Source organism: Abramis brama (genome assembly GCF_963993115.1).
Source record: "Abramis brama genome assembly, chromosome: 4".
In the NCBI taxonomy this organism is placed as follows: domain Eukaryota; kingdom Metazoa; phylum Chordata; class Actinopteri; order Cypriniformes; family Leuciscidae; genus Abramis; species Abramis brama.
In genome coordinates this window covers 46,633,755-46,705,843 of record NC_139966.1, presented here as the reverse complement: position 1 = coordinate 46,705,843, position 72,089 = coordinate 46,633,755, and the positions used below count along the sequence as shown (strand labels likewise).

The window sequence follows — 72,089 nt, the reverse complement described above, 5'->3', positions numbered from 1 at the left end:
TGTTAAGGTACTGAAAGATAGCTTAAACCAATATGGGGCCTATGGTGTTTTATGCTATAGGTAGCTGTTGATGTAGCAGATCTACAGTAGCAATCCATCAAACCATTTTTCACATACAGTCTACCCTCTGAAAGGAGAATGACTTCTCTTCTGAAATGACCCTCTGCATAATGCATCGCTCCGGGGCTGATGCACACCCCTGCAAATGGAGGAAAACACGAAGTTCTTCACTATACTTGTTCTGACCCAGTTCAACACAGATATGACATCCAGCTCAGGCTGTTGGTTTAGAGAGCTGCAGGTACACAGACTGGGCTCTGTGACAGTCAAAAAGTGATATTATCCAGCAGGCAGGTATTCCCAGTCCTGTCCCTCTGCTGGAGAGAAAGAGCTGTCAAGAGAGAACTGAGCCAGTGTCCACAGTCTGAAAACTGTGCCATATTCAAACAGAGCACAAAGCTGGCAAGGTTTCACAGTTTCCCAGTGTGTAACAGAATATTTCAAACCAGCAAAGGAACTTCTCTCAGCCATATAAAATTGAGAATAAATTAATCATCTTGTCAGACACGGTCCTGAAAATCTGCTCTGAGATTAATAATCTTCAGATGATTAATTTACATATGAATCATTAACACTTCAGGGACTTAAATGTCCAGATGGGAAATTCCCGTTATGCAGTTACTTTGAGGTCTGTAATTAAAAAAGAAACTACTTGTAACTGTTGCATTTAAAATATTTCTATAAAGCAATATTTCACCCAAAAATGAACAGTCAACAATTTCTCATCCTCTATGACAATGCATAGCAATTCACACTGTTAAGTTAAAAAAAAAAAAAAAAGGCAAAACAGAAAGAAAATGTTTTATCATAAGGATGAACATTTTCACTTTGGGATGAATTATTATTTTAAGTTGCACAATATTTATGGAGGCACCTCTGACATGATTATGTGATGCACATGGGTTAAAATGATCCATGTCGTAATCTATCTTACATTTAAAAAGGAAATTAAAACTTGAAAAGTGCAGTGGATGAAGATCGACTCAAACTGAGTTCAAAACAGACCTCTGTGATTCATGCTCAAAAATGGTGTACTGGGAAAGATTAAGACTATAGCCTCTGATGTGCCTGAACGCGGAAGATCAGAGGCTTTAAAACAGGTCTTTGAAACCAACTAATTAAAACAGATCGGAAGTTACAAAGAGAGACATTAGCAATCATTTCTGTGAGGGCTGGGATGACCCTCACATGATATCACCCTGAACTACCTTTGATGGGCACTAGCCATAACCCATTAGACTAAGAAAACACATTTCCATTCTTGCTGGTTCATGACAATGATTTTAACTCTAGATAACAGCACTGCAGTGACTCCACATCCATTCTAAAGTCTATGATCAATATGGCATCATGCAATAACTATATAGCTTACACAAGACCTTTAGACAATTATCTAAATTGTGATTACTGCACACTGTAAATTACAATTATACTGTCACCCAAATAAGGATATCTAATATACAAAACTTTTTACATTTTTCTTTTATGCTTTCCCATGTGTAATTTAAGGGTTCATTGATAAAAAAAAAATTAAGCGCTCCAAATTAAAATTTCTAAAGCTGTATACGCATCAAGTTCAAACTGCAAGTGATGGGTACAAAACAAAAAAACTAAATTTACTCACAATTATTGCATGACATTTAATTGTCAGCAAAGTTCATGATTGTGACAGCTCTATCGTAGACAATATTGTGTACAGTTTCTGTTTGAGACTTCATGAAGTGATCATCTCAAATATAATTAAATGTATCTTAAAGTTATCTCTCTCTCGCTCTCTCTGCACTACAGCTGCTATCTATAAATGACTGCTATTTTAAGGGCTTTCATTCATCAATTTAGAACCTACAGGCTCAGAATACAATAAAGCACTCAAATTGCTGATGACACTTAATACACTGCCAAAGCAGGGCACATCAAGATGTCGTCATCGCCAGAGAGAATTTTATGCACCAGTTGGACAGTCATGGGTGTGATTATTAGCCCTAATGAGAGCCATCCAGAGTGGTACATGTGCTCCAGATTGCAACACTGCATTGCGGGATGTAAATTATTCTCTGTGACAAAAAAAAGCAAATTGGAATCCATTACTGAGGCCCCAGAATACTGAGCAATGGAATTACAAATGGGACAGAAGCATTCATTAATCCCAAGCCTTGTGCTCTTTTGGGGAAGTGATTGATTGCTTTATCAACCCCTTTGACCTCCTGTCTGCATGATGATTCTGCCATCTATATTTGCTACTATCAAGCTGTAGAAAATATTTCAAAGTTCACACAGCAAACCACATTAAACATGGGGTGCATAGCAAAGTGAATTTCACAGAGTATTAGGCCTTCTTAATTGAAAGTTTATATACACAAGGAGAATATATATTGCCATAGGTATGCAAATGCCATAGGTATTTCTGCGACACTAGTGGCACCAAGCGGAATTACAAAAACACTGCATATTTAGCAAACTACCCTTTCGCACATCATGCCACCTCAACTCAAACATCACAGCCACAGCTCTTATGGGTACTTTTGACGGCATGTCTCAACGGGTAAATGTAGGCTACTTTCAAGGTCCAACATATTAGGAATACTTTTAGCTGTGTTGCTATGTGTCATGAGAGTAAGCAACAGAGTAGCTGAATAGAGCGAACACAAGCATCTCGCTTATAATAAATCCATCTGATGTATCTGCATCTGGCTTTTTATTTTTTAAATGACGCACCACCCAGAATACCCAGTTAAAGAGGCCACCGCTCGCCACCGGCATACACTGCATGTGAAACTGCTGTTTTGCTCACTCATTCACTATATAGAGGATGTCACATTTCCACTCACTCTTTCCTCATATAGCTAGATTAATGTAGATGGACACATTCCAGACCATATTTCATTCACATTACGTATGTGTTGTATTCAAAATGAAAAAAATCTGTTAAAATCCAATCTGATAGTTATGACCGTGATACATGTTTGGGAAAGCATTTCTTTTTTACATTTCTGCCACTTTTATTGAGAGGAGAGTAGAAAGAGTACAGGTAATGACAGAAAAAATTGATGAAAGGAATGGGATCAGGAAAAGTAGCAAGGCAGACGCAAACTTGCATCACCCACACAAGGACTACATTTGTATGTGCAGTTTGTGCGCTAACTGCTAGGCTAAGTACAACATGGAAATTAGGAGTTAACTACATTTCTAAATAGTATATGTACTCAGGATAAATGACAGCTAGTTCTGAGTAAAACCATTACCAGTTTAAAAAAAAAAGGATGTTTGCAAAAAGAAAGGCTTATCTGGGGATTTCCATCTGAAAAAGCATACACTCCAGCATCTCAAAACACCTTCTAAATGTCTTTGATAAAATATGAAACAAGTACACTTGTAACAGTGGATCTGGTTTTTGGTTGTTTGAGTTTTCTTTTTGACATTCATGTGTGTAATGGGGTCTCCATGATGACTTCAAGAGAAAAAATAATATTTTACAGCAAAAAAAAAAGAAGCTAAAAAAAAACATGTTTTTTTTTAAACATGCCCTCTTATAGTTATAATTAAAATTCTTATATTTTAATGCAAGTAAAACCACTGACAAAGCGACTACACCGAATCCTCTCAAAAACTGCTCTTGATAGACCCTTAATATAATTGTTCTGTCAATAACCCTCTGTATAAGATTCCTCCAGAGATACAAATATTTATACCTTTATTAGGAGCTATTCAGAAACTCCTACACACCTGCACTGAATAAAAGATTAAGTTAAGAGCAATTCATCGCTCCTACACACCTGCATTGAATAAAAGATTAAGTTAAGAGCAATTCATCGCTATATCACTTTCCGAGTCACTGCTGTTTCATTGAATTACCGAGTACTAGTAAAAGCGAGCCATCCCTCCCACAAGTGACATAAATTGGTAAACGACTCCCCATATTTCCTCTTGCTCTCTGAAGCATACTCCGCAAAACCCCGTAATATTCAGGTATGACAGATTATAAAAAAATAATTTGAAGTGAAATGCAAATCTGACTCAGAGATACATTTAGAGAGTGTCTACCTAGACGAAAATCACTTTAACCATGCCTGACGAAAGGTGTTTATATGGTTGTCCCTGGAACTCAGCTAACATTAAGGCAAATGAAAATTTGATCATTTATTCAATCTCAAGTTGCACTTCACTTCAGTCAGCTTGGTTGCACCCACAAGCTCAAGCTCACACAGTCAAGTCAGGTCTGCCAAAGTCAACAACGTGCATCCGCTCCTATCTGCAGTTAGATGGCTGGTCCATAACTCTACATAAAATCCACCGGCATTGCATGGGGTCCGTAAACCCTCCATTAAAAACCACTGAGTCCGTAATGAGTGATTCATTTGCAACTCGCAGCCCATGAGGTGATGTTAGTTACACGCTTTGTAATGAAGTTAAATACTCTGTAAACACTGAAAGCTCCCTCTCTCTCGTGGCCAGAAGGCAATCACAAACAGTTTAATGGTAGAAAATAAATCTACGCATAATTCATCACCACTATGAACAAAATTTAAAACTGTATTTGCTGCTAACTGATTGTTTGCAGTGATTATTACTTTTTGGTACAATGAATATTAAGCATAATATTGTCCCTATAATACAGCAACTGAGGACTTTTACTTCATAGTGACTTAGAGTGAACTGATTAAACCTAAACCAAAAGAATTACCAGAATCGAGCCCAATTCCACAAAGTGGATGTTTGGGATTGAAAAACATATTAGGAACAGATGTGACTCAATTGCCTGAATACAACAGCAGTCAGGAGTGAATAATCCCTGTGATCGTAGTGACGGATTAAATATCAAAGATGGCGACATTAGTAACACCCGAAAATCTTATCACAATTGACAATATTTAATAAATGAGTCAATGTACAAACTCATCAGTCAAATCTTAATCCTAATCGTCTTAAGTGTACATTTTCTGTTTTTTTCTATTAGAACTGAATATCAAGCACTGCATTTGAGATGAGCCTGGACTACAAAACTGATGGGATCAGCAGATCTGCTGAGAGGACAGTGATTAGATCTAAAACCTTTAAATGACACATATTGTTTCTCATGTCTGAGAATTACTGGAAGATCACAAGGGAGGAAAAAAAAAAAAAAATCACAGGTCACTCCAATTTACTGTGGGAAGTGTGGAAGGGGCTATTAGGAAACCTAAAACAGGACAGACAACCAGATTCTGCTGTGAGAAAGCCAGATCTACCACCACCTAAAACGGAGTACCGTTTCATCCAACATCTTCCTGCGCTGCGCCCCACTGGTCTCGTTAATGAGCATTAGCAAGAAGTCTAGAATTTCTGTACAAACATTTATTCAGTTCTGCCTGCTAAATGACCATCTTAATTATGCTGAATTAGAAGTTGCATTTTTAAAACTGCCACTAATGATGTAAACACTAGCGGGTGGGGAAAAGTGCACACAGGCGACTATTAGATTCAGTGTTTCTATCTACTCCGGCTCAGGAAAATTAATTGAACAAGCAAAATTATCAGTAGAATGATCTTTGACTGCCATTCTTGTCTATATGAGATGGGATTAATTAACACAGTGAAACCACAATTGCACAAGAGGAATATTGATGAAAAAAATGCCAAAGGGAACTTTTAATAACCATTTTATTTTAATTATGTAGAGACATTTCTCGTATTACTATTAGTTTAATTACTCAGCATAACATTATTCGTATTTTTAATATTCATTATTCATATATTCGATTGCCATAGGAAAAAAAAAACATTTTGCATAAAAACATACCCAAGAAAAGCCTTTTAAATATTTTTGGCATCAAACATTATTCCATATAAACACCTACAACCATACAAATCCAACCAAATGTCACGTTGAGTTGTAATGCATTAAATGATGAGGAAGGGAATGAAGGTATCTGGAGAAGTGTGAGCATAATCATAAAAATCTAAAAGGAGTATTAAGTCACTTCCTCCACTGTCCTGCAACTTTGAAGACCAAATGATTTCAGCTGCTTTAAAAGCACCAATGAGTACAACATTGTCACAAACTTAAAACCTATGAGAGTTGCTTATTATACCAGATGAGCAAGACGACTTTAAAGCACTGTTTTTGTATTTCGCTGTAACTGACCCAGTTTACATTAACATGCAACACACTTTCCTTTAGTCCGAACCTCCGTTATAGAAAGGGGTTATTGTAGGACAATAGCATAACCAGTTATTGCAAAATAGTATTTCAAGAAAACACACATTAAAAAACACGACGACATAGTTAGTTAATTACCGATTATTTTTTCCAAAGCAACTTACATGTACAACACTTACTACAGGGAATGTCCACAATCACCCTAGAATGTTTAAGGCGCAATATTAATAAGGTAACATTGCCAATAGGAATGTTTCCACTTTCAAGTCAGTTGATTTCTTCTCATGTCATTCTACAGTGTTCTTTATAGATTTTACAGGTAAAAACTTGCTTCATTCATAATTTTATCATGATTCTTCAGATAGGGGTTCAATTGACTACTTGAAATCTTGAAAAATGAAATGTCTTCACTATATTGCATCTATGTTAAAACATTTATCACAGGAATAAGGATTCTCATTTTCAAACTGTCACTATACTCAGGCAAAAGAAATATACTTCCCTGTCACTTCTCAGTTACATTAAACTAAATATTAGCCTTTCATGAACTCAACATGACCTCTATAAAAATGGTAAATTTGGCAGCAGAATTTGGTTAACTATATTAGTAGTAGTAGTAGTAAAATGATTAACTGGAAAAAAAGAGCTAATTAAACCTGTTGATTTGAATACTTTAATACAATATTAAAGAGTGATTATAACATGTAATAATATAATGATATGTAATTATTATCTTAAGTAATTATAAACTAATTATAATTTACCCTTAATACTAAAATTGCTGGTTTTATATAATGGTTTCTTTAAAATCAAACTAAAAGACAGAAAAGCTCCCCTAACTGAACAATACCCTTATACAAATTAACAAATACTAATTTCAAATCATTTCATGTTTTGAACATTGGCGACATAATGGTGCCCTTTAAACCATTATTTTACAGAGGAGAAGGGGAGTCATTTCAAGGGGATTATATTTCATTCCAACAACCCAATGAGAGTTTCCAGAGCAAACACTGATCAGAAAATGACATCATCTATACGACAGCTGTCGTCTGGCTGATGCATTCTTCTCTGTCAGAGATGGGCCCGACTAGGTTTTTATCAGCACACCGGAAAAGAAAACAAACCTGTCAAAGCAATGTCTGGAAGAAAACATTGTTTGGAATAAAAGGACTAGTACTTACAGCTGACATTTGCCTCAAAGATGATATCACACATCAGTGCCTGTACATGGAAAATATACCCTTTGTTTTTTGCAAAAAGTGCAATGAAATGTCACCCTGACATACGCTTGAAAGAGCAATCCCCAAAATGCTGGCTCAAAAGTGTTTATCTCCAAAGCGAGATATGAAGCCTAAACTCCACTCAGAGTAATCTGCAGTGATTTTTGTGCAGAGAGGCACAGCCACTGAGGCCCAAATGAGGCTTTGCAGGGGCAAAAAAAAATACTTCAAAAGTGATAAACAGGTTTAAAATCCTGCAAGGAATTTAAAAAGGTGCATGAGGTAAACAGTCTGCTCCTCAGAACAGCCATCTATCAGCGTCTATTTGAAAGTGTATCCAGGGAGACAACACGATTATAGCATAATCCCCCCTGCACTCTGTAATGGTGCCTCCCACTCAAATCATGATGAAGCTAGGTGGGTTGTTCCAAAGATCTATAAAAGGGGTCTCCACATTCCTATAGCCACTGTAAACACCTCCCAGGGGCAGAGCACATTTCATCTTTTCCAGCTTTAATGTCCTCTACCAAGTCCTCCGTAGCTGCTTAAAACAGGTTTTCACAAGCCACTGTTGGTTTGGGAGTAAAAGTTTCAATTAGGGTGATATTTGTGCAGTGCTGTGGAGGGGCAGGGGGACACTTATAAACTTGGTATTGTCTGCTTTCTTGTGCTAAGCTGCAAGAGGTGGCTGAGCATAAAAGGATCAAAAGGTTTTAGGACAGCCAGCTGAGAGAAAAACACACAGAAGAGATTCCACAATCCAACTCGCTGCACAGTACATAAAGGGACGAAAGATTGAAAAAAAAAAAAAAAAAAAAATCACAACATTCACATATGTGTTTCAACAAGCTCATTTGGGGAAGGACAAATCTATGTCTCTTAACAGGAAACACCCTAAAGGGCCGTTCATACTGACAGCGACTTTCAACGACAGAAACGTTTTCCGTTTTCAATAGAGGCAGCAGAGGCAGGTGAGGAAGCAACAAAGTTGCAGTTGCAGCATGATGCAATGAAGTTGCAGACGGTGAAGTTCATGTACAGCAAACACACAACCAGTGTCAATGTTATCCATATTCCATATTATCGGTTTAAAGCCCAGAACACACCAAACCGACGCCAAAGAACTAGAGCTGATGAAAGCCGATTGTGTTGTCGCCTCACGTCGCCTTCGTCGGGGGAAAAGGTGTAGTACCCCAGAGTACCCCACCCCCAATTTAAATGGTTTATTTTACTGCAATCTTACTGGCCTAGACGATTCAAGCCTGAGCATGCTGCGCATTCCTTTATGTACTATTGTGAATGATTTGGCGGTATTAAAGAACTATTAAATGCTAACTCTAATCATATCTTAATTATTAGCGGTTTACCATGGTAATTTTAGTTAAGATCTATTGGCTCATGTTTTATTGTACTTAAGACACAGAATAGATGAAGTTACTGTTTAAAAACAAACGCTTGGTGACAGCACCTCAGTGTACTTCAGGCTAATAGAGCCGTTTTACATTAGTGCGTCATTCACTTCGCTTCTTCATATTTCCATCAGGATCGGTGGATCAGCTCAAACCCGGAATTTTACGCAAATGATGATAATTCACTGTATTAAAGGAAGCCCGAACAAACCCGAACGAGATTTCGGGTGTGTTTTAACGAGATTTGTTCTCCAATGCTTGCATTTTTTGGCACAAAGTGCAAATAAAATGTTTAATGGCAAACTCATTTTCCTTGTTGTTTACCTGTTAATAAAATATGAGGGCCAGGGCCTATTGGTTCTGTATAGGCCTATGTTATAGTTTTTAAAGGTTCCTGTTTTCTAATAGGCTGTCAGCCGGTTAACATGTAGGCCTATGACTATCTGTGACTGTTACATCAGGTATTAAAAATCGAATTATTTATTTATCCACTCTCGCATTGCGTGTTCATGTTATAATCTGCGTGTACGTGATAAAAATAGTATCAAATATTAATATAGCTGTAGCCTAACTATAAAAAAAAAAAAAATCAGACATAAGATCGACATAATATCTGTTTTAGTATTTTTTTTTTTACAGGGTTTTTAATTCCCATTGTCCCATTTTACATTGTTAAAAAAAAAAAAAAAAACTCTTGGCCAGGGCTTGTATTATTTGGTAGCCTATTATTGTCTTATTTGCCATGCGTGTTTTTAAAATAAAATAAAACACACTTTCGGAACTGTGTCTTACTGAAATACAGTGATTTATCATCCTTTGTGTAAAATCCCGAGTTTGTTTTTATTCACCGATCCTAATGGAAAAATGAAGAAGCATAAATTAATGATGTAAAATTACGGAGCCCTGCATGACATTCGGAAACTATTGTCTACTATCAGCCTAATAGGCTCTCTCTCCTTGCAGTGCTAGTAATTTAATGCAGTCATGCACATTGCCCACTTAGAGTGGCACTGAGTTATCTGCTGGGTAAATTAATAAATATAATATAGCTAAATCTCAAACATTGTATCATTTATATCAGCAACATATTTCTTTATATCTCCCAGCCCTGAACTGCTCAGTATTAAAGCTTATTAGGCCTATATGACTTTGTAAAGCTGCTTTAAAACGATACGAGTAATACAAGTAATTTTGACACTTGATATAGACCTAGGTATATATATATATATATATATATGTCAAAAGTTTGGAAACACTACTATTTTTAATGCTTTTGCAAGAAGTCTCTTATGCTCATCAAGCCTGCAGTTAAAAAAAAACAAAAACAAAAAAAACAGTAATATTATTAAATATTATTACAATTTAAAATAATGGTTCTCTTTTTTAATATACTTTAAAATGTAATTTATTTTTGTGATGCAAAGCTGAATTTTCATCATCAAGTACTCCAGTCTTTGGTGTCTTATGATCCTTCAGAAATCATTCTAATATGATAATTTGATACTCAGTTATTATCAATGATGGAAACAGTTGTGCTGTTTAATATATTTTTTTGGAATACTTTTTTCAGGATTCATTGATGAGTAAAACGTTAACAGCATTTATTCATAAAAACAGCATTTATTCAAAATAAAAACATTTCTAACAATATAAATCGTTACCATCACCTTTTATCAATTTAACGCATTCTTGTTGAATTAAAGTACTAATTTCTTTAAAAAAAAATAGTTATTGTTCCCAAACTTTTGAACGGTAGTGTATATTGTTACAAAAGATTTCTATTCTAAATAAATACAGTTCTTTTTAACTTTTTATTCATCAAATAATCCTGAAAAAAGTATCTCAGGTTATAAAAAAATATTAAGCAGCACAACTGTTTCCAACATTGATCATAAATCAGCATATTAGAATGATTTCTGAAGGATCATAAGACACCAAAGACTGGTGTACTTGCTGATGAAAATTCAGCTTTGCATCACAAAAATAAATTACATTTTAAAGTATATTAAAAAAGAGAACCATTATTTTAAATTGTAATAATATTTCATAATATTACTGTTTTTTTGTGTTTTTTTTTGTTTTTAACTGCAGGCTTGATGAGCATAAGAGACTTCTTTCAAAAGCATTAAAAATAGTAGTGTTTCCAAACTTTTGACTGGTACTGTGTATATTATATATATATATATATATATATATATATATATATATATATATATATATATATATATATATATATATATATATATATATATATATATATATATATATATATATATATATATATATATATATATATATATATATATATATAGGCTGTTACACGGCGGTCTGCCTGAAGGGATTGTTTGTTGTACAGTAACTTCACCTAACTTAAGTCGTATTAACTGTTTAACTCGTATTAAGTTAATCAAAACAATATCCAACTGATTAGTGAAATTGCCTTGGTTATCACTTAATATTTCTGTGGCACGGCCAAACAGCGTAGTAGATCATTCATCGACTCGTACATAAAGGAATGTGCATGCTCATGCCCCAAGCGTCCACGCCAATAAGATTGCTGTATTATAAACCAATGAAATTGGGGGTGGGCGGAGCGACACGTGTAGCTCCGCCTTAATGTGTTGCCCCGCCCCAGTCGTCCAGACTGTACTCTGGGGTTACTCGAAAAAGCTGCACTTGAACACACCGAGAGAACTACAGCCAACTGTCAGCTAGAATGTGTGTTCTGCGCCTGCGTGTAAATGAGACAACTGTCTATTTCTGTAAATATATTCGTCATTCAAAAAGGGAAACCGATGCTGCAGGCGGCAGATACACAAACCATAAACAAAGCAGTGTGTGCTTACCGTTTTGAATATCAATCCTGCTAAACACTTTCTTTATTCCACTCCGCTCATGTTGATATTGAAATATTTGCCAAGGAACACTCAGGTAAGATGACGTAACATTAGTACAGCCTTCTATCTGTACCGTTTTGACTTCTTTGCTCGCTGTTTTGCTATTATTCTCATGCACTGACTCGTTCACTAAGCTGAACAGCCAATCAGAGTTCTCTCTCTCACCGATGCCCGACGCCGATTCGACATGTCGAATCGGCCGGAAAAAAGGCGACGAGGACCAATTTCTGCCAACGGTGCGGAAACGTGCAGAACACACTGAGAAAACTTAGTCGGTCGACGCACAAAAACTGCCCGATGGCCGATCGTCGGCTTGATGTGTCCCGGGCTTTAGAGGTATTCCACAAGATCTCACAGCCTTAAATTGGATTTTGTAAATGGGGGAACGACAAACACTTGGGCTATATATGCCAGAGAAAAAAAAAAAATTAAGAAAAAAAAATATGCCAGCCTAAACAAGATAAGCTACTAAACAAAAGCATACAACTTGAGACAGACTGTGCTTTTAACCAACAGTCTTTTAGCATATATCTATGGTTGAAAGAGCAGCAAACAGATTTCTCTGTGTAATTAGTCTATGAGTCAGAGACCCGATTCAATCTGCTCCTTTTGCCCAGTCTGTCTTTCAAAGACAAAGTAATTGACACGCTTGCGAGCATCTGAAACAAGTGTGAAGCCCTGAAGGAGACTACACCACTATACCTACTTCTACACACAGACAAGGATTGTCAATGGGAGTCTTGGCCCACATTGACGACAAACTGGCCCCCAGCGACATCTACTCCCTGTGTGTCTATTCTCAGCATCTGAACCTCTGTCAAACTGCTGGATTTTCAACTTCCAGTTGCATTTGAATCAGTTCTTATAGGACTATGTAATGCATAACACCAGAATTCAATTAAATTCAGCAGGATTAGCTAGTGGTATTGATGACCAGGCTAGAGGAGAAGGTAAAAGAGAGACAGCGAGAGAGGGGTAAAGCGAAATATGTGGAAGAAACACAATGAAAGAGATAGAACGAGAGGCCACGATGTGGGCGTTGAAATATACATTTTAGGCAGGCCCTACAGGCATTCTGACTCTTCCAGTTAGCTTCAAAAGGTTCAAAGGAGGATAAGAACCACAAAATGTAAGTAATCCTAACACTGTATCCCCCCTCAGGCACATTTAACCTCAGAAAAGGGGGTGAAATTCCTTTAGACTTTAGTCTAACAACCCATTAAATTAACAGGTGTTTTTTTTTACAAAATGTTTAGTACAAACGTACAGCTGTGGAGATGGTAACCAGAGGTTTTCTACAGAAGCCACACACACAGTCGTCAGTACAATTCTTAGCCTAGATAGGCTAATTCCTCATTTTTGGTGATATGAACTGCCCAGTGCAAATCTCAAGATTTGCGGGTAATATTTCCACTTAAGACACTGCTGATTTAAGGGTGAAGAGATTGTCTCACAGACTCAGTTTTATATCTCACTAGAGTTTATAAATGAACTGTGAAGCAGTTACAGTTAGATTGATGATGAGAATTTAAACTTATGCAGCACAAACTACAATTTGCAACTATAATGAGCAATATTTTGTGCTGTTTGTCACAGAAAAACTATTATTGCTCATACTTAGGGATGGGGTTTTACATATTTTTCACACTGCTGTTTGTGCTACAACCATAATTGATACCTAAAATCATGTGGCTTGTTGAGGAGTGGTGTGCTATGACTGAGCAGACAATCAATAAACTTCAATGGATATCGGTCACCTTGCCAAATACAGAACATTGTACAACGTTGGCTTGATGCATTAGTCAATATTTCAAAACATTGGCATGCACTATTTCTTTATCAGCCATTTGCATCAGAGAGCTCAGATTTCATAGTATATGCATACAAAAAATAAATCCGAGGGAAAAGAGGGGTCTAATGGGGTGAAGATTATGCTAGCACCAGTAAATGTGTTACTGGGTCACTACCATTACATCTTATCTGCAGGCTTACCCAGCAAGTTTTATAACTGATGTGTATGCATGTCCATGTTATGAAGTGAGGCATGGAATGGCCAATTAAAGAGGATTTAAATCTGTTAAATCTACTGAAAAGCGCTCAAAACTGATCCTGGGCTATTGTGTTAAGTAGTGTCTTTGTGACCAATGAGCATAAGCCATACAAATGGAGTGACATAATCCTCCAATCAGGAGTCATCTCACTGGAAAGTGTGCATAATTTAAAATGATCCTTTTATCCTAGTCCCATAGCACTCAGGCCCTTATTTCACTACAGATGGTGGATTGCTGTTCCCACTTAGGCCAGCTATAAATATTACTAATGGAGATATCAACTGAATAGAGATGTAGCCTATAATTTACCTTCAAGAGACACGGAGCACTAAGGTGAAGTCTTTTAGCCTTTACGGAGGGCAATTAATAATCCTGATCTCAGATTTACATTGTATTTTCATTGTGGGATAAATGATTCCTTTAACACAAAATTTCATCCATTTCTGCCATTTATCTTCTAGCATCAAAATCAGTTGCGAGAAAATATTTAGGCCATATATCGTGACATATCCTTCATGGTGTCTGCTTCGCCTGTAAGAGATAAAACAGGATGTGGAGGAAATCTGACAGACATCACCGCACTTTCCCTGAGGTGAAAGGATGGCTGACCTGACATCAGAGAACAGTAAACCCTATCAAAGTCATCCTACATGACCAGTAAAAGACTTACACTACAAATGCAGAGCACGTATCAGGTGTGAGGTGTGAGCATTAAAAATGTTACTAATCATGCATAATCAATCTTTCCTTGGGAATAAAAAGGCAATGATTTTCCATCTAAGACTACCCAAACTACTCAAACTATTTGACGTTAATTTAAGACAAGAATTCTGATTTTGTAATTGAATTCTACTGTATTTAAACATCTTTAAAACAAAAATTGCATAAACTATTTAGAATGTTGTGTGCACTTGTAATTTTTCCAGTTTAGCATAAACGTAACAAAAGTCTACCTGAAACCAACCATTTACAAATGGACTAAGAAAATAATTCAAGATATATTTTCTCAAAATAAGTCTTAATATTAATGTATTTTGTTTCAAGGCTGTTTGATTATGCTTACTGCAAAACAAAGGAGAAATACTGATTAACAGACGTGTTAGAAAGAAAGTGATATACGAAATGCATCTGGGGAGAAAGAACAGTTTAAACATGCACATTATTTCCATTAGGTGTCTTTACAAATTCCTTTTCTTGCTTGAGCGTTTGATGATTTGCGGTAGGGCAGCAGAGGCTTTCTCTCTCCTGATGAATAATTAGACAAAGAACTGTGGTCCTGCATTCCTCCATCAGCTGTCAGGCATCACTCATTCTCCCTAGGCAATAAGCAAGCCACCATAAAGAGTCTTTAGCAGGAGAATTTGTCATTTGCGGTGAAGGCATGGAGCGACGTAAATGTGCTGTATGTGAATCCATGCAGCATGTGCCGTGATTAAATATGGATGTATTCATGCATGCGGTCTTGAGCAACCATGAGCACAGCCGTATGACGGGGCAAGAGTGTAATTATAAGCACGCAGGTCTATATAATGGTTTATGTGCACACAAAGCGATACTACACACATTCTTAAAAGAAGATGCGCAGAGCAAAGTCTGAGTCTTAGTAATCTGGTGGCAGGAGTGTGCTAAATCCTGACATCAGCATATCTCAAAGGACTGCATGCTAGCGTACAGAACAGTGCAGGAGGGAGGGGGTGGAAGAGCCCAGCGCAGAGTGTTAGCAGAGGTCAGCTGACATTGCAGTGTGCAGATGAGGTGGAGACGGCTTTGTTAACGTTCCAGGCTGCCGTCTGCATTTCATGCGGAACCATAACAGAACGTAAAGTAAAGTGTTGCCAGGCTCAAAAGCACACAGAATGGTTTGGTTCATGAGCGATCAGAGCATCTGACAGAGACGGCTAGAACTACAAAGCTGATTGCAATGCAATTTAGAAAAAAAAAAAAAACTTCACCAAGAGGGTTTATATTTTCAAAGTACCGAATGATGCTAGAATGCTAGTTAACCGTGTAAAGCCTGACATATGAAATAATAGTCAGTAAAATCTTTTTAATGAATATGCTTTTTAATTTACTAAACATTTAGACAAAATAATTAAGAAAATAAATTATGAAGATTGACAAATGTACAAGTAAATGTCTCTCAAAAGCCTGTTGTGTCATGTTTGATACATACATTTTCATTTTGATTTGATTTTTCTAAATGCAAGTTGCTGAAGTCCAGTAAATGTTCATCTTGAAATATTAATAAAAGGTTATTCTTACGTTTCTTAAAGGTTTCGCAGCAAAAAGACAGTACCCTGACCTCAAGGTGGACATTTTTTAAATTATACTAAAAGGCCTTTTTACTGACTTAAACGTGAAGTAGATTTTGTAGAGAACCATTTTTTCAGCAAAGTTTTAATCATGTTAGTAGTAATTTAAAGGCCTTAGAAATGTATGCATCAAATATGTAATATACTGGTAGTATACTAGCTTTATATGGATAAGCACTACAGCAAAACAAAATCAATAAAACTAGTCCGAAGCAACATGATGCATTGACCATTGAGACACATCCATAGAGTCAATGTGCAACAAGAAATGTCCAATGCCCACAGAACAGGTAATGACTCACCATAGTGAGGTCATGGGAACCTCAATGTTGCATTAACACATCAAATGCACGCAGCCCCCCACAACCTCGGTGGACCATTACCGTTTCGACTTGGCCATGTAAACCTTGAGTCATCGACTGGGAGAGGCAACATTAGTGCAAGCTGAGTTGCTTTTAGTGCTTTTGCGTGCATGACATACAGCTGGTGTACTATGCAAACCCTTCACCCAGCATGTGTATTTGCAAACTTTCAACAACAAAAAAAAAAACATGTGATTGTCAGTATAGGCTGAATCTGATATCTGGTAAACTGTGCTCCTGCACCAACAAACACAAATTAAAACAGTCATAAAACTGGTCTTTGCAACTTCATTATGATGCATTTTGGAAAACATTTTAGCATTTAAAATCCCCCTGATTACTGTCAGACACTGTCCTTGCAAATTCTAAAACTACAGCAGTGCCGTTTGCACGGGAAAGAAAACTACCATCAGGCATCGCAGCACCCAGTTGATGTCTGCAATATCTGGTGATCAATATTGAGCAGTCTAGTCTGCTCTTGCATCACAAGGCTCTTCATCTCTCCCATGCCCTGCTGACAGCATCTCCTGGCATCCTTACACTTCCAGCACCAGGGCCAGTGCGCACTCAAAATACGATGCTCTGCGCTTCATAAGCATCCATCCATCATTATAAATAAAAGACTGATCCCATGAGTGCGGTTTATGCAAGAGGTGGAGGAAAAAGACAGGAAGCAGCAGCAGAACAACAGGCCAATGCTGATTGACCCTAACCTTAAGCCATAATGTCAAATCAATCACACGGTTGAGGGCAGTGACCGCCAATCAAAAGCCATCACAATTATACTGTTTATCAAACCGCGCCAAGCGCAACATGCATATTACTAAGGAGCACAAGGGCAGATGGTACACAGCCACATGATTCTGCAGAGGCTATGATGACAAATTACACTGCATTCACTGTTTTTTGAAAAATGCGTTTATTCAATAGCCACAGGGCTTGTTTAAGTGCAATGTGATTTGGGTGCATTTGCATGCAAGGTGTGCGCTCATGAAATGAAAGTGATTTTGTTAAATGCTTGCGTCTATGGGAAAGTCTGCATGAAAAAAAAAACTAACATGCACACTATTTTTAATGGTCATGATTAGCAAAATGGGATGCAACCTGAGAATAGATTTAATCTTCGTACAAAATCATGCATGAAACAGCTTTCTTCCTCTACTCCTTTCTGATCTACATTTGTTTCCTCTAAAAGACAGCTGCATCCTCTGGGTCACAAGCTGTCCCATCATGTTACCATCTCGCTTGGCTTCAAGAGACAACTGCCAGTGTTCAGCAGCGTGCAGAGTCACCTTACAGACATAAAAAATGCGGGTTGAAAAGCCATTATCCTCTGCAGCTGGAATAAATGAATTCACGCCAAATGAAAAAATCTAATTTTACATGCATGAGGGACTAAAATGAGACAAAGTAGGAGAGAAATATTAGGTGCATTTGGGACAGAGTCCTATTGGTGTCCAAAGATTTTTTTCTTTTTTTTTTCTTGAAGAAGAGGTATTCCAAATGCTTGTTAAGCCCTTCAGTCACTTTTATCACTTCTTCCTTTCCCACAGTAACGTCCTTCCCTTCTAGTTTGCGGACATGTCAATATGTATTACTACTTAGCAGAATATGACTGCTTTATCTGCTTCACTTTGCAAGGACCTTCCACACTCTGACACTGAATGAAGTGAAATACAAGGAATGGAGAGTGTTCTGATGAGAAATGGATGGTGGAGTGATAAGCAACACCCATGCCAAATGTCATGTCCAGTACTGACTACAGAAGATAAGAGTTTATATAACAATGCTGGTAAGAGGAGCATTCAGAATGAAATAGCGTAATTCAGCCGCTGCTTTCAACAAATGTGTAGTTTCTCAGTTGCCTTAATATTGGTAATTTGATATTTTGAGGGGAACTAAGATGAAAGACCCTGAAAGGTGTGTAAATGCATACTTGTATTTTCAAATGTTTGGTTCAACAACTACCACTGATAATAATAAACTCACTTTATTCAATTATTTTTTCCATTTCCCCAGTCAAGTGTGAAAATGAATCTCAGACTGGAGGACTCAAAAAAAATTACCCTTCATTTTGTCATACTCTCCTCTCGGTTCAAAGAGCCCTCAGTTTCTAAGATGACACTTCCATATTGTGTCAAAAATGAAAGCCCCTTGCATCTGGAGGAGACCCTTCAGATTTTATGACAATACAGAAAATAGCCGCCATCACATTCAAGTTCAACCCATAATTAGGAGTACCTATGCAAGGATCTTTGTGTGCCTCCTTGCTCGGGCTGAAACATCACTATTTGATAACCTCAAAATGCCATTCTACCAAATCCGATGCGCTGCAGAGGTGCGGAGAAAATTGCGGCTTTGTTCGATATGAACTACGCACCGGGGAGCAGCGGGAATGATTTGAGCCTCCTGTTGGGCCTTCATTCTCCTTCGGTTTTCAATTGTCTCACAAGTCAGCGTGGTAAAAGTGGATTGAAAAGAAAGGATGGAGACAAGAGAATAGAGCAAAACACGAGTGATGGACAAGCAGCATCCTGATTCAATACGCTTTGATGCAGAAATCAACAGTCTGCGTGAAAGACTAGTCCTTGAGTGGGAACAGGTCATGGATTCTCTTTTTGCATAAGAATAAATGAATTGACTCAAGGGTGAGTGACTTCATAAGTTTAATTCAAGTTCCTTGGAGGCATACAAATGCGCAATATTAAAGTGAGAAATCCAGTGAGATTTCAGAATATTAGCACAGATATTTATTTTTTCTGAGGTTAAATGAGCCACAATTTAAATTCTGCCCTTATAAATCAAATTAACGGATACGCTTGCGGAAACTCATCTAGCCTTTCAGATTCAGAAAAACATGCAAATTTGGTAACAGATCTCTCTTTTTTCCCCATTTCAATGGACTGACTGATCTCTGTCCAGCCTTTTCTCTGCAAGCAATGACTTGTGTCTCCTCAGTACTAGAGAACTATGGACTTCATACACACCAGCAGCAGAAAAGGACAAAACGACAAACCCCTCTCATCTCAACACTCAGAAGTCCAGTGCAAAATCAATAGCCGATTGAACTGACAATTATGAGTACAAAAGAGCTTCTACTTGCTGTTTGACAGATGAAAGTAAAAGAGGAGTCTACCTTTGTGTGCCACTCCTCCCACCTACATATAGGGTGAGACGAGTGAAATTAAACTACCACTGAGGAGTAAAGAAGAGTTGCGTGTAGTTCCAAGATTAACAAGCTGATGTGGGGTCATGAAACTCCCAGTGAGCTTTCAACCCAAAGAGCAGGGATTCATTTAAAGGTAAAGTGTGTAATTTTTTCAATGTTAAAATACTTCTATCCCAATGTAGAATGCACTGGGATATCAAGTAAGGCTTCCTGAAGTCTACACACTTTGGTTCTTTTAAAACATTGAACTGTCTGCCTAAACGGTCAAACATGTTAACATCTGGCTCAAACAGCGACACAAATTAATGATCTTTTCCTCCATATTGTGAAATACATCAGAGGGATACGGATTATTAAGAAATATAGGACGAGGACTGTTTGAATAGAAGCAGACCTGAACGCTAGCTTGCAGTCGATTGTAAGAAAGCCGCAGGGTTTAAGCAGACTAAATTATTTAAGTCTGGCACACATCAACAAAAAAAGTCATTTCACCTGAAGATAAGAGTTAGGATATTCATTATATATTATGATGTAAAAAACATGTACAGATTAATCTTTCCTAATAAGATGACATGCATTTAGAAAATAGAGAACATTTAAATGTTTTTTTCTAGCTTTAAGAGAACTTTTGCTCCAACCTTTTTCCAACAGGACAAATTATGGTTATTTAATATTTATGCTTCTTCATTGCTGATTTGTGCAAAGGCCACCAATGATTCATTGCATTTTAACAAGCTTTATCCACTTAAACACACAAGAACTCAGTTTGGGTTTATGTTTAATAAGACAGTAAAGAAGAATACAATCAGCCTATCTTCTCCCTCTGCCTCTTCCTCTCTTGATGATTCAGTGTTGAGATAAATAGCTCACCCTGGGGTGCAACACCTGATTGCAGCATCACACTCTGTCATTCTGTACACTCACAATCACAGCGAAGGGAACAACTCATTATCTCACCTGCACTGATAAATCAAATCGGTTATCTAATGCTGAAAAAGTGTGCCTAACAACATTTCATGCTAATCAAAGGTCATCAGCAAAACATGCTCATCCACTGACAACACTTCAGACTAATGCTAATAAATCATAAAATCAAAGGCTATTTTTTAAAATATGAATACAAGGCCAGTCGTGTACAAATCTATATAAAAAACTGAATAAAATCCCTATCTTTGTAACATTATTGAAACAACTGTCAACATGACAATCATTCACAACCTATTTACTTCTGTATTATAGACCTAATTGAGTCAGACAAGATTTTTTTAAAGGGTCATTTATCTTTTGCTAGTTAACTGAATAAATTCATCAAAGGTGCTTTTAAAAAAAAATCTGGTTGTGTTCTTGCTTGATGTTCTCACCACTGTTCTTCATTGTTGGTTACTGCCTATAATTAGGAAGGAAGAAATTAAACTTCAATATGGTACCAAAATCCAGTTGATCTATGTAGTGCAGTCTCTTCCTGTGGTTCTTTAGAGTTTACAAGGTTCTTTGGTTTACTCCATGTCGCATGCTTTGCTGACACATCACACCATTAATCTCCAACTATTGATCCTACATTGGGGAGGAATGCTGGGGTCCAATTAGTATCGGCTGATTGTGCCTTTGCATATTCCTCATGATGGCAACCTTTTCAAACTACCCTATAATGATTTTAAGGGGGAGTGTGTTTTAAAGGGCGGTGGTCATTGAAAAATTGACACTGGCTATGTTGATACTAGATTATTTTGGTGTAACACCAAACACCTGAACACCAAGGCCTGCTAGACATCACATACACACACAAATCAAATCTCAATGTAAAACTTGACAATGTTAGGACCGTCCTAATCAGGAAACCGTGACCTCAACAGGTCAGAGATCGAGCGCATGTTCCACAGCCTTGGGTTGAATCATGCTCCAGCAAATCACTGCTGAATGTCAGTTCCTACTTTCTCAAGGTTACTTGGTCTCTTGTGTTTCTGGACAGTGAGATAGTAGGAAAATGCTTTGAGAATAATCAGGGCTCAACAAAGAGAATTTGTTCTGCTGTCACAGCTGTGCCAGTAGTTCAGATTTATACTTGCCCTGCCAATATTAGCACTGATTAAGCAAAAAAGAAAAGAAAAGATAACAATAGCCCAATGCAGCTATAGCTGGCCCAAAACTCTCTCACACTGTCTCTTATTGTTGAGCCCTTAAAATGTTTGCAATGGTCTCTGTAAGTGAGCAGAGGAAAAAAGCCACTTGGTTGACATTGTTTCAATACAATCTTCAAGTTCTTGAGAGTCTGCAGTAGTTTTTCAACATGTGAAAAAGTACATATGAAACTCGCACAACATTTTCACCCTGAGCAAAAGGGATCTTACAACCCAAACATCATATTATCTTTGTGAATTGAGACACGTTTGTACTTGCTAACACAAATGACATCTGAGCTGAACTGCAGTTCTGGGTGGGGGGAATTCAGTGGCAAAAACAAACAAAAAGCAATTGCTTTTTTTCCAAAAGCAATCATTCTAAAACTTGACTTGGCCATGTAATGTTTCCATCATGACCTGAGAGGCTATTACCCCCATACTGCTGACAGTGAAAAACCTCTGGGAAACTTCTGCTTTTGGCAAAATACAATAAAGCAAAAAAAAGTTTTGAAGGCACAGTAGGTGTATTCTTTTCTCCAAGTAAACAAAAAAGGGAGAGGTCATTATGACCATATTCAAGCAGGTTTCCTGAACGCTCAATGCACCTGCCATTGGTCGGAAAAAACAGATAGTTCCGCCCCAAACTCAAACCAATGGTCAAGCCAATGTTACCATGTTGGGCTGGTCAGTGTACTTAAAGAAAGAGAAATACAGCACCACAGAGTCAGGTATTCAACCTATGATTATTGTTTTTACTAACAGTCTCGACATATGAAGCTGGATATGAGAAATTATTAAAACAAATGACACAAATCACATTTAAAACAATTCAAAATATAACCTCAAAAACAGATGCATAAAAGTTTCTGTCAAAGGTCTTCCTGAATATCATACCAAAACATCAAAGGTCATGTGTTGACCAGCATACATCTGAATGCAGCAAGATGGGGCACTGAATCACCTCCTTTCAATTCTACTCTCTTATTTTTGCTTTCTAATTCTAGCCAAGTACGGAATAATGGAGAAGCAGCAATAAGCACGAATGAATGCACAAATGTGATGCCTCCACTCCTCCCCACGCACTTATATAAAAATTCACAATCACTGATTTCAGGAGGCAAATATCATTCGACTCCAGGTGCGGAACTTACATTAATCTGTTGTTCTAGAGGTTCAGCTGTTTCAAAACAGATCAGATTGCAAAACAAGTCTGTTTTTGAGAATGACTACAGGTCATTCCCCATTCATAACTAAGTGGATAGGATACTGAGATAATGTAACACGTCACCATGCTGTTTTTGCTTTGTGTTTGTACAATCTTTTGTTTACTAATCTTTTGTTAATGTTAAATGGAACATATACGGCCATTCACTCTTTCTTTCTATCAAAAAAAAAAAAAAAATGGTTACTAATATATACTGTATAAAAGCAGACAGGCAATATTTTGAAAGGAAAAAAAGCTATGTTGAAAGGTTACAGGACTCCCTAGGAATCAAAATTCTCTCTAAAGTTCTCAACAAGTAGACGCGTTTACAAAAATCTTGATACAGCAGCATAAAACCCTTGATAAATGTCTTTGTTTTTTTTATGCTTCTCTCTGCAAAATGAGAAGCATAATCAATATGTTGAGGGAGACACTGCAAGAAGATTTGACTTGTGATGCATCATTCAAACCAGCTTGTGCATCATATTTTAGGTACTTCTAACTATTATAAATTGAATATCATTCGATCCCTCAGCAAGTCCTGAAATCTGGTTAAATGATCGTATTAACTCCGATGATGAATTGCATCTTTACGCAATGTTAAGATGGATGTGTTGCCTAGGTGCACACACAAACACACCTGTACGCTCATGACCCATGCATTGAAAACAACTAGATATTGTTCAATTAAAAACATAAACCTGCTTATTCCAACAACAAGTGCAGTCCTGCAGTGCACAAGAAAAGCAGCATCTAAGAGACATACAAAGTGTTACCCTACATGCCCTAGATCTCTCTGCCCATTCAATACAAAGACACAGAGGAGGAGGAGGTGGAGAATGCTTGCAAGCCATAGCAATTCTGGACCGTTCCAAGGACACAGCATCATCCACAGCTTTCCGCAATATCCCCGTTTTGTTTGAGGGGGCTCATTCGGCCCCCGCTGGTTCCCCTCAAACCCAATTACATGCCACATTGCCAGGCAGCAGGGCACCAGATCAGAATCGCCAGCATGCTGAAGATGGCACTAATGTCATGCAAAATTTACTGTTACATGCAGATCTGCTGCGTTCAACAGCATTTTACTAGTCTAAAAGTGAATTCACACCATATATCAACCATATACGGACTCACATGTGTATGTTTTGCTGTTTGAATGCAAGTGGCATACAGTAACCTCTTCTAATAAATAAACCTAAAGCCTGAACAGACTCAATAAAAAACCATATAAATGCTTTTACAGAGTCTCAAGTATGCAAGGCTCATGCACAAGCAACTCTGAGGTGAAAGCATCAATGACACAATAGAAAACTGTGATTCATCAGTCCTGAGTCATGATGACAATGGCCAAGCGGTCACATTCAACACCCGAGAGAGATGTTTGTCATCTCAAATCCACAACCTCAAATACTTCTATCCACACAAGATTCTCATGACCCAGAATTGTTATTAGTAAAGGAAAATGCCAGCAATCTAATCTCATATTTTTGTTAAGAGGTTCATACTTTTACATTGTGCATGATACATAATCAAAATATGGTCATATTCCAATCTAAATCAGAATATACTTGTGTATGTAAACACTGACAACTGTACTGCTTTAGAGAACAACAATGATCTACCTTTGTAGATAGTCCAAAAAAAAACATAGCATATACTTGCAGTAAGTGATGCTCCATTCAGAGTGTGGAAAACATAATCTTTTAACAGACAAACCACGTGCAAACATATTCCACTATCCTCTGAAACATGATCATTCAAACACGCTGCTTTTATCTGATTCATTAGAAGCTCATGCTCGGTACTCTGCTTGTTTGCTATGGGCAAGTGCATCTGACTTATTCCCCTGACCATTCAGACCCGTCTCACTCGACATGCATGGCTGTGATGGATAAGATTTCATTAGGTGGGGAATAGTGAAATTCTGTAGCTGAATTCTAACGCAAAAATGACCTGGGCTGTGTTTCCCAAATGCATTGCCACCAATCGTCTCTACGATCAACTTAGCTCACGATGCTTTTGGGAAACGCAGCCCAGGGCGTGAGGAAATAGTCAGTATCGGTCGCTAACATTGCACACCTTACGTTCAGTAACAATAACCACCACAACAGCAACGCGCTGCATTTCAAACCCTACGGCTATGGAGACTTTTAAAGCGAAAGGGTAAGCCCATATGACAGACATAAAATTACAGCACTAGTAGGCTACAATCACACGATTTCATTGGTGTGTATTATGTAGGCGGTTTTCAAAATAGGAAATGAACTGTCACATAGCTACTGCATAGGCTACACATGGTTATCAGCCAAGCCAAGTGGAAGCGACAGTAATGTCATGACTGTAGGCAACATTTTTAACACGGAGTACTATGAACACCAAACATACTATCTATACTATAAATATTGGCGGTGTATTGGTAACAACAGATGTCCAAATGCATTCTACCAAAATCAAGGAAGGAATAAAATAGGAAAGTAAACGTATACAACCTTTAAAATGTCGATTTATGCAAAGAAACCGACCGAACAAGTGCATTACTACGAAATTCCTGGCGGCGGGCGCGGTATTATATCTCAATCCAGTGATCACCAAGAAAAAGTTGATACAATGTAGCGCCGAACGTTCTAAACATTTCGCGCCAAACATCAAAAGTTACAGTGTAACAAACAAACAAACAAACCGAGAGACCATTACAATAAACAGAACGCGCCCCTGAAACAACGCTCGTGCAAAACTATTAAAGCGCTGCTTTTCATACCTCCTTCTTGGTCGGCTTGCAGGCAAGCGGGGATATTTTTCTTCCAACCCGGCATTTCGGTGGCGTCGTGTGCATTCAGGGGGTAAATCTCAGGCGCATTTCACTGACGGCACAGGCGTGCATTTCCCCGCGCCTCGTCCCTTCTATTCACTGGCAGCCGGTGTAATTGAACGCCGTGTCTTCCTCAGCCTCGTTGTGGAGCTCAGCTTGGGGGTGTGAGCAGACACACACATACACACACGAACGTGAAGGTGCCCACTACAACCCACTACAATAAAGACTTTTTTCATTTCCTACCTTCCCCAGCCATTGAATTATCTAATTATTTAGTCACGTTAAAGCCTCACACTGCAGTTCTAGTAGGCTACAAACGTAAACGCCAAACACACAACACATTTCAGTTCATCTGTAGCCTAATTGAAGTGTGTACGGTGTTGCTGATTGTTCTATTCCAGTGTTTCAATAAAGTGTGTGTGGTCTTATTCATATCGTAAATAGGGTGTGTTGTTGTTGTTGTGGGAGTGAGGCAGTGTCAGAAAATAACTTTTGTTTTGTTTTAGAGGCAATATTTTCCCACTTCAAATTATTTATATAGTCATGTGGGTTTATTGATTTTCTAAACAAAAACACACACAATATGTTCATTTAGGTCAAATCCTTCAACATTTTAATGTCATACATTTTCCATCTGAGTCATTTAGGCTGTTAATTATCAAATCAACAGCAAATGGGTCAAAGGCATGACATTTTTAGTTTATAATTCAAAAATACATTAAAATCCATTCATTAAAAAAAGTCTTGATCTTCTGTGATGAACTTGTTTTTTTTATTTCTGAATTAAGTTCTTTTGATAAAAGAAAAACTATCTTTGGAAACTATCTTTCTGAAATTCTTTTAAAACATGGTTTTGTAATAGCAATTTTGTTTAATATTTGACTATGGAAAAACATTGATTTTGTTTTATTAGTTATTATTATTAATAATATTTCATTAGCATTATTAATGTTTGTCTGCAAATATCACTTGTTTTGACAGGTTGATTAATGAATATAATTGTGATATATGCCAATATATATTTTACCTAGGAAAAGTAAATATTTGTTTTTAATATTTGTGTAAACTTACATGTATAAGGTTCAAGGAAAGTATTTTAGTACAGTTTTACTTGATGGTTACACCGCTTGACATTTTTAGAGTCAATAAATCAAAACGTTTGTAGAAAATGCACAAAAGTTATGCTTTTAAAAGTTAGTGGATTCTAGTATCCCTCTGTAACTGTAAATGGTTCTAATTGGCTGTTAATTACAAAGCATTGTGGGAATATGTTCTCACCTTTAATTGAGTGCTTTTTGATGTGCATGTTTAGCTTAGCATTGCTTTAGTGTAGTTCATTCTATACATTCTGCCAGACAGGTGAATATACCATCACCAATTAAGCAAATCAGATATTCAGTAATGAACATACATGATTCGTTATAGTGACCTTTTTTATAGTGATTTTTTTCTAACCTCTGTGTGAAGTAACAAAACTAGGAGTGAGATTCATTCATATCTCAGTGTTTCCAGCATTGATTTGTGATTTATTTATGATAGCTGCATTAATTTTCTACCTAATTGTTGTCCATTTGGTGCAAGCATCAGCCCACCTACATTAAATGTGCAGCAGTTTACTGTTTCAACCTTTAACTTGGTGAGTGGGTTTCAAGAGCCTAATGTGCTGAACTCAAGCTTTAATTAACCATATATTTCAGTAAGCTGGTAATTTAATTATATCTGCTTATGTAACATTTTCAGCCTCATGTAGGTTTTCCATAAATGTGACTGGATTAAAGGACAAATATGCACAGTAAACAGACAAATAAATACTTCAGATTGATGATTAAAAAGCCATACTGTATAAATACGAGTAAATGATCACATCTGATCCCACATAATGCTGTTATTTTTTTTAGTTCTACAGCACTGGAGAAGCAAACAGAGGTGGAAAAGGTGTTAAAGGATAAAATGTTTAATTTGACAGAAAAACAGTTATAAAATCTGAAAAACAATTTCTGGGATATTGTGATTTTTTTTCAGCACTCCTTGTAGTTAACCCTAATGCCCTATACAGCTGGTTGTTGTCTAAGATGGCGGTCTCCAATACCTCCAGAATAAAGCAATATGGCACTCCATGTTTCCATCAGCATGTACACATTCAACTAACACATAGCCACTGGGGGACAAAAAACATCTAAATAGGTTAGGTGACGCTGCTTCTTAGTGGGCATTGTGACACATCATCATTGGCCTACTTTCCTCAGCCTATGCTGTTTTTTTCTTCCTTATGTGTTCCCTCCCCCTCTCGCTCCCTGTCCATCCATTCACTGGGGTACCCTGGCGGCTTTGCGCGCTGGAGCGTACACTACGGGGCAAGGCCAGTCTGTAAGGAGTCGGGTTGGGCAGAGCTCATTCTCATTCTGAGGCCTTTTTTCCGTCCTTCCATTTTGCCATCCATTCGTCCCTCGAGCTGAATACCGAGAAGCACATCACCCTCTGAGATGATACAGCAGACAGGAAGTGGAGTGGGGAGGTGGGGGGAAGCTTAAATGCAATGTCTAATGGTTTTCACTGGTGGATGTAGAGATGAAGATGTTAAAAGGCAAGACAAAAGTTTGGATATTACGATATTTGGAGGGATTCTACTTGGTGCAGGTGCAGGCCCAGCTGGATGTTCCTTATAGTTCCTAGTTCCAAACAGTTGATGGGCCCCATTGACTTCCAAAATACTAGGAAGTCATTGGGGCCCATCAACTGTTTGGTTACCTCCATTCTTCAAAATATCCCCATTTGTGTTCAGCAGAAGAAAGAAATTCATACAGGTTTGGAACAACTTGAGGCTGAGTAAATGATGACACAATTTTCATTTTTTGGGTGAACTATCCTTATTGTTCAGCACCTATTTTCACTTCACTCCAGTAAAGCATTTGAACAAAAATATAAGCTTTTTAGCCTACACTAAAGGTTATTGCTTGAACAAATGAGTTCCATGTGCAGCTAGCATGTCATAAACTGATGCTCTGTTTAGATTAATTAGTCACTGTAAATCTGTTCTGTTAATAGTCACTGTAAAATGTTCTGCATAACACTAAATGTGGCTTTTTTAGTCTTCATATGGTGGCTATATATAATGGCTGAGGCGTAGCAGTTATTTTACCCATCTTATCTCTCATTACAAACCAGATTTCTTATTGTTTAGGAAATTGTTCATGTTTAGTTTATGTATTGAATCTTAGAAGTATTTGCCATTTTATATTAGAACAATAATAATGAGAAAGTCATGACTGCAAAAGGAATAGCTGTACCCTTGAGAAATCGCTTCAGAATTAAACAATGTTTCTCATTCTTCAGAACTACAGTGCTGATGACACTTCTTGAATAACGATTTCCAAAAAGTTGCAAACATTTCACGGTTTTTCCATCATGGTCCAAACAACCCAACATTCACCTTCCAGGCAATTGAACTTGTCATCTACCTTGTCCGTAATACACTTAACTGCAGAGGAAGACAGCAACACAATTATTGTCGCATTTTGATGGATATTCATGTGAACAAGTTTATAAAAGACTTTGATGTGATAAATCACTGAGCGATGTTGCAGAACTTCTATTTCGGCTGTGACAAAGTACAGAAAAAAAGGAGTTGATGCATCTGCAAGTATGCATTTAAAATAAGCTTTTACCATTCAACATGTCCACTGTGGTTCTATAATTGAACAAGTTTACCGATGATTAAAAAGCTCTCTAATTATCACACAGTTGTTATGAAAAAACAATCACCAGGCATTAATCTTGATATCTCGTCTAAATGATATCCTCTGGCATGCTTGTTTACCGCAGTGATGGAAAGCCTCATTTGAAGACGTAATCAAAAGACATGAGAGTAGCCATTACTGCTCTTAACTGTCAATGTTAATAGCAGTCATTCACCCAACTGTGATTCATGAGATGACCTCTCAGGCAGTACACAGTTATACCAAACTCTAAATACACACCCAACATGTCTTGAGCAGAATTCCCATTCAGTTTCAGCAGTGCTGGAGAAGGCCAGTGAAGCTCTCTGTACTGTATGTTTGTAGAGTTGAGCAGATGAAGAGAGGGAGTATAAATAAAGAATACAGGAGAGATGGATGAGGATTTACCCAAGGGTCTGTCAAGGCAGCTAAAAATCGCAAATTCACGTGCAGTTCTTAGAGAAGACAACAACTCCCACTGCTGCTGAGAAAGGCCAGGCTTCGCACACCACGTCGCCTGTGCACAGTGTGATTCACGGCCCTGTGGCAGCGCTTCAAGTCTCACAGGGCAATCAAAGGCAATATGATTTCTGCTTCAATCAGAGTGCTTTAATGCCCATTACACTTCTTGTATGCACGGCCAAATAGAAATCCAGTGGCAGTGCACTTCCTCTTAGCAGCCAATAAGCTGCTGTGGGACAGATATTGAAAAGCCAAGATGAAGGCAAGAAGAAAAAAATCAAGAGAAAGTGAAAACAACAATAGGGATATTTGCACAATTACTCAGGGAGAAAAGGAGGACATAATATTTAAAAGAATGTCACGGTCACCATGACTAGACAAGGCTATTTTCTTATTGTGACGGTGCTTGGAGTGTTTTATTGACAGTGTTGCAGCTCCTTGAAGACATCCTTGCCTTGTGCGGCACTTCCTTCTTAGTTGGAACAAAAGCAAAGACGCTCAAGGACGTTCTCTGCCCTAACAAACAGATTAATTCATGTGCTTTCTGAAGCTTCAAGCTTTATTTAATGTGGGTTTTATAGCATGGACCCTTTCAAAAATCAATGAAAATCTATAAAGCTTCTAAGCAGAAGTTAATAATTGAATGACAATATTTTAGAAAGGCATTGAAATGCTATCAGATTTAGTAATGAAAGTAGTTCTGTCAATAGATACATGTTCACAGGGACATCTGTACTATTTTCACTCTCGTGTGACACTGCTGGAGTGCAGAGAACAGTCCCGATGAGACCCAGCTCTCTAGACTCTAGATCCATTCCTCAGAGACGGCCGGCAAAAAATTTGTCTTTATTTGGCTTCTCCGTCTAAGGCTTGTCAGGTATCCTCGTGTTCAATGAAACAAAATGACAACTAGCAGCAACTGTGAAACTTGGAGGCACAGCAGGGTTTTGTGCTGGTGAGGTCTAGCAAAATCCACTGCAGAGTCAGCCACTGAGCCAAATGCACCATGACATCTCATGACATCATTGTGTGCTTTTGTACCTTGCAACCTTTAAAAGTTTTAAATGTGCTTTCTGTGATGACTCAAAGCAATTTCCCAAAGGCCTTAAATCCATTAATGAACGTTCCATTATGAATCATGTTTGTTAGGATGAAATCACCTGAAAATAAAGTTCTGTCATCATTTACTCACCCTTGTTTCATTCCAAGACTGTATGACAACTTATTTTGTGGAGCAAGACTTATGCACGAGTCTTATGATAGCTTTTTGTGAAGAACAGACCAAAATCACAGAGTCATTGAGTTGAGCATTAGAAGTGGATCAAATCAGTGAACAAATCAGCCAATTTTGCAAAAAATCTCATTTAAAAGAACAATTCATAATACTCAGGTGAGGAGCGGCAAGGACTTAAATTTAGGTCTGTTTGTCACACAAACCTATTGTATGACTTAATATACTGTATAAGCGAGACTTTATTGATAGTTTTGTCATTTTGGAGCTTGAAAGCCCTGGTCCACATACACTTTCATTATTTTTTTAAAACAGTGACCAGGATGTTCAATAACTTAACATAAGTAATCGTAAGAATCATAAGGTCAGATACAGGGCTCCTTGCAATGTTTGCTTCTGTGCTGAAATTGGCAATGAAGTAAAGAGCACAAAGGCCCCAAGCATTTGAATTGCTAAACTAGGAGATCAATAAATGTACCAGTACAACCTCTGAAAGAGAGGAAACAAAGACCTGATGTTACGCAAGAACAGTGCAGCATTGTGTTAACTGAATGAGCAATTGTTGAAGAAAAAAGTAATTGTTAAGAAAGAAGAAAAACAGTATGCACTTAGACTGTCTTAGTAACTGACTGTCATGCCAGGGAAGGTCTTTCATTCATGGATTATTCCATTCACTTTTGCACACTCGCCCAATGAACAACCTTAGATGACGAACCCTGAAGTCGCTATTTTGGATTGGGGCTATTACCACTCTAGAGAGCTTCCAGACATGACGGAGAGAACATGGAGGGAGGCCATCCTACGCTGTCTGGGGAGTTCCTACCCCAATTCCACACCAGCGTCCACGTCATCGAGCCCAGAGCCCGGCCAACCATCACCCCAAGGCACGGAGATGACGCCAGAGCCCACCGCAGACAGGGAGCTGCTGAGATGGAGGAGCCTGTGAAGATGACTATCTGTGATCTATGTATACAAGTTCCTGTGTTTTCAGTTCTCATTTGTCCGGTCTTGTCTATGTTATGGTTGTTTGCTTGCCTGCCTTTGTTTGGATTTAACTTGTGGATAATATTAAAGACTGTCGTGGATCTTTATCTTCTTCGCCATGCGTGTTACTACAGCCAGTTCGTGACACTGACCTCAAAAAATATTTTTTTGCCAATTAAAAAAAAAAGCCTAGTTCAGCAAATAAAGTCTTATCAAGCAAGTACACATTTCTTGTTCAATTATCAATGCATTTATGATCTCACTCTCTAATATATTATTTTAGATTACTCTTTATATTAAGAACACTGAAAAAACTTACCTTTTGATCTTTGTAGCTTCAGATCTTTTAAATAAACTCTACCACACGTATAAGTACCTTATTAGCACTCATTTTAGAAATTACTGCTCACACAAAATCCCACAGTTCTCTCTGATATTCTTTACAGATTAATCACTTGTGGATCCTTTACATACTCTGTGAGACTTTGTGTGAGTATGTGCTTGTTTTAGCAAACAAGGGATGCAGAAAGAGCACTTTTAATAAGACACGGTTGTTACGCAAGCACTACAAACATCAATTCTCAGAAGACCACATGAATACAAAATGCATGTTTGTGTGCCTGTGACAAACAGATCATTCTTTATATTTTAATAATAAGTTTGTTCTTTGAAATAAGTCAAATTAAAAACAACAGTACAGTTGTATATTGCTTTGATTCTTATATTTGTTATTATGATTTTGTCTGCATTTTTGAGCTTGTTCATCTAAGTTTTTCTGCCTCACATGCAGAATACATTTCCACTGTATTTACTTTGAACTTAAACACATATTTCCAACTCAAATAGTTGTCAACAGAGATATTGCTATCAGTTTTGGAAACACTAAAGACCAAATTATGAAATAAAATATGATCACACATGGCCTGTGGTCCTTAAATTTCAATCCCAATTAAATCATTAGCTTTGGAAAATAGCTTTCTCCGAGGTAATTCCATCAACATTGAGGCTTCATTGGGTGTTTGGTTAATCAAATGTGAGTTAGATTAAGTTCTTTAATTAGCTAAATGTGTTGAGAACAAGAGTGGGTTGGCCAAGAGTGAATCTAATTAGGCAAGGCCAAAATCTACTGGAAAGGACATGACAATATCAAGTGATGAATTACAGAGAACATGATTTTCTTCCACCTCTGTTTATTGCGTCTTGTGTGCCACTAAATTTGTGGCGGTATCTTAAATCAGGAAACATTAATTATTAAAGGAGATGTTTTGTTTGTTTCTCCATTATGCTTGGTGTTCTCTACTTCCTAGCCACAGGCTTTTCTTACCAGTTAATTTGTAATAGGGTATTTTACACACTAAAGTATTACTTTTACAGAATTTCCCTTAATATAAAGCTATTTTGAAAAATGTGTATTGGGTAAAAGTGCTACACAAATACACTAAATGTGACTTAACACATTAGAGCTGCATTGCAGCGTTTTGGTGAAACAGACAATTTCTTAACAAAATCAAAACAGATATTGCCTTTAAATGATAAAGCAATATCATATGAGCAAGAGGACGTATTTCAACACGACTGTGATTCTTCCGAGAGTGATATTCGATGGATCTGCCATTGATAGTTCAATAGGTTTAACCAAGCTTGGAACATTAAATTTTAGACACAACATATTGGCAGGGTTTTTTTTGGTGCTTCCAACAAAAATAGTCCCACGCAAAGACCAGAATGAATTGCTTGAATAAATGATTCAATGTCTCACTTTTAAAAACTGTCACTTGCTGCCACCTACTGGCATAACAGTGTAACTTGCAGAAAGAGTCACAGATAAACACAACAAGTAAGCCAAAGTCCCTTTAAGGCAAGTCTTTTCACTCTGCGGCCATCTTTGAAACGCCTCTCGGGCAGCTATTTCATGTTGTACAGCTCTGTACTCATCTCTTTGATTTGGGAAACATTAAATTATCCAAAGATGTGCACCAAGCTTACGAATTTAAATTTCATATTTGAAATCATCAATCAACCAATGCGCATGTGCAGTCATAAGCGTACATCTCAGAACACTGACTGTTTTTTAAGTAGCCGGAGCTTCTAAAGGCAACTGCACTAACGCAATGACTTTACTAATTGGCGATTGGCTCTTTTATTTACAAGGCGGAACTATTTCCACCATACTGCACATTGCACTTTCTCGCATTCATAATAGTTAGCAAAAAGTGATAGGCGAAAAAAGATAAGCAAAAAGATACAAAAAGTCCCAGTGCCTTTGGACTGTTATACCACCACTCTAGGAATACTGTTTGACAAATCAGATTCGAGAACCAGAAACAACTGTTGCATGATTGTTTTAACATAACAAATTCGGGAAGGCCAAAAAATCTCTGCCATTATTATTTTTAGCCTTATTTTTTATAGCATCAGAGGAATGAAAGTATTGGGGAGAGAAAGAGGAATAGGATACAGTGAATAGGGAATAGTAACTGTTTCTTGCACACAAACGCCACAGCTGGAGATTTTGAATGTGGGGAACAAAATGTAATTATTTAAGAATGAACCCTTAAAACCCCCAAATATTGGGAAGGACATATCTGACTCCATTTCTATGGTGGTTTTGTTCCATTTCTATGGTGGTTTTACTCCAGTCAAGTAACTGATACATCATATGGTAAACTTAGGTATCTAACCTCTTTTCGTGGCCTTTACTTGTTGGAATCTGTTAATCAGTGACATGTATATGTTCTCCATCAACCTGAGGTCTCTGAGCAGGTGGTGAGGTCAAAGAGGTTGCGCTGGAAGGTGCTTTATACCTTGCGTTACATTCCCTTTGGGAGCCTTTGGGCTATTCTGCTGTGATCTGTGTTTATGGCATTGATTAATCAGAGAGCATGCCAGCAATGAGGCCACACACTCACACACCTATACATTTGCACTCGCTCCTTTCGGGCAACCTCCCTTGAGGGCTCTCACTGTGAATCAGGAGGCAGAGAGACAGAAGCACTATAGAGAGCACCGGTGAAAAAGAGCTAGATCGGACATTGTGATAGACAGACTCGAGGATGATGGGGGAGTGCAGAGACACTGTGTCTAAGAATACATGACCTTGTATACATGCCCTTAGCATTTCATTTAGCTGCTGTTGACCAATCAGAAATTGAGAGGCTTGACAAGTACGTGGTGATGGGTCAAACACTGAGCTAATGCAATGCCAACGTCTGTATTGGCCTTGTACATGCTGTCGGAATGTGCATTTTAGGTTAGTGCCGTATATCAGTTTGATTAAAGCTGCTGAAACATTGACTCCAATTATGGTAGTAATTCCTATGTGGATATAAAATACTTTGACTAAGCAGCTGTCGGAAGCAACATGGTGTCCATATTAAAAAGCAGAGTTTGAGGCTGGGTGTAATTTTACTTGAAACTGTGGAGGAAATTGTGAAGACAAATACTTCTGATGAGTCCATATAGCACAGCATGAATCGTCTCTCTCTCCTGCTGTCTCTCTTTATGTCTATCTTTCTTCCTCAATGTGGAATTACACCCTTTACATTTAATAAAATATAGTAAGGGATGATAAAATGAGCCATGTTGCTATTTCACACAGTTTGAAATAGTGAAGATGAAACAGAAGATAATGTATGTATAGGAGCCTGTAGCAATGAAGTGCTCTCCAGAGACTCCTTGAGCAAATTACATCTTTGCTATTGCCATGTATTCACGACTGACATCCAATCTGGCCCATGAATTCCAGAGTTTTTTTTTTTTTTTTTTAGGTTAATAAATCTTTTACTTGAGCAGCCATTTATTTTGAGTGTTGGACCAGGAAAATAATACATTTAATTTTAATGTTAAGTGCAACAAGGGGTGGCCCTTGCTTGAGTATAACACAATTACTTCAATTCAATAAGTCATTAATGGTCCATTCATAGATTGCAGCAGTTTAAAAACAAGAGGTCATTTGCGATTTTCAGATTGTGTGTATAGCAGAAAATTGGGACGAAAGTTTGAGAAAGCAAAAGGGGAGAGAGTATATGCTGTAGGACAATATACTGGCTGACTTTTTAATACTGAAAATCAGAGGAAAGGACAATTACAACTTGATAATCGATTACAGCTCCCCTGGGTTCATTGTAAACAGAAGGTGCATCATTAAAATCCATTTATGCCTATTCGCCCTTGCCATTCAGCTCCATAGGGCCATTGCTGTCTGTGTAATTAAATGATTTTTGAGCCTCAAATTGGAATTAACCCAATTTTAAGGGCATATTTTATCTAAGCTTCATTTTTATTCAAAGCCACACGCAATCAAAATTTGAGTTTTTGTGGCTTTTAGTTATCTTAGCTTTGATGATATGTATTTGAAAATGCATAACTAGCAAATACATGCATTTCTATCATGACAACTCTGAATATTTTAGCATGGTAATGGATATGACAATGTTAATGTATTTGGTCTTGGCGGAATATATCTACTACACTTGTTCTGCTGATTATTGCTGTTGTTGTAGGTTATTGCTGCTGCTGCAGAGCAAGTACAGGAACTTGCTACTGCTAATGCATACGCCGATACGCTGCTGTTAGTATGTCAGACATACTGCTGTTACAATATCAATTACCCATAGCAGATCTATACAGGTGGAGCTGGGGAAGGTGGAGGGTTTTAGACAAACTCTGAAAGTGGTGCAAGCTGCTTTAGTGAATGGTAACCAGCCATTTAAATGTTGAGCAGCAAGCTCATTGACTGCAGATGCGAAATTAACAAATCAGCTTGCGCAGAGTAGTTAATGCTGTAAATATTATCAGCTGTGTTAAGGACCCATCAGTCTGCGCAATCTAGAGTTTCATGACAGGCATTTAAAATGTACAATTTATAATTTTATGAGAATTCAGGTGAAAATTACTGATGACTCCACTAGTCTCATACTATCAATATAGTGAATATAATGGTGGCTGTGCTAGTGAGTTGTCTTGCCACCTATGGCTTGTTTCCACCGAGCGGTATGGTACAGTACAGTACGGTAAGCAATTATTTCTGTTTTGATTGTCAGAAGTTTTGGATGGTATCAAAGTCCTTACCGTACCACTTTTTTGGGACTCTTCCATTGGGGAGTAACTGTAGTGCAGTACTTAAAGGGTTGAGCAAGACTCACTGCAGAACTTTGATTGGTTGACAGAGAATCTTCACTTGCGCGTGCTACAAGGGGGACCAACAACAATGACGTTGATCGCTACTTTCTGGAATACAACACGCCTATCAAGATAGGGTACTGTTGGCAGTGGAAACGCAAGTCAGATCACGGTTTAACATCCCGAATCGTACTGTACTTTACTGTACTGTATTGAACCCCTTGGTGGAAACGAGCCACTAGTGCCTAGGCATCTCTCTTCACAGAGAGCATCGACATGGATATTCCCAGTCCCAACTTCCTGTTTCAATAGAAAATACATCAACACAGAACTCTGTGCTTGTCAAAGGATTTTATGTGGTCTTTAGCATGCATGAAAAAGTCACATTTTCATCAACCTATTTTCTTTATGTAATCCATTTTATGCCACAATAGAAACTTACACAGGCTTGGAAATGAGGCCACAACGGTCTTTTCTTCCCCTTGCCCCTGTTTTGCTTGGAGCATCTGAGCGTTAATGCCTACAGAAGGATGCATGCCATTATGGGACAGCTACGGGCATGCTTTTCTGCTTCCATCACACATCAATGCCTCCATGAGGTAACATAATTGGAACATCATTTTCTGAAAAAGCTTGGGTTAATCTTAGCATCAGGATTTTTTTCAGTGGAAGTAGATGTTTCTCCGCAATGACAAGAGGTCTCTCTCTATCATTTCAGTTCAATGTCTTACCAAAACACACATACGCATGCTCATACTCCCACTCTCATGACACCTACTGGAGCCTTGTCCCACTGCAACAGAGATCAATCAAATGTCACTTTGAATTCTGCATGTGCTCCAAAAATCGTATCATTCTTGAAAAAAAAACACATCAAATTTGACATCTGAACATGGCGGGTGTCTCACAGAATTCAGTTTTCTGCATAGTAATTATGTATCACTGGCATGTTAATCTCAATCTATTGTGCTATTTAAAATAAATGAAAAAGAAACCCATTTAATAAGTCTTGAATGAAATAGCTTTATTTCACCTCTCATGTTTGCTTTGGCATGCAGACACACACTTGCTATCTTTTTATTTCCTTTCTATGGCTTTGCCACCTGGTGTCCATCCAAGAGCCATTTTCCACACAGCTGTTGCGGGTATTCTGAAAAATCATAACTGATATCATGGTAAATTGATTTGGAGTTGTGCTTCAAAATAAAATTACAGATTGACAAGCATGAAATCAAAGGCAAATATTTATAAAATGACCTTTATTTAGTGGAAACCTATTTTAAGTTTTATTTACATCATTACATTTACATTACACACAATGGCTATTTCTACTGTTTTTATCTTCAGTTAATATGTGATGCATGTGATGTGTATATGGAGGCGCAAGGATGTACTTCACTGCATGACCACACTCTGCACCGCCAACAGTGCAATGATTGTAATCCTAATTATATTTGACCTCTTGTCTCCTACTGAGTCAGAAACAATGTGCAGTGCATCTAAAGACAAAGACAAATTAGAAAAGACAATGCAATATGGCATGCAGATTTTAAGACTGTGAGAGTGGGTCAGACAATCTTCTGCAAAAATGTCATGCTAATAAAACTCATTACAGAAAATATCTTTGTATGACATTCAGCCCCTTATCCACTCTATGTATAATAAAATATGAATGTATATGCTAGAAAGTATAATAAAGTGGAAAGAAAAACACAGCATGGGGATAGGACTAAATGATGATCTATTCAATCTATTCTCGTATTTCACAGTCATACTAAGAGCATTTCAGAGGAGAAGATGAGGGAAATGTGCTGAATTCCTCTCTGGGAACAGGGTAGGCGTTGAACAAGATTTTGAATGAGGACACGCTGAAGGCCAGGATGAATGTAATAGGGCTCACCACATAACATTTGGCCCAGAAGTCAAACTAGTCTTAGGGAGTACTCTGTAAAGGGTAATTGCTAGTTCTTATTTCCTCTCTCTCTCTCTCTCTCTCTCTCTCTCTCTCTCTCTCATGCACCAGGTCATTTCAGTGATTAAAATGAAATAATAGACACCCATTTATTTGAGTTACAGACAATATATAATTTGCCAGCTTTTTGGAGTTCCTAGTCATCAAGTGACCTTGATGTGATCCACCTCTCATTAGTGATCCAAATAGTCAGGATTGATCTGATCTCAGTTGTTTTGAACTATTGAATGTAATTTTTTATTTTATTTTATTTTTTTTATTAAATTTGAATGGAAAAAAAAAGATTGTTTAATAGAAAATTACCTTACCACAAATGGTAAAACTATTAACAGGATATTTACTGTAAAATACTGTAAAGGAAATATTTATATAATATATATATATTCTGTCCTACCTTGTACAAAACATGTAAACAAATGTCAAATATTAAATCTAAAAAGATATACCAGATTTCCATAAAATGTAACCCTTCACAATCAAAGTAAACATCTGGCCAACAAGTTATACTAATAACTTAGCCTAACCAACAGAGGTTTTTTTTTAATATGTGCATTTACCCACTAACCTACACAGTTCGGGGACAGATAACAGCACATGAGTGAATCATAAAATTCATACAAAACAATAAAGGATCGTGTAAAATTATTTGAGTATTATGAGAACACTTTTACCTGTCATCACCACACAAATAAAATGATGTCCAAAAGATGGAGTACACATGCTATCCAAGTAACGTTAGGCAGCTCACTAGGATTTGCAACACGGCCCCACTCTTCCTCTGGCTTCTCATAGACAGCAGTGTCTGTCTAGTCTGAGCTCCTCCCTCCTGCAGAAGCGAGCAGCACCTCCATTCAAACCCATCCAAACTCAAGGCATGAGCGTCTGCTCTTCCCCGCACAGCTGCTGCTGATCACCTACCTGCACAACAAACTCTGGATATTCGTCTTGTACTTTACACCCCTTTAAACCTTCAAAAAAGAGGCGAACTAAATCATTCTGGCCCTAAACACACACACAAGTGGTTTTCCTGACTGCAAACATGGCGAGTGCCTCATACCACATCTCTAATCTTTTGGAGAAAATGACATCCAGCGACAAGGATTTCAGGTCAGTCGTGATGCACATGTCTATATCGATTGTTAAAGAGCATGCACGTTTATTTTTAGGGCTTGTGATGGCGTTTAAATGTTTTAATTAATAATGAAGCGATCGCAGAAAGTTTTAGGCCTATCGCGCCCCTGTTGTTGTTTAGATTGACATGCTAAGCTAACAAGCTAACTCATACTGTACGGGGCTTCATTTGGATTTTTTGCCGTTTAAAATTGTGCATGGGCCGTGCATTCACGGCTATAACTTGTTAATTTGCCCTCTCATATTGGAATATAAGCTGTCAAACGTGTGTGTTTTAGTGTGGATGTTAGCAAGCTAGTGTTAGCCTATTAGCTTTAGCATTTCGTTTTGGTGGCACTGCACTCGACCTGTCATATAATTTGTAACGAGTACAATTATTTACAATACAATGAACAAAATTAGCAGAGTTGTTGAGTCAGTGCAGAATTTGATGTAATTTGGTATAATTTACTTTCCTCGTGTTCGTATAAGTTGGCTAGCAAATATTAGCATAAGTGCATGTCCATGAAATGTGCATAGAATTTAACTACATAAGCTACTTTTTAGAGAAGTTTGTATTGTATGGAATTGATATTGAATTCAAGGTTTTTCTTTTATTTGGATCTCTGCATTCAGTGTTTCAGAAACAATTGTATCGTTTATACATTTAAGTTAAAACAGGTTTGACGTCATTCTTTTATCATTTTCTTATTTTATTCAGTTGTTAATCGATTGTATTTGTTATTTGTGCAGACTGACACTTAAGGCAGAAGTTGACTTGTCCTTTGTAAGTTGCAGGCTCTGTGAAATGTTTTAATATATATGATGGAAACATTTGAAAAAGGGAGATTTTTTTGTTAATTTATTTTATTTTTTAAATAATGATGGTAGATATTTCCCTCAATGTTATAACTATAATTATGCAACGGTCCTCATTGACTTTGTTCTGAGAATACTTGTCTGGTTTGAAATGCTGTCAAGGCCAGAAGCATGTGTAAATATGTTGATAACTGTTTAAAAGCATAATGATTATCGTGAAATTGTAGTTAATAATCTAAATGGTCTATGCAGTTACAATTTGTAATATGTCCTGACATGCTTTTCTTTCTTTTTGGGGATTCCCTTTAAAGATGTCAGTATATTCAACAGCAGCCACCAGGAGGTTAATGGTTTGTGAGTTTTATACATATCTGACAGGAGTTTTCAAATGAATACTAATGCAGCCATCGGATCATATTTCCAGAGTCTACCCTGCCTGTCATTCACGTCAAACCACTTGCTGTTCTCATTCCAGCTCTTTCTGAATTTCACAAGATTTTACCCCTGGGAACATTTTGCTTACACACCATTCTAGGTCTCCTCTGTTGGTGTGTGCTGGCGTTCCCTCTCTCGCCCTGCTGTAGGAGCGTGCGTCTCATGCATTATTCATTCTTACTTAGGCTCTCTGGAATAAGAGATTCCATGCCTTCAAATATATGCCAAAGCAGACGCTTTTAGGACTGTGTGTGTGTGTGTGTGTGAGAGAGAGAGATGGCACGTATTAGGGTATGCAGAGGGTTTTCGCTCACATCACATATGAGGTTTTGTGCTGAGGCTTTGATGTTGGCACCCAAAGACAAGATTTCATTTTAATCCACTCCAGTTTCAGCTCAAAAGTGGATTATGAATTTAGCAAACCATGACAAGTGAGATGAAAAGGTGAAAATGCTTCAGTCAGTCCATTTGCTTTGACATAATGCCAGCAGCCCCTGCTATTCAGGTGGTTCTCACCCTTTTCTAGTCCTCTTTGTAGTAGCCATTCTGTTAGTGCTGAAGTCACATGAAACCCTCTTTAAGTGTGTCACTGTGTCTGGACCATTGGGAAAAACGCCTTGCAACTGTTTACTCTTGCAAAAACTTATACAAGAAAATGCTGATGATGCTTGATTTTATCCATTGGGAAATGGTTGGATAATACATTTTTCTTTATATGACAGCTGGTTGGAGGGTAGGGATTTACATTTTGGTGGGAGAAACTCTTTCTTCAAAAAAAAAAAAAGAAAAGTAAACTGACAAATGATTCATAACAAGTCCTTGTTTATTCCCTCAGATTCATGGCCACCAATGATTTGATGTCCGAGTTGCAGAAGGACTCCATAAAGCTGGATGATGATAGTGAACGGAAGGTGGTCAAAATGATCTTAAAGCTCCTGGAGGACAAGAATGGAGAAGTTCAGAATCTGGCTGTAAAATGGTAAGCTTTTTGCCATTGTTCATTTGTTTCAGTCCTTCTGTGCTTGCATGAACTTGAAAGCTTCTCTTACTTGGGTGTTTTCAGTATGTCCTTCATGAATTGGCTTTAGTTTGTTCTATGAAAATGTTTTAATGTGAAATTGATTCATGCCACAGTGATTTAGTGAGAGGTATTGCTGTTTTTTTTTTACTTTGCTTTATCTTGGTTGTTAGCCTTTGAGATTAACCTCTATTTTTTTTTTTTCCTTGATAGTTTTGAAGGGATTGCATGAATAAGTCACAGTAATCTCTTTTCATTTCATTCGGTCTTTGTGCTGAAATACAAGTAAACAACGACTCTTGCGTTGTTTAACAAAAAGCCATCTTGCGAATGGATTAACACTGACTTGTATGCTAAACAGAAATAATTTGTAATGTACCATTTCGCAGTAAAGACATTTTTGCAAGCAAACCAAATCCAAATTTATACATTGCATAGTAATAGACAAATAGGAAGCATTTCACAGGTTGCACTAAAAGTCCTTATTCCTTGCAGTTTGGGCCCACTTGTCAGCAAAGTGAAGGAGTACCAGGTCGAAACCATTGTTGATACATTGTGTACAAACATGTTGTCAGATAAGGAGCAGCTTCGAGATATTTCTAGCATCGGCCTCAAAACGGTGATTGGAGAGCTCCCGCCAGCGTCCAGCGGTAAAACACGTTTTCCCTGCGTAATAATATTATTGCAGTTGTATTCCCCAACATAGTTATAGTTTTTCTCTATATTGTGATTTATGCACAGAGAATTAATTCACATGCGTATGGCTATATTTAGTTATTTTCATGTGCCATCTTGCCTGCTAAGTCCATTTCTGTTTGCTTTAGGCTCTGCTCTTGCTGCTAGCGTTTGCAAAAAGATTACAGGCCGCCTCACAAGTGCCATTGCCAAGCAGGAGGATGTCTCGGTTCAGCTGGAAGCATTGGACATCATGGCAGACATGCTGTGCAGGTATGTCAGACAAGCCATGTGATGACTGCTGCTCTTGTTTAGACCAATTTTGCTTTTGAGTGCACATGGGCTCCTGCCAGGTAATTTCTTGATGTGTTTGTGCACACACATCTCCCCTCTGTGACAGTTCTCAGTTGTCTTTTTCCTCAGTTCACTGAGCTGAGTATACTATAAAGGTCTTTTAGTTTAGATGCAGATGCTCGGCTCTGTTGTGTGGTAACTAATGGCAGACTTGGGTGAATGCATTTTGCATTTATACTTGCACACATACATTAGGCAGACGCTTTTATCCAAAGCGACTTTGAGATTTTTTGCCAGCTTCTGTGTGCCTTGGGAATTGAATTTACAACCACACCATTTCTAAGGTCATGCTTTACCAGTAGAGCTGCACAGAATCATTTAAACATGAATCATGTATTTTCCCATGATTAGGATTTAAAGCCTGTTCACACTAAGAATGAAACTATAACAAATGTATTCACACCAATGGATGATAACAGTGTTTATTCTAAGTTTATAGTTGTAGTTTTTGGAGGGAAATAATACATGCAGTATACTGCAGAAATAGTAGGAGTGTTAGTATGTTATAATCTAATAAAAAAGATAAACCAACCAAATTAGTGGTCATTATGTGGTCTTTGCAACTATCTCTTCTTTTGAATGTCTAACATTGTTTGTGTTCATTCATCCAGACAAGGAGGCCTCTTAGTGAATTTCCACCCTTCCATTCTGAGCTGTCTGCTGCCTCAACTGACAAGCCCTCGCCTGGCAGTAAGGAAGAGGACCATCATAGCCCTGGGACACCTGGTCATGAGCTGCGGAAACTTGGTCTTTGTGGACCTCATCGAGCACTTACTATCCGAGCTCTCACGCAACGAGTCCATGTCAACCACACGCACTTACATCCAGTGTATTGCTGCCATCAGCAGACAAGCTGGCCACAGAATCGGTGAGGCTCCCCCGTTGTTACAGACCTCAGTTAACTTAATGTCTTTGGGGTTCAAGACCTCATCTCAGTTACTCTTTAAGTGCTGAAAGCAATTTTAGTGTGCACTTATTGAAGCCATCATCTGTGATCTTCTCATACAGCTATTAGTTTCACCACTGATGCTGTAATTTAGCCTTTGCTGGAATGAGCTAAAGCAAATAAAAGCTACCCTCAAAGATCTTTAATGAAAATGATCCAATTATTACAATAGCTGTTTTTTTTTGCTTAAAGCATAGTGTAAATACATTTGTGTAATGATATCCTCCCCTCCTAGGTATTGCCTTTTTACCATGGCTTGATCTTGAAGTCCGGAGTCCTTTCTCATGATAGAAAATGTTTCACTCAAGATTGAGGTCACCAGTGTTGACATCGAATCTTGATTACATTTCACTTTATGATTGCTCAGGTTGATGAGCAGTTGAAGTTATTCAGGCCGAGGTGTGCCATCTCTCTCCCCATCAGTTTTTCTTTGACAAGAAGTGTTTTGACGTCATTCAAAGATATTTCATTGATCTCTCTTTTCCACAGTTTTTAATAATTGATACAATAATAAAACACTTTGAAGTTATCCATAGTTATCCATAATTATTCACAACTTTGACCGTTTTCTACATTTCCACGGTTCCACCCCCACAGCACGATTATATATAGGGGGTGTAAGCTTGAAGTCAACTCTCTTTGGAATTTGACCGAACAAATTGCCAGAATGTAATTGTGTGACAGGAGATAGAACAATCTCCAGTACGGTCGTTATTACCCGTCACCTTGTCATCAACGTTGTTCCATTGCTGCGCTGCTAAGGCAGGCCATTTGGCACAAATGAAATGAAGTGAAAAGTCATTTAGGTTTGCTGCTGTGGTGCGCCGTTCCCCATCAGCCAATTACCGCCTACGTTTGATGAAACAAAGACAGCTGCGATTAAGATGCACAAGATTACTTCAGTGGAATGCACTCAGTTGTTTTGTAGCTATCTCTTGGCGCTACAGTTTTAATTAAGTCTTTTTGTCATCTTAAGATTGTTTCTTTGATTGTGCTGAAAAAAGCAAGGCCTTTATCTTGCAGCTCTCCAAACTCAATTTTATTTCACAATGAATTATTACAGTTCGATGTTATGCTTTGCAACTGTCTGATGTGTGTGTAATGATGGTAATGACAACATGCTGATTTTATCCTGCAGGTGAGTATTTGGAGAAGATCATCCCATTGGTGGTGAAGTTCTGCAATGTTGATGATGATGAACTGAGGGAATACTGCATACAAGCTTTTGAGTCTTTCGTAAGGAGGTTAGTCTACATCTCCATCTAACCGCTGACATTTGTGATACCAGAATATTATATTTTCTATTAAAATGTTACAATTTGAGTTTGTTTCTCATGATATTATAATAGATGAGTTGGACCAGAGAGTGGGGGAAAAAAAGAGCAAATATTTGGTTATTTCTTAATTTTTATGACTACGTTATTCTGCTGTTTAGTAGTAGTATAGATAATAAGAATATTACCAACAAAAATGTAGCCATTGAAAAGCTGCAATCTTGAAGTTTCCTTGTTGCATGACTTGTATGGTTATATGTTTAATTAAAAAAAACCTTATTGCTTTTGATTCCCAGGTGTCCAAAGGAAGTCTACCCACATGTCCCAACAGTCATTAGCATCTGTCTTAAGTATCTGACCTATGACCCCAACTACAACTATGACGACGAGGATGAAGATGAGAATGCAATGGATGCCGATGGTGTAGACGAAGATTATCAAGGTACGAGGCGGGGCTCATTTCTCCTCTCTGTCTGAGGGAAGAAGGATTTATTCTCTTTCCCAAACCAAAAGAGTCTGTTTAGCTGTAAGTTACCACCTCAGTTTGTTAGTTCTGGTGTGTGTTAGCCTCTGCTTGTCGCATAACAGTAATAACAATGAAAGCACCGTATTGGTAATACAGCAGTCAGAGAGGCAGTCTGTCCATGTTTGAAGACAAAAAAAGTTGGACCTCTGCAAAGACTGTTTGCAAGACCATCAGAATTCAGCTTCTTGTTGGAGTGAATGGACGGTGGTAACTGGTCTGGTCTAGCAGCTTAAAATAATGCCTATGCTTTCACAGCTGATAAAATTGGCTCTGAGATTGGTTTGGGGGTACTGACTGTCCTGTAATGACTAGACAGTAGGGGTGTGATGAGATCTCGTGTTACGAGATCTCGCGAGATTAAAACGCTGCGAGATTTCTCGTCGAGGTGAAACTTTGTCTCGTGAGTTGTTGTGATGTCAGCGTGATGGAGCGTGAGGGTGAAATTAGTACTGAAGATGCCCCTGCCACTTTTAAATCATTTGTGTGCCGGGCCAATCACACACACACTCACTGTCCCTCGCTCACTCGCTCACTCACTCGCGCGCACACATGCACACTCACTGTTGCTCACACTCTCACTCGCGCACACTCACTCTCGCTCACACTCAACCCGTCGTGGACATGCTAGTCTTTCTGTCGTGATGTCCTGAAGCATCGCAGACGCGTAGGTTGTCGCCCACTGTGACACACTATACGAAATGAATCGATCGAATCTTGCGTCCCGACGCCCGTTGTCCTTTACGAATCTCCACGAAACGGATCGTGCCAAAATCGCGCTAGAATAGTGTAATCTGAACCAGGCAGGTAATAAACATTTGACCTATCGCACAAAGAACCTATTAAAGCACTAAGATATGGGAACAGTATAGCTAACATTCACATATCACAAGTCATATCGACATCGCAATATTAAACAATGTTATCGCACATCGCAGCTTTTCCTCATATCGTGCAGCCCTAGTTACTGCCCAAAGGTCTCAACTGCTGCCAGAAATCGTCGACATGCTTATATTCTTGAAAAAGAACATGACCATAATCTTAGTCAGTTCTGTGTAGTTAATTTATCTCTTTTTCATGCTTGAAGAAATTTTTCTTTTCTGTTTGAACTTGTAGTTTTGAGAGAGCAGTAGGCTACTTTGATTATGGATACACACTTACTGTTTGCATTTAAAGTGTTATTTCAGTTATTTATATTAATTTTATTTATACTGTTTTATTTTTTTTTTATGTTCGATTTGTAGTTAGAAATTAGTTAGATTTCTCATGTGAAATCGTACAGGGGAGAAGCCAGACGGTAGAGTTTATAGCAAAACATTTTGCAGTGTTTGCATGTCCTTTACTGCATAGAATTCATTAAAATAGAAGTAAAATAACATTCATTACAAGTTGATTTCAAAATGCACCTAAATTGTTTTGCATTTTGTGATTTTCAGTTGAATAAAAGACTATTTTCCATTCATACATTTCATCATTGAGGATTTCTTAAAAATTGTGTAAAAATCTCGTCTTGTCTCGTTCTCGTGAACCCAATCTCGTGTCTCGTCTCGTCTCGTGGAGTAAGCGTCTCGTCACACCCCTACTAGACAGGCTTAAACATTTGCCACCATTCCTCTGGCACCTTAGAGATTGTCAAGCCGGCACCTTTTCACCCTCCTTAATGCCTGTGCTGAGCATGTCGTGCCACTTTCTTTGACAGAGGTTGTGCATTCTCTGAGTGAAAATGCTTTATTTAACCATTAGTGCTCTGAAGCACAACTGAGTGTGGATGTGCTAAGCGTTGCATGTTGAAAGCGTTGGAATGAAGTTTTTCATGTGGAAGCATGGTTGAAGAAATATGGGTTGCTGCACCCCAGAATTTGACAGGAGCAGACTATAATGACAAGCCCCTGTCCTAAAGCTTGTTAGACATTCACTGCATTCATGACTGCCTTTGTTCTACTTGATCTTTTTTGGCATCAAGGATTTTTATTTTCTGCCCCTATTGGAGTGTCATTTTCATCCATGAATCATATTCGTACCTATTTTCTGTTTTCTTTTCAATAATTGATTGTGCTGACTGTGCACTAGTTTGTAAGCAGCCTTAGGAGGCTCGTACAGTTTGGCAGCAGATTTGGGGGTATGTTTGTTTTTCTCTTTGAAGTCCACACTTCAGAAGTCCCTGGTTTTTGTGTTTTGTGGTTCAGGGGACAAACTTGTAGCCCTATATGTTCCACACTCTGAGTGTTTACAAAGAAATCCTTTTTGTAGCTGCTAGCTTGAGATGTATCTTGGTACCCAGACACATCTACATACATAATATGCCAACTGTTTTGGCCAATATGGAATAAATTATGATCAATATGAATTGTAGCAGTTGCAACGGATAGAGTTATTCAAATTAGTGGCTGTGATTATGATATAATCTAACTCCAAACAGGAAGTGATGATGAGTACAGTGATGATGACGACATGAGTTGGAAAGTGAGGAGAGCAGCAGCAAAGTGCTTGGACGCCGTGGTGAGCACCAGACATGAGATGTTACCCGAGTTCTACCGCACTGTTTCACCGGCGCTCATTGCCCGCTTTAAAGAGCGGGAAGAAAACGTGAAGGCGGATGTGTTCCATGCCTACTTGTCCCTACTCAAGCAGACACGCCCTGCCCAGAGCTGGCTCTGTGACCCAGATGCCATGGAACAGGGAGAGACTCCTCTCACAATGCTTCAAATCCAGGTAGAGGAAAATTTAAACACTACTCCAGACATTTGGGATTCCTCATTATTAAAGTTCATTCATGAGTGTGATGTTTTGTGTGCCTTTGCAGGTGTCCATGATAGTGAAAGCATTGCACAAACAGATGAAGGAAAAAAGTGTTAAGACCCGGCAGTGCTGCTTCAACATGCTGACAGAATTAGTAAACGTGCTGCCAGGGGCCCTGACACAGCACATTCCTGTTCTCATCCCAGGTATGTGCCGCAGGCAAGCTACTACATGTTAAAGCGAGTAGTCATTCATTCCATGATCATTTGCTTAATTCTTACCAAGTTTGACCAGCATTTTACCTTTATTTATAAAAGCACCATGGGATAAACCTGGAAATGTTTGGTCTTTTTTTTTGGTTGGAAATCTTTCGTAGCCATTGTTAAGTTTCTCAATATTTGAAAATATTTTAGCATTTGGAGTGACATTTGTGAATTTTATTCCATCTAGGAATCATATTTTCCCTCAACGATAAGTCGAGCTCTTCAAACCTGAAGATAGATGCCCTGTCTTGCTTGTATGTGATCCTGTGCAACCATCAACCTCAAGTCTTCCACCCCCATGTTCAGGCAATAGTGCCTCCTGTAGTTGCTTGTGTGGGTGATCCCTTTTATAAGATCACCTCTGAAGCACTGCTGGTCACCCAGCAGTTGGTCAAAGTCATTAGACCCCTGGATCTAACAGATGCTTTTGATGCCTCGCCCTACATCACTGACCTTTTTGCTTGCACCATTAAAAGGCTGAAGGCAGCAGATATCGACCAGGAAGTCAAGGAGCGAGCTATTTCTTGTATGGGGCAAATTATCTGCAACCTCGGTGATAGCCTTGGTGCGGACCTACCAGGCACTCTCCTCATCTTCCTAGAGCGACTGAAGAACGAGATAACAAGGCTGACCACTGTCAAAGCTCTCACCCTCATCGCAGGTTCGCCGCTGAAGATCAACCTGAGGCCCATCTTGGGTGAGGCTGTTCCCATTCTTGCCTCCTTTCTGCGTAAGAACCAACGAGCATTAAAACTAAGCACACTGGCTGCACTGGACATTCTGGTCAAGAACTACAGCGATAGTGTAACACCGGCCATGATCGACGCTGTACTGGCTGAGCTGCCGCCTCTTATCAATGAAAGCGATATGCATGTCTCCCAGATGGCTATCAGCTTCCTCACCACGCTTGCACGAGTCCACCCTGACTCACTGTCTAAAATAAGTGGCTCTATTTTGGCTGAACTCATAGCTTTGGTCCGTTCACCGTTGCTGCAAGGTGGCGCTCTTAGTGCCATGCTGGAATTCTTCCAGGCTCTTGTAGCCACGGGAACTGCTAGCTTGGGCTACATGGACCTGCTACGTATGCTAACAGGTCCTGTGTATGCCCAGAGTGCAGCGCTCACCCATAAGCAATCCTACTACTCCATTGCAAAGTGTGTGGCCGCTCTCACCCGTGCTTGTCCTAAAGAGGGCCCTGCAGTGGTGGGACAGTTCATTCAAGATGTGAAGAACTCGCGCTCCACCGACTCTATCAGATTGCTGGCTCTGCTTTCCCTGGGAGAGGTCGGTCATCATGTTGATCTGAGTGGCCAGCCTGAGCTGAAAACGGTCATCCTGGATGCCTTCTCTTCAGCCAGCGAAGAGGTCAAGTCGGCAGCTTCATATGCGTTAGGCAGCATAAGCGTGGGAAACCTCCCGGAGTACCTGCCCTTTGTCCTGCAAGAGATCTCTGGCCAGCCCAAGCGACAGTACCTGCTGTTGCACTCTCTCAAGGAAATAATCAGCTCTGCCTCGGTTGCAGGGCTCAAACCCTATGTAGAAAATGTCTGGGCACTGTTGCTCAAACACTGCGAGTGTACAGAAGAAGGCACAAGGAACGTGGTAGCTGAATGTCTGGGAAAGTTAACACTTATCGACCCAGAGACTCTTCTGCCCAGGCTAAAAGGCTATCTCTTATCAGGTGATCGTCAAACTCTGCCTGTTAAATCTGTATCAAAACACTGATAAATTTCAGTTAAATAAAGTTCTTTATATCATAAACCATATATATATATATATATATATATATATAAAAATCTAAGTTTTGATTGAGGTGTTCTCTTTCTCTCCCCAGGATCATCTTATGCCAGGAGCTCAGTAGTTACAGCTGTTAAATTCACGATTTCTGATCACCCACAGACAATTGACCCCCTTCTTAAAAACTGCATAGGCAAGTACTAGTTTACACTATTTTGAATTTTGTCGAACACTTTTTAGAATTGTTTTTTTATTGTAATATTATTGAAATACTTCTAGGTGATTTCTTGAAAACATTGGAAGATCCAGACCTCAATGTACGAAGAGTGGCTCTAGTTACCTTCAACTCTGCAGCTCATAACAAACCTTCACTAATTCGAGACCTGTTGGATACAGTTCTCCCTCATTTGTACAATGAGACCAAAGTGCGCAAAGAATTAATCAGAGAGGTAATCTGCCCTTTGTCCAAAGCCTATTGCTTTACTGTCTTTTTCAAACGTCAAAGCTCAGTGTAATTGCCTCTTTCTAGGTTGAGATGGGTCCGTTCAAACACACAGTGGACGATGGTCTGGATATCCGGAAGGCTGCATTTGAATGCATGTACACTCTTTTAGACAGCTGCCTTGATAGACTTGACATCTTTGAATTCTTAAACCATGTTGAAGATGGACTTAAGGACCATTACGATATCAAGGTAAGCCGTCAGAGTAATGCATGAATCTTTCATGAGACAGGCCTTTTGCCATGCAGAGCATTTAGCGACCACAGAAGATGAAAGAGTGAATTGATTAACAAAGATTCAGTGTGTGGTCATCAAAGGCATAAATGCATAATGCATTGACAACAAACGTGATCCAACCTTATTTTAAATGTACTTATTACCAGGTGTACTTTCATGATTATGAAGTAGAAGTGCTTTGTACTAGAAAATGTTGTATTTTAGGTTTAAATTGTTTACCTACCCACTTTAAACAGGAGTTATCAAGTTATGCATTTATCTGTCAAGCCATGTGTTTTTGATAGTTACTAGGGACTTCAAAGATGTAGTGGGACCAAAATATATGCATAGGCTCATGAATCAAAATGAAGGTTTATAATTCTTTTTGCTCTATGAATGTCCTTACAGATGCTGACGTTCCTCATGCTGGCCAGATTATCTAGTTTGTGTCCCAGTGCAGTGTTACAGAGGTTGGACAGACTTGTGGAGCCGCTCAGGGCAACATGCACCACAAAGGTTTGCAAGATATTCATCAAACAATAAAATAAAAACAATAAAATCAGACATAAAGCATTTTCTGTGTATATTGAAAATAGAGGAAATCTGAGACATCTGTGGGTTTTCTTAGGGGAGTGAAAGTTTGAATACGGTTTGCAATATTTACAGATCCTCATCAATTCCCCTCTTTCTCTGTGTTTCTCAGTAATCACAAACAACTGGAAAGGTCATGAAACAGTCATGGCAATTAATTGCTCAAAAAGTGTGAGAGCCCTTTGATTTCTAATTATGAAGTTGGCTCATAACACCTTTTCTTTCCCAGGTAAAAGCCAACTCTGTAAAGCAGGAGTTTGAGAAGCAGGATGAGCTCAAACGATCTGCCATGCGGGCTGTAGTGGCCTTGCTAACCATCCCAGAGGCAGAGAAGAGCCCACTAATGAGTGAGTTCCAGTCTCAAATCAGCTCCAACCCTGAGCTGGCCGCCATCTTTGACAGCATCCAGAGGGACTCCACCAGCGCTAATATGGAATCCATGGACACCAGTTAAATGACCACAACAATGTGCCCACTCCAAAAATCCACAAAGAAAACCAACCCTGGGGGACCCTTGTATTGTTCCATGCATTGCACTGAATCAAAAATAGGAGGAAAACAAAAATCTAAAATTAAGAAAAAAAAGAAAAAAAAACTAATGAAAGGACAGACATTCATCATACTAAGCTTCAAAGCTTATTTCCACATTCTTTTTTTTTCTATAAACAACAGGAAATTGCCTCAATTGTTCATTGTTCTCCATTCCTCCCCCACCATTTTTTATTAATTTTTTCTGGTCGTTTTCATAATTTCTGAGACTCGGTCACCTGAAAATGATTTGACCACAGTATTTGTGTTACCATGGGAGTTTCGTTCTTTACATTCTAGGCTGCCGACGACTCAATCGGGATCTACAGGGGTAAACGATAGCACTCAGTGAATTTGAATCGTTTCAGAACCATGTTTTTTTTTTTTCCTGTCATGTTTCTTATAAGACAAGTTTTATTAGGTTTTTGTACGATTTGAATGTCATTTCTCCTCTTTTTACTGTTGACAGCTTAAGTACAGAGCGAGATAAATCTTAGAAATATTATCCCGAAGAGGTGTGGCATAGTTAGGGTGTTTCATTGGATGAGTGGCTGCTTATTCTTCTTTCATTGCATTTCATTACATTCCCACTGTCCGCAGAATTGCGAGTCATAAGCATGTCACACATCCAGAGAATGAGAATTCAGCTACGCACGATTTGCATATTTTTCTTTTTCTATTTGATGATAGTTTTGTTTGGCTCCAGCATATAGAGGTAAAATATGACATTGAACATTGTTATGAGAAAATATTGCCCTGTATGGAACGCACATATTGTGAATAAAATGAGTGGAGAATATTTTATCAAGTGCTCAACTGTATTCTGAAACCATAAGGGTGTTGCTCTCGCTGTTTAGATCCACTATTAAGATGCTGCCTTGTTTGAACTTCTCACCTGTAAAATTGGTTGGGAATATAATATCTTTTTTTTTTTTTTTTAAATGGAGCTAGTTTAACTTACCGCAATACTCAGAGTACTGTTTAATGTGCAGGTCTCTCTTTGAGGATATCTGTAAGCTGGGCAAATTAACACCATCATACATCTCACCGTATAGCTGATCAACGGGTGACTTAAGTTTGAATCCGATACCCTGGAAATCACAGTGTGTATAATGCACAATCTAGGTTTATTTGTGTAGTCATGTATGCACAGCGTTTACATTCATTGAAGTGTGACAGTACGGCAATGTTCCTCCGTAAGAAATCAATAAAAGGCTCATTGCTGCCTGCATCCAAATGTCATTTTATGGTCCTTCTACTACAGTTAGAACCATCATAATGGCTGATGCATATTGCTCACAAAAATGACAAGAGCTGGCTGAAATTGCCAGTTCCAATCTGCTTGTCTGACTTAATTCGACTTCTGGAAATGAAGGCGCACAGATTTTTTATTTATTTATTTTTTTTATTAGCACTTTTGAGGAAGAACTGCTCTGGATTTGATTAAAAGGTTAGTAGCATCACATTTTTGTTTTTAGGCTCATAGTAGCTGTAGTCTATTTAATTCAAGTCTGAATTAATCAATACTTAAGGACAAATATAAAGTCCATACATGTTTTCCATTATTTTTTTCGTTTTTATATACAGCTATTCATGGAGACTGCTGCACTATTTTAATGCATTTAATGCTCCATAATGCCAGAATAATCGGCAGTATGGAGCAGATATTGCGCTGTAAGTTAAAAGTCTGCCTGTGCAACACTGTGACACTTTGTCACATTGAGCACATCTTCAAAATTACCAAGATTTCATCATCTTGTATCAAACGGCTTAGAATTTTCACTTTGTTTTCTTGAGCGAGTAATTTTAAAGTTTGGTTTCATTTGTGTTCCTGGCAGTATTGTGGTTATCAGTTCCTATTAGGTTAACTTTGCTATCATCATTCAAAGTATAACTTGGAAGCATGCTGGAATTCACTTAGTGCAAGCTTGCAATTATTTTATGATTAACGATAATGTGAAGACCTGGTCAGGTCTGACGTCTGTCCTCAGTCAGTCTGTGTTGATCATTAGAAAAACAAAGCGACACTACTCATGCATGGCGAACAAGCCATGGCAATTCATTTTTATAAGCTAACAAAAACTTTAAAATATCATCATGTCAACATGCCACAGAGGACACAAACAGGCTAATATGAGGGCAGAAGAGTTCTAAACAGGGTTTTGATCTGCTTCTAGACTGCTGGAAGCATGAAAGTACATTAGCAGTTTGTCATCGCTTAAATGAACCCACTTCCAATTTGCACGCTAATGAGTCATGCAAATGCTATTAAAGCTCAATTTACAGTGGCCTGATTTGCATCAGAGGTGTGAGGGCTAATGCACAGACGTGATCGTTCGCTCATCAGGACAGATGTAGGCCGGCACAAGGTGTTCACATTAATTTTAGACATTTTATAGCTGTCAAAACAGATAGATAGATAGATGTCACAGAAAGTTAACATTTCAAACAATGTTTTGTCAAAAGCTTCCTCACTTACAAAAGACAACAGGAAGCCTACGGCACAGACCTCCCTTCCAAACTGTATATATGTGATCATATTATTGTGAGCAAGCCAAAAAATGGGCTAATCATCATTACAGATGAAATGTGTTTTATAATGATGACGAAGTGTTTGTCTGCACTGCCCTATGGGAGAACGCAGCAGGAGGCTGTAAAAAGCACACTGCAGATTAATGATTCCCTACTGCTGACAGATCCTCCATGGCCCGCTGAGCAGCTGCTTGTAGCTGCTTTAAAGCCTGAAGCTTAATGTTTCACCTCTAAGCCGGATTTAAACAATGCAAGGAGACCTCACCCCCTACAGGGGAATATAACTCATATCATCTCACTAATGACGCTTACACTAGCTACGTGCCACAGTAAAGTCTATGCACTGACAAATGTCTGTATTTAGTTTCTCTGAACTGGAACACGATCATGAACTATATTGTTGGTTTAGATTGGATGAAATGATGTGAGCTCATTTTGTGACCGGGTAACCAACTTCAAAAGATAAGTTAGAGTGGCTCTTTTACTGTATTAGCCTATATAATGTTGTGCAAATAACATAAAATTATCTTTATTATTTTGAGTCATCATTCTTTGTTTGCTTCTGATAAAAATGACCCTTTACAAATCATTTCAGAGAAAGAGGTTGTTCTCAATTCTGTGTGGGGTTCTGGGACACAGCCACCCAATCAACAGTGGAGAATTTTGTTGTCTTGGATTTTGACTGGTCTGTTAAGGTGGTCATGGTAATGTCCTGACTTGCAGTGCTTGGATTGTCCTCAGTGTGAGGCGGTGGCCAGCCTTTCCACTGAACGGTTTTACTGATAATCTGCATTCCCATGGTAAGTTGTATCATTATCTGATGTTTTCCCAAACATTACTGATGTCAAAACAGGATATTTGTCAGTCTAAAGTACTATTGTTGCACTTCAAGAAGTTATATTCAATGAAATGTGTTGTTATCAGAACTGAAAGGTGAATATGCCAATGTTTCAAAGCTGTGCTAAACAGTGCACATTTCATTACATTATTATATTGTTTTATTTGTTGTTGCCTGCAATGTCAGAATACACTAATTTCTTTAGTTTCCATGCTTAATCTTTAATCTGGCACTGACAAATTTCAAATGGAGAAAAAGGAAATACGAGGTTAATGCGGAGGGAAATGGGCCGGCAACATGCTTTATATTTCATGGTAGATTTTGTGTTTGATTAATGTCTTAAAGCATGAGATTGATTTAAAACAATCCTGATGAATCAGTAGATGAATTATCTCAACTGTGGCTAAAATATATTTTCAGTGCACATGCATTGAATTTATGCAATGAAATACCTATTTATATGTTAATGGACTTCTTGAAGACTAATGGAATTCTTGAAATCCTGTTGGTAAAGATAAAAGCCGAATCATTGCTCAAGAATATCTCTAATTAAACAATTATTTATAGAAGGGAGAGGTTTGGTAATATAAATTAAAGTTAATTTGTTATGTGAATATCTTTGTACTTGTGTTCTAACAACTTGTTCTTTTAAGGGTAAATAAGAATCAGGATGGGCTTTTCTGGCAAAGGCCTTCCCATGGATGGGAATGGAGACTGGTAATATGCACATACACACTTTAATACACGTATATGACTATAAATGGCAAGAACAAACAAACAGACAAAAAACATTTACAGCTTTAAACATCACATGTTTGAGGTTACTCTTGTAATGTAACTTACTATTACTTTTAGTGTAAATCTATTAGTCTTATTTGTATCTCTTATTATACATTGATATATCCAAATCACTTGCTGTGTCAACAGGCCCTCCAACAAAATTAGGAAACACAGAAGTCAGTCCCCTTTTCGTGATGTTTCACCTGTACCATCACATTTCTCAGAACCAGTCTCATTCCTGCAGCATGGGGTAAACACTGCAGAATTATTAAGACCACTGACCATTAACCAGTATATTTGACAATTGTATCTGGTAGACAATCTCCTACATTAGTACCTCGTATCACTCCTCACTGTTTTCTCCTATAATAAAGCAATTTCAACTTACATCAATTTATTTTGAAAGTAGGAGCGTAACATATGGGATAATATACAGTTGTAAAATACAGCCCTGGATACAACATGATCCTAATCAACCTGTTTATTTTGCAATAATGACTGGCTAATTGTACATTATCACTCATTATATGGCAGCTAGAACCTCCCATGTATGTATGCACCAACCCTGCTTGTTTTACACAGGATGTAACTGCCAACCTCTCCCGTCTCCCTGGTGTAAGGGGGCCACTCAGGGATGAAGATGACGACGATGATGTTCGGAGTCACAAGAGCTTGCCAGCGGTGATGACTACATTAACCCTCCAACCCAGAGACAAGAGGTCATACAGACATTCTGAGAGTCGCATCAGTTTACCCCCTCTCATAAGCACCAGGTACTGAATACAGATCATTCCAGGGCTGTGTTTTGGTCAACTTTTTTATGCCCGTCCCTCCGTCTCGTTCACTTGGATGTATGTCCTTGCTTACATTGCAAGAGTGCCCGCTACTGGCAGAACCCTTGCAAATAGGTTTAAATAGAACACCCTGACCTGGGGGTGTCCAATCCTGCTCCTGGAGGCCCACTGTCCTGCAGAGTTTAACTCCAACTCCAGTTTAACACACCTGAACCAGCTAATCAAGGTCTTACTGGTATACTAGACACTTCCAGGCAGGTGTGTTGAGGCAAGTAGGAGCTAAACTCTGCAGAACAGTGGCCCTCCAGGACCAAGTTTGGACACCCCTAAGCCCTTGATCACTTGTGGGTAAATTAAGTGCAACCTCTGCTAGTTGCTGTTACAACGTTACAATCGTGTCGCTTTGTGTTCTATGGATCTGCCTGAAGTGCACATATCAGTAGACTCCCTCTGTCAAAATCAAGGGGTCAAGAGTCTGTCCAAATAAACTTCCCCCGTCCACTTGACGAAGTTGAACGCATTTCAAAATGGTGGCAGGGATTCACCCGAGGGGAAGTGCTTAGGAAAAGTTGCGAGAGCCATAAGCGATATAAGTGGTTCACTTTGTAAGCAACATGTTTTAAAGGAATAATTCACACAGCAATGAAAATGTTGTCATTTAATCACCCTCAAATCTGAACTATTCCTTTAATACAGACTTCGTACACCACTAATTGTTTACCAATGGCCAATTGTTATTCAGTGGCATAATATGTTCATTGCTGAAACGTATGATTTACCAGGTGCAGTTTGATTGTGAAAGGCACTGGATGCAAAACTGTCTCCAAACTCCCACCAATCACCAAATCCAGAAATAATTGGAAGGAAACAGACCCCCCGAGACCTCCTTGTAGGTCTGGATGCAGGTATTGCCTCCCTTTTTCCATTAACAACCACCCTTCGCAAGTACATTTAATGTACATTGTATCTTGCTTCATAAAAAAGGTCATGCCACTGTTAACTTAAAACCGTCAGCTCAAATCAATCACCTATTGTTCATAAAAAAGAATTGGAAAAAAAATCCAGGTCCAGGCACTCAGTAGGATGCAAAAGTTAAAAAGCCTTTATTGTTTTAGAGGGCTAAAGCATTAAAACACCAACGAATCAAGCCATACTTATAGTTGCATTGATTTCAGGTGTGCCACTCTGGCAATTGCAACACAATTTCTTGGCCACTAGAGAAAACTTGGCCAAGAAATTGTGTTGCAAGTGCCAGAGTGCCTGGACCTGGATTTTTTTACCAATTCTTTTTTTATGAACATTTAGCCCTTCCACGAGCACCAGAGGATACAAGGGATACCAGCAGCGCTCCAGTTCCCCTTTGTCTAGTCAACTACCTATTGACTAGCCATCTAAAACCTGACAATAAGAACAGGACTTTCCAGCAGAATTCAATACCCTTCGCTTTTAGGCTAGAGGAAAGTACAATTATTTCATACTTGTCAGTGTAGGCAAGAGGCATGGCTTGACTTCATTCTGCATTTGGAGCGCTGTTAAATTCACAGAACAAAAATGAAAAGGCACAGTAAATATCTCGCCCGGCAGATATATGCAGAGTCATTTTCAGCTTATTAATGATTTAAAGCCTGGTTAGTCTCGGCATCACGTGGGAAGGTATTTTTCTGCTTCCCTCATTTATTTGAGGCTGTGAGGTGCGAGGGAGAGAGAACGGAGATCAGCGCTGAGAACTGAGAGGCAGAGAGAGGACATGTAGGTTTCTATTCAATTACTATCAGCCCCCACAGCTGGGCTAATAAACTGAAATTAAAGTGTCTCAATAAAGTGGATTTACACAGTGCAAACAGCTACACAGTCAGGTCTGGTTGTAGTGCAGAGAGTTTGTTTAAATGCCTATCTCTGGTAGACACGGCACTTATGTGAATTAAGAGCAAGGAGTTTTAGATTTGTCTCCGCTTGCAATGAGTTTCAGATATGTCTCCGCTTCCCAGGACCATCACTGATGAATGCGATTAGTAACAGAAATGGTAATTGAATCTCAATGTGATTGAAAACCTGATAACCTTTCCTGTAGTTTTGCGGTGTACCCATAGTCAACTTGGCAGATAGGCTTTGGAATATATAGTGACACTGTTTCAGAAAAAAAAGAATGCTTTAACTAAATAAATATGTGGTAAACAATTTTGGACAATTTTAATTGAATTCTCTTGCAGCTATATGCTTGATCTCATTTCTGTTGCTTACTCTGCTGCTAAACCTTTCTCTGTTTAAACAGTAAATTTCTAAGGGTTTTTAGTGCATTGCTACAAGGTTGCTAAAGTGTTCTGGGTAGTTGTTAGAGTATTTTTAAGTGGTCACTAGAGGGGTCTGAGTCATTGTTAGGTGGTTGCTTACTGGCCCAAGTCTGTAAGATATTCTGGTCACTAGATATAATTTGGTCCCTCCTCCAATTTAAGGCAGCTCAATTTAAGGTATCATTCTGGTTTGTAGCACAACATAATGAACACATGCAACATACTTTAAGTTATGCAACAAAGTTAACAAACCACTAACCTAGCCTAAGCAAGCATCTGGTTCATCAAAGTGTGCATGCTTATTAGTTTTATGCATATAACTAGTACATATATATAGTATTTCAACATCTAATTATTCTCATTCTCTTATGAAAAAGGCCGGACAAAATGGAATTCCTTTCAGCTAAACCTGCTCACGCATTGATGCATCCAAAAATTGTACCTGTCGGGCAGACATCTCTGTCTGTCAATGTGCACACTGTTCAAGGAAATGGGCCCTGCTTGCTTCCTGCCAAAGCCTCTGGAGTGTCCCCGAGATCTCGACTTACTTTCCAAAGTCCTGTAGTGCAGGCAGTGTACCCTATCAGTCCTAACACCATGCAACAGATGAGGCAGACTGACAGAGCATGCCATCCCCTGAGGTCTGTGCTGAAAAAAGCGCCAAACAGAGTGTTTGACTGCCCACTGGCAGCCCACCTGCTGGAGCCATTTTCTGAGTTCCAGGAGCATCTGTGCCGCCAAATCCTACACTCTCCACTGCCTTATCGTGCAGCTCTGCCACAGGTCCACATTTCTTGTCACCAGGACCAGGTAAATCTGTTGCCTGCACATAGGGGCCAATACAGTTCCCTGATGGAGCGCACCGTAGAGGTCTGCAACTCCCAAGGACAGAAGCTTCCCAAAATCACCATGACCTGCCCGACACCTTCTCCAAAACGCCTGTGTCGCACAGAGATGAGGCATGTGGCTTGAAAGGCAAACCAAGATGGCTGCAGAGTGAACTAACAAGCTAAACAAGGGAAATCAAAAGCTAATATTGCTCTGCGCACAAAGGATCACCAAGTTCACAAATTAATTTTGTTCACGTTAAGAGACAATAAAGCCAAAACCGAGACATCTGTCCAATCTCTTGGCACTTTTTCTGATTTTAAGTGATTATTGGTCATAACCCTCTCCTGTGCAAAGCTCAAGTTATTGCTGTATCACCAATCATCTTTCTTTCTTTTTTTCCCATGGAAGCCCTAAGGATCATTAAAACAGATTCATTGCACATTTTAAATTGATCTTTCAATTCTTTCAAAACTTTTACAATTTACAACAAAGTTACAATTGCCCCCAACCTCATTGCCATGAGGAAATATTGTATAGTGACTATAAAAAAGATAGAAAGAAATCATTTTTCTTGAAAATGTCTCGGGCAGGGAATCGATTGCATTTTTTCTAAGGCATAAAGAGAACTTTACTGAGGATATGTTGAAAGTGTCATTGCTTTAGCCTACATATGAATTGAATACATTTTGTGTGTTACAATTGCCCTCAGCCCAACCCTCTGATTATATACCATATAAAGCTGCCATGTCATTTAAAAGTCAGTTCTAACCAGAATGCTATCATGATTCTAAAATTTTACTTTTATCCTGGTACTGTTGAAGAGCAAGTTATTGCTAATGATTATCTTTCAGTGACAACTTCTAAATTATGAGGATAAATTCTTATTGTGCATTTCATAATGATTAAAGGGACATGGGAACTTAACTTGTTAACATTTATTGCTAAATTCAAAACAATAGTCCCATGACCAGCATCGTTTTTTGCCCCAGCACTGTGCTATCTTGCAGAAATAAAAACATTCAAGTTGAAGTGTGTGTTTTTAAATTGTTGTCATTGTCCTTGTTGTTCATGCCAATGACAATAATGATAATGTTGAAGTAATAGATATATAAATTCAATATAAATCACATCACACAGCATTGGAATAATTTTTTTACGTGGATATTTGCAGATTTACACTGCCTACACAGCCAAAACTCTTGTCAATAACAACATGTCAATAAAAGTGTGAATAATAAAGCTCATTAATTATATTTCCAACTAATCATTGCTGTTAAAAGTCATTGGAAGGACACTTAATTAAAAGTGTAAGTGGCAGTATTGTGGTTAATCATTGATTTGCCTAAACTTACAGCAGGCATGGCTCAAACATGTACGGCGATTTACAAATTCCCAGAAGGACTGGACACCAGGGGTCTGATGATAGGGGTCTTGTTATCTACAAGTACCATTGTGAATAATGAATGTAATTGCTGTTACTGAACGTAAAGTTTAGCATTTTAGATCACTTTAGCATTTGGCATTTTCTTAAAGGTACCAAACATCTAACACACACACAATTCAAAAATTGCAAAGCATGTGTGTGATCACCACTGCTGTTTCACCAATGAAGTCAGAGCAGAATGTTCGCATTCTTCAGTCATAGCACATGAAATGGAGTGGCTCTGAGGTTTCACAAGGAATGGGACTTTGATATTGAAGATGACAGAAGTGCTTTGCAACTTTGAGTGCTTAAGGCTAGGACATGTGTAACAATCTCTTTTTCCAGCAGTAAGCAAACATGTCACAACATGGGTCTTCATTGGCCCAGGCTTAGCTTCATTGCTGTGCGTGCGTGCGTGTGTGTGTGTGTGTGTGTGTGTGTGTGTGTGTGTGTGTGTGTGTGTGTGTGTGTGTGTGTGTGTGTGTGTGTGTGTGTGTGTGTGTGCGTGTGGCCTGTTTCTCAGGTCCCTGCTGTGCTTGTGTATGGGTGTAACAGCTCCCTGGTTTCACGCTTCGATTATCTGGTCAGGCATTACCCATGGTTGCATTCCCCCCACAGTCTTGTCCCAGCACTGCCTGACCTTTTTCTCTCCAACTGACAGACATTCCTCTCATTCTTACAGGGTATAACAGCAGGATGGGCCCCATGTTGAACAAACTGACCGAACTACCAAACTGCCATTACAAAAGTTGCCAGAGTATTGTAAATTGGTATAATAATAAAACTTTCTCAGGAAATCTATAAGCAAATATAGTAAGTCTACTCCTGTTTGATCACCAGGGGAAAAACGTGTCTCCAAATAAACCTGTTAGCCAACATGTATTAGAATGTATTTTCCACTAGAGGGCATAACAAGCCCTTTCATGGCACACCACAAGGGTTATATTGTGATTTTAAAAAATCAGGAGTGCATGTCACTGCCACAACTGTGCATTATGGAAAGAGGGCTCTCTGTTGTGCCTGAGACATATCCATGTTTTTCAGTTGAGGCGTTTGTGTCTCACTTTTTACACGTTAACTAGTCTCCGATTTCATATGTTAAGGACCATGTTACTGGACCTTCAGAGAAACTACTCAAGATTGTTTCTAAATGGTCTATATTGCAGGTTAGTTTTTAGGGTAATTGGTAACACTTTACAGTAAGGTAGTTAATGCATTAGGTATCATGAACATTTGAATGAGCATTTTTACAGCATTTCTTAATCTAGGTTAATTTATATATATATATATATATATATATATTGTTCATTGTTAAATTATAATATATCAATGTTAATTTATACAACTTGGTATGTCTAGAAATTAGTAGTATTCAGAAGTATTGTCCATTTTAGTTCATGATACCTGATGCATACAGTTAATGAATTGAACCTTATTGTAAAGTACATTAAAGAGTAACTTAAATACTTTTTTTTTTCAATTCTTTCATAAGCAAATTCATTTACCAATATCTTCTGATAATTTTAAGAGATGTTCAGCTTTCAGAAAAACTGCCTCTGCACCCTTATAAGCACTACACAACCCTGAATAAGCCCTTATTTAGGACACAATCCAAGAGACGATTATCCATGCTTGTTACTTCTGACGCAAACGACAGCTTGCCTCAATAATTTGATAAGCTACCTGAAAGTTCACTTGAAACAAACAAAAAGGGCAAAGAACAGTCCTCAGGTCAAGTTAAACGTTTATGTAGAGATAATGCCCATAAGGAAGCACAAAGAAAATTTTAGTTCCTCTAAAGTGTTCTGTGGGAAGAAAAGAAAATATTTTGTAACAGATAACCTATTTCTTTCTGTCAAAAAAACACTTAAGAGGAGGTTAAACCAAAACAAATTGTCTGATGTGTATTTCGTAGCTTGTCTTATAAAAAACGGACCAAAAAACTCTCTACATTACTTTGTGAAATGTTTATTATTTGGTATATTTTATCATATTGCTATTGCATTTGATCAATCCAACAAGCCTTCTGAGGGTAATGTGTTAAAGTGATTTTTAGGCACAGTCCACAGCAGAGTATCAAAAACCTGTTTACCCATGGTAAAATCAATGTAACGAAGGCCCTCCAGTGCCTTATTTCTCTATTAAGCAAACATTGTGAGCATCTAATGAAACAGTAAAATTCCTCTGGTTTGAATGTGACTGTAAGAAAGAAACATACATGTATCAACAGCTGCAGTACATTTACAGACTGCTCTCCTATGCCGAGGTCATTCATCTGCCTATCAGATTTCTAGTGAAATGTTAGGCTTACAGCCACAGTTGCTACTTCAGTATCAGACCTGCCTTTAAAACTGGAAGGCCGCCATTATGGTCACTCAGGCACACGCTTCAAATCACTTACAATGAGGTGTCAATCCTGTGCATATGCTCAGTGTCATATGATCTCTACCAAAGCATGTGTGCATGTTTATACACTTACTCCTACATACTATTGCCTATCTAAGGCCATCATGAAGCTTTCACCACTGGTCTGTTTTCACTCTGCTGTTTGTAATCTATAGTTTGAGCTCCTCCTCTGATCCATCCTAAAGTGACATGCACCCGCGTGCTGGAACAACACCTATTCACAGAATACTGCATCATGCAATCTTTATCTCTCAGAGGGACCAGCACCTTTTTTTTGTGCATAGTGAGATTTTGCACTGTGCCAATGTGTCCATGTAACTTTCTATATTTGACTGCAAGCACAGCAGTGCCACAAATTACCACCTCAGCAGTCGGTATCAATTCTTGGAGATTACGACAGTGTCAAATCTGTAACCAGAAGACCTCTCATCAGCAATAACCAGTAAAAGGGTTGCATATGTTTCTAAAAGTAGCTGTTCCTCTTTCAATTAAAATTTTTTCAGATTTTTTTTTTTTAAATGAGAGCCACCAAAAGTGGATGAAACTCACTGCTCATCAAAAATACTTGAGTATCTGCATCCAACTGGATAAGAGCTAGAAGTGAACAAGAACTATAAAAAACAAAGCCCATATAACTAATGGAAGGCTGTATCTGGTTATTTGAGTTGCATTTCATACTACATAAAACAACCAGTAAGAATTTTCAATAAGGTGCAATTGGTTAACATTAGTTAATGCAGTAAAACCATATAAAGTCCAAGCTCATCAAAGCTTGGCAGTGTGAAAAGTGATTCCCATTAAAAATAAAAGTGTTTTATATCAGAATAATCATTGCTGATAAGGTTTGTTTGCATCATAAATTGAGGTCATAAATGTAGATGGTCGGTTCACCGTTCATGTTTTGACACGCACAGGATCACTTTGGTGTCTTAGAGAGTGCAGGTCTGGGTGAATGGGTTCATCTGGATCGCACTGTGCATGGGGCCTGTTTTTGGAACCGCATCATTCAATGAGTTTCATAAAAGCCTTTGCCAAGACTGCCAGTGCAGATCCCCCATGTCCGTCAGCACATGCTAGGTGCTTGTCTTTAAACGGCTGCGTCCTCTATGACTTCCACCGGGGCCTGATGCGCCGTGGGCCAGAGATAGCTGACCAAGCCATTTATTTAAGGGCTCTGTTTAAACACATCTATCTCCAAGTGTGCATGGTAGTTAATTTCCACCATATGAATTTAACTTAGCGCAGTTCCAAAATACTCTGGGTATTTTGGACTAGATTGAGTTGTTCACTGGGCAGTTGATGTTTAATCAGTGGCAGTGTGAGGTGAGAAATCACATAAACTTGGCAAGACAAACAGCAATAATTTACAGCAGATGTCCTTTACAACCTCTTAAACAAAGGACATGATTTATGTACATTACTGACTATAAAAGATCTATTTACTATTGTATGCTACATACTAATAAAGACATTATCGAAAGTGATGTCTGGAGTCTCACCCCCTGTAAATAAGGGGGTTGGATTTGAGAAAACTGTTTGAAAACAGTCATTATTTTTGCAATTCCATTTGGTGATGCAAGTGGTGCAGAAATGACATTTGCTATGAGTCTATAACAGTTAATTAGACAGTCTTGAGAACACAGCTAAACATCTGCCAAGGACTCAAGGACGCCTGTAACGTCATCAGCTCACGTATGAAGTCATTGCACTGCAGTCTCAAAGCCCCTTGAGAGTCAGCGTAGCTAATGAAATTATTCTCCAAGCCTCAGGATAAACAAACATTAAAGAACAGTGATAGAAAGAGTGGGAAAGTGAGTGGAATACAGATTAGCCTCCTACTGGGTAAAGCCTGCTGTTTAAAAGGAGACACAAGAGGTCTTGTCACCACTCCATGAACATCATGTTTTGAAACGTGATGTAAATAACTGCCTGATAGTTACATCAGATAATCAGTGTTGTCATGACATTGTCACTGCAGACTCAGAGTGATTGGTCTAAAAATTTCTGTGGTTCATAAGCAAAGACAGAAAATTTCAGGTTCAGTCCTGTGCCAGCCGAGAAACCGCCATTGAGATAAATGGGAACCCTGAGCACAAAAAATGATAGACAAGCAGAGAGTGTTTCTGTATAGCTTTATATATAACTGGATAAAAGGTAAAAGGCTTTTTTTCTGTTTACAAAACCAGTGTCATCACAAAGAAACCTATTTCAGGGATATCTATTAGGGAGTAGAGAAAATTAAACTGTATTTCCATTAAAAAGTTGCTTAGAGCCCCTTAAAATAAGTTTATGATGGAAATCATCATGCTAATTTAAGTCCATCTGAAACACTTGGCAACTTTAAAACTGCCTTACTTTGTGGGTCAGTCAGTTTTTTGAGTAATTCAAAGAGTCGTAAACGACCACAGGGTTGTTGCTTCAACAACAAAAGGTGTTTGCCCTGAAGGGCTATTTCAGGATGCGTAGTATTCAGAGAATGGCTGTACTGTTGATTCACCTGCATCTACTGTGAGTCAGCTTTATGAAGGCCAGTGAGGAGCCCCGTACAGCCTGTCAACCTGTCACTCTTCTTGAGTGTGTGTGTGTATGAGTGTGTGTGTGTGTGTGTCTGTGAGAGAGAGATCACTCCTGCAGAGGTAAACTAATCCTGCCCTAAAGAAAGCCTTGCACCCAGAGTAAAGAGCAGAAGGGACAGCTGGATGGGGTTAGTGGGTGTCTCGCCGTGCCATGAAATGGCTGCCAAAAATAAAATGATTTGTTTCTGGAGGTTAAGTTAGCTCGCTAGCTTCTTTAAGTTTGTTAATATACATAGAAGGATAATCTTTTGGCCAAAAAGGCAAGTGAAAAATGCTCTTCTTTTTTAAATTCTCCCTCTAGCTTTCCGAAGCAGCTCAGGGGGACAAATATAAAGGGTTTCTGGGAATTACATGGTATTTGTAGGGCGGCATGCATGGGGCAGGGCGTGGAAGGGGACGGTACAATGTAGCCGGCAGGCACTGGAGGTATTTCTCAGCTGATCTGTACTGTCCGGGAAACAGGTCAAAGTTACAACCCCTGACCTCAGAAGGGTGGACACCCAACCTGTCAATCAAATTGGCAACACCACACCCCTGACTCTTAAACAAATAACTCCTAAATAAATAAACAAAACACAATGAACAAACAAAGCTAAGCGTTAAGAGGGCAGATTGTATGCTTTACATGTAACTAAGCAACAAAACAGTGGGTGCTCATGGGAAAACATGTCGCACAGGAGAACGGTTTGGTGAAAATCTGTTACGTAATCTTTAAATGTGAGCCACTCATTTGACTACATAGTACAGTTTGTGATCAGTGTAATGAGTGCAACTGTATAATTGCTCTGTGTGACTCAGTTATATTAAGGCTAGGGACACACCTGAGGTTACTGTGACAGCTCGTATGTCAGTAAGTGTACTTCATGATACTGTGAGGTTAACACGTGGTTAGGGCAAAGTGAGTGTCTTAAAGGTGGATTAGTTTTAAGCTGAATTACTGGACTCCTCGCTGTGCAGGGCATACACTTGGGTCCATGGGGAAAACTTTGGCCTTGGGATCACAGTGGGGATCCATCTGTGCCGTGAGGATGACGTGCAACTATATACGCACTGTTGTACAGACACCATGCCCCCATAATAGCACTGTGCCATCAAGCTAGAGGCCATCAGCCTTTATGATTTCATAGTAACGACAGCACAGATGGTCACAGATGGCAGGGTGGCATGGAAAGACGCAGACCCTACCAACTTTCTGATTAGTTTTGCATTGGACCTCACATACTTCATTTGTGCACATATTCTCTTGGTTACCTTTTGTAGTTTTGAGTTTTGTTGTAAAGGAGAATAATTTTGAATGTCAGACAAATTGGAGATTATTTCAGTAGCCAGTATTGTTTGTTAGAGGTGCTTGTTATGACCCTAAACTGCGCTATGGATATCAATGAAACCTTACATTTTCTGGCAAGCAGGTGAAAATCACAAAGACTGAATTGAACAAAAGATTATATAGGTACCAAAAAATCATAGAGACTTGGGAGTGGGCTCTTTTGCCAGTAAGTATCCACCCAGAACACCATAGCAGCATGTGTTTTTTAATGTTACAATTAATTCAATGGGGTCCAAAATTGTTTAGACACCAAATTTCTTCAAATGATCTTTGTTTGTTTGGAACGACAATTGGGTAAGGAACACTTGGTAATTATTTATAGGCAGTTTGTGCACTTCTATGAACTTTACAAAACAAAGAAATCTTGGGATTGAACACACAATGCTCATATATGAGCAACCCGCCAGCATTTAATAGCGTAACTTGAGCTGCAGAGAGCAGCTCGGGTGGCATGCATGAAAATCCTCCATTTCTCTCATGGGATTTGTAGTCACTAAATTTGCTCTGGTGAATAAAGTGTCCACAGTGTGGAAGTAATTAGTTTTCCACCACAAAATGGCCACCAGGCAGTGTAGACCACTTGATTATAGATTTATCCATTTAGTCTGAAGGAGCATCGGTACCACACAAAACTGGCTATGGTGAGCTTTCATAATTTAGGTAAATCACATTTACCCCAAACACAATGTTTCTTTCGGCTCTCATGTTGAAAGTGTCAGAGAAACTCAATAAGGTCTTAATGCTCTGCTTATTTTCATTTGTGCTAAAAGTTGCTCCATGATTAGCCAGTATAGGCCCAGGATGACCCCACCCAACAAAAAAAAAAAAAAAACGAAATTACAAAGACATTATTAGAGGCGGTAGAACACTCTGAACTTTCCATTAGGTTTTGTCATTTTAAACTGATCAAATGTTTGTTTTATGGGTGAGTAGAATATGTAGATTCAACAGTGAGTAGAATATTAAATTATACAGTTACAAAAGTTATTTGGGTTTCATTTTTGTCACTGACTGCAATACCATTTTAACTGTCTCTGTTTATATAAGCTAGTGTGAACTTCTTCCTGGGGAAATGTGATGTGTACAAGTCTGATAACTAATGTGGTCTGTATAATTATTGAAGTGATTAAGAATAAGACAACAGTCAACAGAAGCTGAAAATCATCAAAGCAAGGCAGTTTTTATTGAAATTATAAGGAGTGACTTGGTTTTAGTGACTGAAATGGTGATCAGTGGCTGGTGTTTGAGGTAGTGTAGTGGAGTATAATCATTTTTCTGACTTAAACCCTATATGATAATGCTAACATAAATTCCTTGTTAGCAGGTGTATAAAGAAGTTAAGTGTCCCAGATTACACAAATTCACACAATATGATAATAATGGAAAAGACCATTTTGTGTGTAGCCTAGTTTTTTTCTACAGAAGCTTTGCTGTCATTTATTAGTAAACAGATACGTTTCTCTTGACTGAATGAGTGCTGACGGAGAGACCATTAATCCTGTTGTTTTACCAGAGTGATACAGAGTAGGTCTCTTCGTGCATTGTGAAAATATAGCTGTAGAGTTGAGTAGTAGAAGATCAAACACAGAAAAGGGCGGTTCGTACAGCGGATCAATTACAGAGTGACAGTACTCATTACTTTGGAAGGAGGAGTCAAGCTGAGCGTCTTTCTCGCACACACACACACACACACACACACAATTTCGTTTTCAACCCCATCAATTATTAAGCAGTGTAATTTTACTTTGTCACACATCTACTCTATACTCATGCCCTGGCCTTGTGAGCTTTGCTAACAGAAGGCTTGGGTGATCATACTTGAGGTAACAAGTCTCAAGCGTCTCATAATTACAGATATCTAAAAGCCAATGGTGCCAAAACCGCATCAACTGCTGCAAATGCGTATTTTTTATTGACTTCTCTTCCACGTAATTACACATTTTAACCAACAGAAGTGAAGAATGAACAGGAAACTGGTTGGATTGTTAGCTGAATGGAGACAGTCGATGTCTATCAGTGAAGAACGTGATGAGCTGTGTTTAAAGCTTTCACTTACAATATTGCATCGGAGGCACATCTTTTAAGGTAAGCAGAGGACAGTTTTAAACAGAAGTAGAGCATAACAGAGGTGGTTTTAATAAATAGACTTGGTGTCAATTTGTGAATTTCAAATTAGGCAGCACTAAAAAAGAAATCAATAGCTTCTTAACTTCTGGCAATTAATATTTCATTTTCTTTCAGGAGCCCAACATTTATCTATTAATCCTTCCCCAATTCTTGCAATATTCGGTTTAACTACAGAGCTCTGTTTAGATAATAAAGCAAAAAATATTGCGTAATGGAAGGACAGATTTTCACCTACTTTTAGTCAGTGGATTAAGGACCTTATGTATCATCTTGCACTAGAGACGATTCGGTACTCCATTAAAGGCTGTAGTCAAATGTGTTCCACTATTTGGCAGCCAGTTCTGACATACATAGAGCAAATAGATCCAAATGTAATATTTACTGTTTGATTTTACTGTTGTTTCTGTTTTCCTTTCTTTCCCTTTTTATTTTTTTTAATGTATGTGCATATTTGTGCATGTATATGTGTGTATAATGTGTGATAATGGTGCAGTGGGGATGGGGAGCTCTGTTGGAACAAGAAAAGGTTTGTTTTTCATCATGATCTATTTTTGAAATTGTTATACTATGTAAAAAATCAATAGACTTGAAACTTTGAACTTTGACTTTGAAAAAAAAAGAAGAAGAAAAAAAGAAATCAATATTACTCTCTTGGGGAAAAGCAAGAACAGAAGATTAGAAATGCTGATTTATTACAACCACTAAGATTAACCATTAAGATTGAGAGCTCTGTCACACTGGAACTCACAAAGGCAGAAACCTTCAACTTTACTGGCAATGAGAGAGACACAAAGTTTCTGTGATAAAGATACAAATAATCAAAAGTTGTATTACTTACTCGTGTGATGAGCTCTACTACAAAACCTAGTGAGCTTTCTTGCTGCCCACATAGCATTCTGGAGCAGCATCTTAACCGATTTGGGACAATCTACATAGGCAACAAATACAGGCATCATAAAAAAAAATGTTTTGGGAGATTCTACTGATAACTGAGATTAATACAAGAACCGTGTGATACTCCAATAAACAAATGTGGGTTTAAAAGTCAGTTTTTATCATTAGAAACAAATTTAGATACATTTCAGTATTGAATGAATTTAATTGAGTTATTTCTCTTCCTTCATTCTCTATCTTGGATTTATTTTGTCAGTTTGTTGCTGTGCATAACATGTGATGCTTCCTTAGAATTTAGT

General features: G+C 38.4%; 3 protein-coding genes across 5 annotated transcripts in view; 2 read left to right on the top strand and 1 right to left on the bottom strand.

Annotated features, from left to right (window-relative positions):
• grip1 (glutamate receptor interacting protein 1) overlaps positions 1 to 25,898 on the bottom strand; it is a 226,674-nt gene extending 200,776 nt beyond the window's left edge. For 2 of the 3 annotated variants that reach the window (XM_084110709.1, XM_084110716.1), the window contains exon 1: positions 25,702 to 25,879. In XM_084110709.1, the coding sequence (XP_083966835.1) occupies positions 25,702 to 25,756 (55 nt within the window). In that variant the 5' untranslated portion in view covers positions 25,757 to 25,879. Of the gene's footprint in view, positions 1 to 25,701 lie in introns of all 3 variants that reach the window. The other variant, XM_084110706.1, reaches the window with a different exon arrangement.
• A 14,156-nt stretch (positions 25,899 to 40,054) lies between these two features.
• Positions 40,055 to 53,770, top strand: cand1 (cullin-associated and neddylation-dissociated 1). Its single transcript, XM_084111058.1, has 15 exons — positions 40,055 to 40,348; positions 42,441 to 42,584; positions 43,119 to 43,273; positions 43,448 to 43,571; positions 44,264 to 44,520; positions 45,737 to 45,842; positions 46,169 to 46,314; positions 48,815 to 49,107; positions 49,199 to 49,340; positions 49,585 to 51,078; positions 51,232 to 51,327; positions 51,414 to 51,583; positions 51,664 to 51,828; positions 52,261 to 52,368; positions 52,673 to 53,770. The coding sequence occupies exons 1-15, from the start codon at positions 40,281 to 40,283 to the stop codon at positions 52,895 to 52,897; spliced, it is 3,693 nt and encodes a 1,230-aa protein (XP_083967184.1). The 5' UTR covers positions 40,055 to 40,280; the 3' UTR covers positions 52,898 to 53,770.
• A 2,457-nt stretch (positions 53,771 to 56,227) lies between these two features.
• Positions 56,228 to 62,280, top strand: LOC311080682 (uncharacterized protein). The gene is made up of 6 exons (XM_084110770.1): positions 56,228 to 56,303; positions 56,995 to 57,058; positions 57,269 to 57,371; positions 57,704 to 57,894; positions 58,698 to 58,820; positions 60,584 to 62,280. The coding sequence occupies exons 2-6, from the start codon at positions 57,012 to 57,014 to the stop codon at positions 61,176 to 61,178; spliced, it is 1,059 nt and encodes a 352-aa protein (XP_083966896.1). The 5' UTR covers positions 56,228 to 56,303; positions 56,995 to 57,011; the 3' UTR covers positions 61,179 to 62,280.
• The last annotated feature ends 9,809 nt before the right edge of the window (positions 62,281 to 72,089 follow it).

What these genes read in the sequence shown, in the direction of transcription:
- cand1 (XM_084111058.1), top strand. Translation starts at nt 40,281, where the DNA reads ATGGCGAGTGCCTCATACCACATCTCTAATCTTTTGGAGAAAATGACA. An exon ending in TCACAATGCTTCAAATCCAG is followed by an intron (nt 49,108 to 49,198) that starts GTAGAGGAAAAT and finishes GTGCCTTTGCAG; the next exon opens with GTGTCCATGATAGTGAAAGC. An exon ending in CATTCCTGTTCTCATCCCAG is followed by an intron (nt 49,341 to 49,584) that starts GTATGTGCCGCA and finishes TATTCCATCTAG; the next exon opens with GAATCATATTTTCCCTCAAC.
- LOC311080682 (XM_084110770.1), top strand. Translation starts at nt 57,012, where the DNA reads ATGGGCTTTTCTGGCAAAGGCCTTCCCATGGATGGGAATGGAGACTG. An exon ending in ATGGATGGGAATGGAGACTG is followed by an intron (nt 57,059 to 57,268) that starts GTAATATGCACA and finishes CTGTGTCAACAG; the next exon opens with GCCCTCCAACAAAATTAGGA. An exon ending in CCCCCTCTCATAAGCACCAG is followed by an intron (nt 57,895 to 58,697) that starts GTACTGAATACA and finishes ATGATTTACCAG; the next exon opens with GTGCAGTTTGATTGTGAAAG.